This window comes from Hydra vulgaris, chromosome 06 (genome assembly GCF_038396675.1).
Source record: "Hydra vulgaris chromosome 06, alternate assembly HydraT2T_AEP".
In the NCBI taxonomy this organism is placed as follows: domain Eukaryota; kingdom Metazoa; phylum Cnidaria; class Hydrozoa; order Anthoathecata; family Hydridae; genus Hydra; species Hydra vulgaris.
The window spans coordinates 54,618,173-54,690,261 of NC_088925.1; the positions used below are offsets into that span (position 1 = coordinate 54,618,173).

The 72,089-nt window shown below is 27.0% G+C and overlaps 5 protein-coding genes and 2 long non-coding RNA genes across 7 annotated transcripts; 2 read left to right on the plus strand and 5 right to left on the minus strand.

The window, feature by feature from the left end:
• Positions 1 to 5,535: 5,535 nt before the first annotated feature.
• On the minus strand, positions 5,536 to 6,027 carry LOC136081506 (deoxyuridine 5'-triphosphate nucleotidohydrolase-like). The gene has a single exon (XM_065798828.1). It carries the CDS (start codon positions 6,025 to 6,027, stop codon positions 5,536 to 5,538), a length of 492 nt encoding a protein of 163 aa, XP_065654900.1.
• Positions 6,028 to 17,454: 11,427 nt separating this feature from the next.
• On the plus strand, positions 17,455 to 18,537 carry LOC136081507 (TNF receptor-associated factor 5-like). The gene has a single exon (XM_065798829.1). The coding sequence runs from the start codon at positions 17,455 to 17,457 to the stop codon at positions 18,535 to 18,537; it is 1,083 nt and encodes a 360-aa protein (XP_065654901.1).
• A 9,249-nt stretch (positions 18,538 to 27,786) lies between these two features.
• LOC136081079 (uncharacterized) lies at positions 27,787 to 28,716 on the minus strand. Its single transcript, XR_010638873.1, has 3 exons — positions 28,647 to 28,716; positions 28,009 to 28,092; positions 27,787 to 27,893 (listed from the first exon to the last, which is right to left on the minus strand). It is a non-coding gene; the product is annotated as an uncharacterized LOC136081079 (long non-coding RNA).
• A 1,666-nt stretch (positions 28,717 to 30,382) lies between these two features.
• On the minus strand, positions 30,383 to 32,623 carry LOC136081508 (probable serine/threonine-protein kinase DDB_G0272254). The gene is made up of 5 exons (XM_065798830.1): positions 32,579 to 32,623; positions 31,744 to 32,430; positions 31,571 to 31,663; positions 30,611 to 30,740; positions 30,383 to 30,450 (listed from the first exon to the last, which is right to left on the minus strand). Exons 1-5 carry the CDS (start codon positions 32,621 to 32,623, stop codon positions 30,383 to 30,385), a joined length of 1,023 nt encoding a protein of 340 aa, XP_065654902.1.
• A 6,328-nt stretch (positions 32,624 to 38,951) lies between these two features.
• Positions 38,952 to 41,353, plus strand: LOC136081080 (uncharacterized). The gene is made up of 2 exons (XR_010638874.1): positions 38,952 to 39,028; positions 41,258 to 41,353. It is a non-coding gene; the product is annotated as an uncharacterized LOC136081080 (long non-coding RNA).
• Positions 41,354 to 64,278: 22,925 nt separating this feature from the next.
• LOC136081509 (52 kDa repressor of the inhibitor of the protein kinase-like) lies at positions 64,279 to 64,752 on the minus strand. Its single transcript, XM_065798831.1, has one exon. The coding sequence runs from the start codon at positions 64,750 to 64,752 to the stop codon at positions 64,279 to 64,281; it is 474 nt and encodes a 157-aa protein (XP_065654903.1).
• A 201-nt stretch (positions 64,753 to 64,953) lies between these two features.
• LOC136081510 (zinc finger MYM-type protein 1-like) lies at positions 64,954 to 65,742 on the minus strand. The gene has a single exon (XM_065798832.1). The coding sequence runs from the start codon at positions 65,740 to 65,742 to the stop codon at positions 64,954 to 64,956; it is 789 nt and encodes a 262-aa protein (XP_065654904.1).
• Positions 65,743 to 72,089: the final 6,347 nt, after the last annotated feature.

Below are 72,089 nucleotides of genomic sequence, written 5' to 3' on the forward strand. Positions count from 1 at the left end.
CTTGCAGTAATATGTATTGTTTTATAAATTTGTATACTTTGTGCAATTTCTTTGACAATATAACTTTTACCACAACCAGCACCACCAGTAACAAAAAATTTTTTTCCTTCATCAAGCCATTTAAGTGCTTTTTGTTGTTGCAAAGATAACATTTTTTTATTTATTTTAACTGAAAAAAATTACAAAAACATTTTTTATTTTGAATATATACAAGTACAAAATAACGAAAAAATATTATTATTCATCTAAAAAATAAAAAAAATATATTATTCATCTAAAAAAATTTATTTTGAATATAAATACAATATAGCGTATTTTACAAAAATCATCATATATATAATGTTTCTATCAATGACTTTTTCCACTTGATTTGAAAAATTGTTTTTGTTGCCATTAACAAGTAATAAAAATTTCACAGCTAATACTTCGTCCTCATTCAATACATTTTTTTGTTCTTTTAATAACTCCAACTTTTTAATACCATTTTCATTTAATTTATTCATCTAAAAAAAATTTTAATACACTTGATCAAAACATTTTTCACAATATATAAATGAACAACTTTCTCCATCAGAATATCTATATTCATCACAATCTTCACATTCGTTCAAATAATGTTTACATTTTTCAATTTCTAAACATTTTTCTTTTACATGATTTAATAAATCTTCTTTAGATATATTTTTATAAAAATTATAAAAACTTTCAAAATTTAAATTCAAATAAACATGATAATGAATTTTAATATATTGAAACACCATCAAAATCAATATATAAGGTATTCTTTTCATTTCTTCATTAAAAAACCCATCCCACTTGTATTTCAAATACCATTTACATTGACGACATAAAATTTTTCTTGAAGCAATCGCATTCACTCGAATCTCTTCCAAAGTTGCTGGGTGAACTTGATTGAACTTGTATAAGCTTTCCATCAAAAAATCCAAATCATTTTTTGTTAGTTGCATTTTATTATGTAATCTAAAAAAAATTTTATTAAAAAAAATATAAAAAAATTACAAAAATTTTTTTTATTTTTTTATTTCCATTTGATATTTGTTCACGAGTTCGTTATCGTATATATATTTTTTTAGTTTCAAAATAATTTCTCGACAAGTCTTGCAAAAATATCGTTCGACACCACATTGAATGAGACTACAAAATTCACAATCTTTTGTAGAAAACATACTTTTTTCTAATTCACCACTCACATCTGATTTTGCAACAAATTCTAAAAAATCATCAAAAATAAGATGTTTCTTGACTACTTCTGCATATAAATCAAAATCTTCAAAGCTCGTTTTAGACATTTTTTATTAGTAATCTAAAAAAAATTTATTCAAAAAATTAAAAAAATACAAAAAAAATTAGTTTGATGATTCGTGTAAGCATTCCATTTGAAATTTTTTCATGAGTTCGTTCTCGTATATAAACATATTTACTTTATCAAAAATATGAATACAAGATTCACACGGTTTTTCAGCATTACACTTATTTTCACAAGAATCCATAGATATAAGTTTTTCTATTTCACCATTTGTATCCGCTTTCGCAACATAATCCAAAAACTCATCAAGATCAATATCTGCATCCATTAATTCTTTATATACATCAAACTCTGCAAAACTTGTTTTAGACATTTTTTTATTATGTAATCTAAAAAATAATACAAAATAAATCTAAAAAATTTTTTTTATTTAAAAAATTCTACCAAAATAACTATATCCAAAAATACTTCTTATTCTAACATAAATATGACAAGCATTCAAATTACAAAATACACAAATAGGAGAACAATCAGATTGTGCAATTTTACAAAGAGCTTCGTATACAAAATCACGTTCTTTACAAATAACATGGAGCAATGCTTCCATACAGTTTATTTTTTTTGAAACTTTATCACACATTTCCGAATCGTGATGACCTAAACACCATCCTAAAAATAACAATTCCGCATGACTTTGTAATAAAAGTTTTAAAGAATATTCTGAATATTTTTTCACTCGTAGTTTTTTCGGTTTGATTTGTCGCACTTGTTTTACAAATTCATCCAATTCTTTTTAAGACATTTCTTTATAAACATTATTGTAAATATCAGATGTAAGATCATTATTTACAATTTTATCATTAACAATACCAAAACTTTCATCTTCATTTCCACCTTCATTAAACACTTCCATTTTTTTTATTATGTAACCTAAAAAAATTAATTACAAATTTTATAATATAGTATATTTTTTAAATATTTTAAGTACGTACTGTTTAATTTTTTCTTCTTCAATATATTGTCGAACTAAATCCAAATTTCTTTTACAAGATTCACAAGGTTGCAAACCAGAACAATTTTCTTCGTTGCAGGAATCCACATTTTCTCTCATTTCTTTTATTGTTGAAGTATCATCGTGAAAAACAGCCACGTCTAACAAAAGCTTTGTAATTAAATTTTCAACATGATATTCAAAAGACATTTTATTATGAAAACTAAAAAAATTACAATAAAAATTAATTAAAAATTATTTTGTTTATGAAAAAATTTATTCGAATGTTCATTCATTGCATAATCAATTTTAGTCTTCAAATGTTCATTCGTTGCATAAACAATTTTAGTCTTTCGACAATATGGACAATTTGGACACTTTTCTATGCGTAGTGGTCTCATAAAACTATTATTCGCTCGTATTGTTATTTTTACCATTTTTTTTATTATGTAATCTGAAAAAAAATTTAATTTAAAAAAAATTACAATAAAAAAAATTTAAGAAGAGGAGGAGTTGGTTACCAGAACTTTGTTTATATTATCAGATATATCAGATATCACGTCAATTATTTCCCGAATTCGTTTTTGACATTCTGGACAAAGAGCTTCACATTTGCAACTTTCTTCAGATTTCTTCTCATTTGCAATTTCTTTTGTAATTATTTCATTTTCCATTTTTTATTATGTAATTTAAAAAAACAATAAAAAAATTATTTAATCTAACAAATTAAAAAAAAACTTATTTATTCTTCAAAAAAAGTGCTCAAATATTCCATTGTTTTTAGAAATGAACGTTGTAATTCTTCACGAATACGTATTGTTTTTTCATTCTTGTGTTCAAAAGAAAAATGATTCATTATTTCTTTGCGAAATTCAGGAACATTTTTTTCAATATACTCTAACATAGCCATTTCTCTCTTTCTTCTTGTTTTTCTTTATCTTCTTCTCTTTCTCTTATCAACCATGCAATATGTTCTTGATTTATCCTATATAATTTGTAGATACCTTGCATATACACTTGTAAAGTTTTTAATCTGTTTATAAAACAATCTTTTTCAGCATCTTCTCGTATTAATTTATTCATTTCATCTATAGCTTCATTTAAAATATCGTCATGAAAATTTTTAACAAAATGTTTAAAATCTTCACCATATTTAACAAAATATTTTACTATTTTATATTCAACAGCAACATCTGCGTTCAGTTTATCCATCTTTCTGTATTTATGAGTGATGTATTTTCCAGATATGAATTTAAATTTTTCAATTAAATCCACGTTTTTTAGTTTACCTAAAAAATACAAAAAAATTTAAAGTACAAAGTTTAAAAAAGACAAAAATTTTAAAATATTACAAAAAAAATTTTACTCATTAATAATATTTATAAAAGTACTGACAAAATAATTTTTAATTGTTTTTTTTAACAATAATCTTTCTTCGTGAATAGATAAATAATTAAAATCTTTCATTTCAATATTAGTTTTTATATGCGAAAACATAGCTTGATCTCGTCTGTTAAATTCTTCTTTTTCTCTTGATAATATAAAATTATCTTCTTCAATTCCAACATTGGAAATTGCAATCATATGACATAACATTTTTGTTATCAAATTTCGTAAATTTACATTTTCTTTTATAAATGTGATGTTTTCATTTATTGCTTCTATTATTTTTTCAATCTCCTTCAATATTCCGTCTTGATGTTCATCCATAGTTATAAAATCTTGCAAGATAACAAAATGAAAATAAAATTCTTTAGATAATTTTTCCAAACAATTCCATAATTCTTTTTTAGAATGATGTATTGCTCCATATTTGTTAATGCGTTCGATTTCCCAACTATTTTTTTTAACAACAGTTTCCATGTTTTTTTAATTAGTTGACTAGAAAAAAATTTTTTTACATTAATCAAATAAACAAATCATGAAAATTAATACTCGTTTAAAAAAAGTAAATTACAAATGAATAGATAAATTAATAAAATCATATTCTAAATGATTTTCTGCAATATACTTATTAGCAAAACTTATTAATTCTAAAAAATTTTTTTCAAAAATTTTACATTATTTACATAATCATTCATATTTATTTTATTAGTGTAAGAAAATTTTTTTATATAATTCCTTAAACGTTCACATTGCTTTCGAATACAAACAAAAATAATCAAATATGCGTTTAGATCATTTAATGAAATATTTCCAATAGTTTGTTTAAAAATCATTGTCATATTATCGAAATTATCAAGTGCATCATTAAAATGAAATAATTTGTTGACTTCGTTGATATGCATGTATATTTTGTAAACGAGAATGTTGTTTATGATCAAGTTTAAAAATACTTTCCCAAGCTTATTTAATTTCATTTTCTTGTTTGATTTCATTTTGAATAGTATTCCAAGAATTTTGATTCATTTTAATTAGTTGTCTAAAAAAAATTTACAAATTATTACAATATAAAATTTTACACTTGATATACAAATTATTATAATAAAAAAATATTTAATTATACACTTGATATGCAAATTATTATAATAAAAAAATTATCTAATTTTACACATGATATATAAATTATTTTCTACTAAATATTCATCAATATCTGATTTTTTTACAAAGTCACAAAAACCATAACCGCCATTTTGTCCATCTTTTGGAGGTCTTTGAAAAGCTACATTGTTTTCTGTAAGAAAAAATTTTTAAATTTGTTTACCATTTGGACCACATAATTTCAATGTGACTTTGTGATTTAAAAAATGCCATTTTAAAATAGCGTCATAAGGTGTAGATCTCAATATGATATACAAACCTATTTCTTCTTTATTATGATGATCACATTTTATATTAAGCGATAATTTCATTAAAAATTGGTAATTTTTAAAATAAAATGGTACACTGTAATAATCTTTGCTCTCGTTTTTTAATTGTTTATGGAAATTTTCAAAAATCCATATCTTGTTACCGTAACCATCATTGTTGTGCATTTCTTCTAATATGGACAAACGAATTTCTAAATCATTTATTTTATTACAAAATTCATTCATTAAAAAATTTGGATTGTTAGTAAAAATGGTAAAAGCAGGTAATACATTTTCTTTTTGTGTATTTTCTTTTACGTAAACACCATCAAATTCAATTCTATCTGCCATAATTTTTTTACTAATCTAAAAAAATTACAAAAAAATATTTACAATACATGTTTAAATTTGTTCCACATATTCTACATCTCACGTAGAAAATGAAGAATCAAATTTAATCATTTTTTATAAAAAAGTTATACAAAAAATTATTTTCCAGTAGAACCAAAACCGCCTTTTCTTTCAACGTTTTTAATCATTGACATTGTTACTTGACGACAAGCACAACCATCAAACTCTATTACTTTTTTTACAGCTTTATACATTTTTACAAACCCCATTTGAGCAACAGCATCTCCAGGTTTAATAATATATTCTTCTTTCGAAAAATTCATTAGTAACACTTTAATTTCTCCTTTATAATCAGCATCTATTATTCCTGGAGCATTCAACACGATAACACCATTATCATAAGCCATACCTGATTTTGAAAATATGCAACCTACTAAATCTGAATCTATTGTAACAATATATACTCCAGTACCTACTAAAACACTTTCATTAGGTTGAAGTGTATATTCAATTCTACTTCTCAGATCAAAACAAGCACTCTTTTTTGTTTCGTAAAAAGACCATTCTAGAGTATCGTTTATTTGAATCTCTCTTGTTTCGTCAGAAGATTCTTGTTTATATTTCTCCATCTTTTCTTACACTAGTGCTTACTTTGTCAGAAGATGTTTGAACAAGATATTTTTTCCTCTTTTTATATAAAAATGAAGTCATGACAACTTAATCTATTTCATTAAAATAGAATTAAAGTAACAAAGTTCAAAGAACAGAGTTCAAAGTTTTTATCACACTTTAAACTTTGAACTTTTATGACATTTTTTACATTCTTTAAAAAACTTGTTTAGTTCTTGTTTTTTTTAATCTCTCTTTTCAATTCAAACAGTATTAAAGAGGTCATTTTAATTTAAAAATTTATTCAAAACACAACTAAACAAAAAAATGTCAGAGTTTGAAATTGTTTATTGCAACGATAACGCCTATGTTAAATTTGCAGATTTAGCTGCAGCTACTTTGTGGCTTATTGATTTTAAAGAAGAAAAAAATATAAAAGATAAACAATATTCAACTGTTCCACTTAAACCGTTGGCTCAATTTATCTATAATAAAAAAGAATTAATCTACAAACCAAAAAATGAAGGCTGTGAAATTTTATTACCATGGAAATACAGAGGTATGTGTGATCTCAACAAAACAAATTATTTATTCAGATGTGAATTGAAATTATCAAAAGACGACAACAATTTTAAATTGCCCAAAGGCGAAGTTACTAATAATGTAGTTTTTAAATTTAATCACAACAAAATCACCAAAAAAGTATTGGAAAGTTTAATGGATAATATGCAAGCTGCTCAAAACAGAGCTTATGTGTTAGTGGCTTACCCTAAAACTCACGTATTAAAAACAGCTGATTTTAACAATTATTCGATACGATTAGGAAAAGAAGACGATCAAATTTATATTACAGAATATGAAAGATTAATGGCTATAGAACCTTCTTATCACAACACAATAAATAAAAATGGTGTTCCTAGAAATTTAAATGAAAATTTGAAAAAAGTTTGCGCTGAGTTGGCTGAAAAAGAAACAAACGAAACGCCTGCAAAAAAAGTAAAAGTCGAAACTGAAGTACCAGAAGAAGATGAAGAATAAATATGTTTTTGTAATTTTTTATTTGAATTAAAAAAACCTGTTTTATTATTATAAAACTTGTTTTTCTTATTCTTTTTCCTATATAAAAGGTTGAAAAAATAATATTCTAGTTCATTTTTGAAAGAGAAAATGACTAGCAAACAACTAGACGAAAATTTAATCAAAGCTGTTTTACTTTTTTATCCAGATAATGAATTACATCCTATGTTATTTGAATTTCATCATTTAAATAACACGTATGAGGAGTGGCAGGAGATTATATTATCATATTTTAAAAAATTTAATTTGGAATTAAATTTGGAAGAAGAAAAATGGATTGATTTATACTATATTTTCATAGCAAAAGACTATGAAAATTCTCTACATTTATTTGAAAAAGCTTCTCGTTGCGATATGACTTTTGAAGAACAATCACCATCATGGAGAACTACCATGTTTGAAGTTTGTCGTCTGATTAACGATGATTTTTTAAATATAACAAAAACAACAGTAGAAAAGCAACACGAAGAACAAAGAAAAAAATTGGATGAATTTATTAAAGTGTATAAACTTTATTGCAAAACAAAAAATACAGAAAAGAAATGCACTTCGTGGAAAAGTAAACTTAAACAAACCTAAAAATATTATTTTTTATTTCCGTATGTATCTAACAAATGGGAATATGACGAATTAAAGAAAAATTGTAAAATATTACAAAACGAGTATCCTGCTTGCATAGAAAAACCACTTTGTTTTTCATACAACGATAAAGTTTTTCATAATGGTTATTACACCATTTATACACCTGTTCCTATTTATAAATATTTTATATTCGAAAAAGTCCGTATAGAAGATGATAAAGTTTATATTTATAAAGCTTTTGATCGCTGTAATTTTCACGATAAAAGTTTGATAGAAATGTTTGCTACAGCTCAATGGTTTTTTTTCTTTAAAAGAAATTTTAACATTTCAAAGATTTTATACAGAAAAGAAGACGAAGTTTATAATTACGAGAACAACAAAATAGTATCAAAACAACCTATTCATACAAACATTCACTACACTAAGTATTATGTGACTGCGAAGGAAGGATTATAAACAAGACACTTTTTTATTTTTTTTTTCCATTTCAAAAAGTTGGTATACAAGTTTATTTACTTTAAATATATTGTCAAAACATTCACATTTGTCTTTTTTGAATATGTAAATACATTTAATATTGTCTTTTATAAATTTAATAAAACTGGTGTATTCGACAACACTAAATTCTGTATATTGTTGTACTTCACCATCTTTTATAAATCCGTTCACAAAATCTTCCAAATATAAACTAAACATAAATGTTTCATATTTAGGGCAATGTTGTAATGTGAGTTCTTTATTTTGTTGATTTAAAAAATGTTCCATACATATATCTTCATTGTTAGCATATAATGGTTAACGGCAAATTTTAGGAAATAACAACCTATTTAAATCAAACATATATATTTTTTGCTCTTTCATCGAGCGCAATACATTATTTTCCATATGACCACCTTTATAAAAAACAAGATTGTATTTGCATTTCGAAAATATAGCTTTTAAATAATCGACAACGAATCTACAAAATATTATTTCGACTGTATATTTAAAAGTGGGTAATACTCTAATCCATGAATGTTATTTAAACAATATAAAAATATTTTTTTCTCTTTTTCTCCTAATGTGTCAAAATGCACACAAGGAAACACTTGTGTATGGAAAAATTGTTTATCGACAATTGAACGCAAACACAATTCTCTTATGCAATTTTTTCCCCAAATATGAACTTCCTTGTTTGCTATAAACTCAAAATCCAACAACCACAACTAAAAAAATAGAGTTTTTTATTAATCAAAGAAGCGTATTCTTTTAATAAACTAAATAAAAAAGTATAAAAAAATCAGTTTTTTAAAATTTTTTACATATTTTTTTATTTTAAAAAAAATGAATCGCGTTGATAGCATTATTAAAAAAATTCATAATAATTGCGCAGTGTGCGCGCTTGATGAAGTATCTAAAAAAAATGAATATTGTGAAAATAAATCTGGAAATTCTTCACCCTCGTCTGATATTCAAAAAGAAGAACATTATACAGATAAAAAATCATTCGATTTTCTACAAAATGTACTCGATTCTAAAAGAATAACATTAAATTCCTACAGTATTGAAAAATGTTTTAAAAATAGTGAATTTAAACATTTGCTCGAAAATCCACAACTTTGTTCAAAACATCTCGAACGCTTCGATAATTTAAAAGAACAACCTCTTGGCGATAACAAAATAACTGAATACTATAAATCTAAACTCACTATTTTATTGGTTGAAAGAGATATCAAACCTACTTTAGATCAAACAGATGGCGATCAAACAGATGGTTTTGTAGATACGTTTACTACAAAAATATTACCCACTGTCTCTTCTTTGATAGAAAAACTAGATGGAGCGTTAAAAAAGAAATCTGTTAAAAGAAACATTGAAGGAATTATAAAAGAAGGAACCGGCGATAAAAAAACTTTGTTTGTTAATATATTACACGCTATTGTAACCATATTTATTACGAGTTTTTTTAGTTTAGAAAAAGAAGAATAAACAAAAATGGCTACTGACGATTCTTTATTTCGTTTTTTTAAAAATTCTGAATTTAAAGATTATTTTATAGGAATTTATGCTTTTGATCAATTGAGTCAAACTTGCACTCATATTCATATTATTAATAATATGAAAAAAAATGGTTCTTTTATTATTTACAACAATGAAACCACAAAAGAAGCAGGTCAACATTGGAGAGTATTGATGAAAATAGACAAAGCTCATTTTTTTTGTTTTAATAGTTTAGGAGAAGAAAGCGTATTACAACAAATTCCAAAGTATTTAAGATTTAATACTCATTTGTTTGAAGCAGTAGAAGAAATAAGCAGCAATATACAAATCAACACTATTAATATTAACTATAACGAAATGGATATCAATTCTTATATACGACAAACAAATCATTTTCCTACAGAATGGACAGCAGATAATCATGAATTTTATTGGTTTACAAAATTTATTTTAAAATATAGCGAAACGACTAACAATCAAAACGTGTTTTTTTCATACAACAAATTTCCTTTTCAATGGAATGATAGCAGTTTGTGTGGTGCGTTTGCTGCTTATTTTGTAGCTTTAGTATTTCGCAACGAAAATGTTTTATTAACTGATCAAATTTATTTACCTTTACTGTGCAGACTGTTAAATTATTATTTTTGCGAAGTAACAACTCTTCATGCATCCCAACTAATTCAACTAAATCTTCATCCATTTTTTCAATTTATCAAAAAAAGCTCTTTCAATATCTTGATGTTACTGCTAAACAACTGTTTGAAAAAGACATGCAATTGCATTTAAATATGAGAAAACAGGAAAATCTGGAACGTGAACTATTGTCTATGAAAACAAAACAAATTCCTTTGAATCATGATATTTATGAAAGACAATTATTAGCTCAAAATGCTATTAAAAGATTTTTAAAAGACTCTGGATTCTTGAGAACAAATTACGAAGCTACATGGGATAAATTATCCATATTAGATATTAAAGCTGTTCCATCTGAAATGAACGAGGAAAATATTTATTATATGATACAAGATGAAAGGGATAAAATTTATCCAAACAATTATACTCGATTAAGGACTGCTAATCTATTTTTAGATAATCCTATCGATGACATCATGACTAAAAATGAAATAAAAAGGCAGCTAGCTCTGAATTTAATATAAACAAAATCCTGAAGAGAACAACACACACACTACTGGAAGAAATCGTAGAAGAAAAATGTGCGACTTGCAATGGATACAGAGAATTATATTTCATGATTTTCAGAGATAAAAAAAACACATCGATGTTAAAAGACTGCACTTTACTTGTTGTAAATAAAGAAGTTTGGATGTTCAACAAAACGACAAAAAAAGGTGTAAGAAGCGTCTTACATCAAACGACTTGTTTAACTTGCAAAGGAAAAAAAACAATTATCATAAAACGTTTTAAAAAGAAAAAAATCGAAGAAAAACAACACAATTTGTTATTTGTACATATTTATTCTTTTGAAGATTTTAAATAATATTTTTTTTACAAAAAATGTCTTTTTTTTAATATACTTCAAACACTTTGTCTGACGCCATATAAGGGTTAACGGGTTTTATAACAACAGGATTTGGAACGTTAGTTTTTGATTTTTTACCTTTACACGCTTTTCTTATACTGTATAACAATGAACCCACTTGTAATGCGTTGGTCACATTTTTAGGAGTAATAAAATCAGCTAATCCTCTTCCTCGTCGAACTTTTCGTCGTATCTTACGTCTATAACGTCTTGTCCTTCTTCGTCGATAAGCCATCCTCCCCAAGATTTAATAACAAATTTTAGAAACTTTTTTTCGGTTATTTCAAAACAATGTTCTTCACCGTCTTCATATATAAAAACTATATTGAGTTTGTTATTTAATCGTGTTACTTTAATAAAATAACCATGTTTTGAAGCGCATAATAATGAAAAATCCTCCTTTGTTTTACAAGCATTAAATACTACACCATAAAATTTTGTTAATTGTGGATAAGTATAAAAATCTGTCACATAAGTTTCCAAATTCTATTTTTTAATCGCGAGCTTCTTCTTCGAACCAAATATCAAATTTTTTTTTCAACAAACAATAAAAAATGTTTCAAAGGAATTTCAAAACTATGTTCGTGTCCTTCTTCACGGATAATAAGTCTCTTCACGTATAATAAGTCTCTAGTTAATCTTTAAAATGCTTCATTTTTTATGACCTCTTTTTCGAGTAGCCAAATATCAAATGATTCTTTGATAACTTCAATAAAGTCCTCATATATCATTTCAAATTCGTGTTTCTTTTCATCATAAATAAAATCAATATGGGCTTTATTATCAACTCGAGTTATTTTGATTTGTTTACTACCATCCAAACGAAAAAATAATTTAAAATTTCCATTAACTTGTTTTAAACTATCATTCCCTGTTAAACTAGAAGTTTCTAGATTAACAATTGATTTATAAAATTCTTGTAAACAAGTTTTAAACTCCATTTTTTAGAATAAAAAATACTAAATAAAAAAAATGAAAAAAACTAAATTTATAGTTTTTTAAAAAAAACAACAGAAAAAACACTGTTAAATTAAATTTTTAACAATATTTTTTTGGTATTTCTTTACCAACATAAAATACACCGTTTTTTACATGTGAAATTGTATATAAATTATTTAAAACATCATAATCTAAAACTAATCCACCTAAAAAAGTAGATATTTTTGTATGTCCTTTTTTCTTTTCACCGCTAATAATTTCAGCCGTTCCATCTTTATATTGTAAAGTTAAAATGTAATCGCCATAATCACTTGTATCTGTTCTTAAATTTTGAACTACGTTTCTCTTTGTCTTTTTTACTTCTGTTAATAATAGAAGATAATCTTTCAAATTTTCTTTTACGTGTTTATGAAACGTTATCATAAAACATCTTTTACAATACTTTTTATTGTGCGTTCTTCTATGTACATGTTAGCACGCTTGCAGTAAATTCATTTTTTGAAATAAACGTTTACAAAGTTTTTGCTTTTTTATAGTTGTTTTTTAATCCGATTAAAATACAGTTTTAAAAACATCACCAAGTATGGGTATACCTCCTAATAAATTACCAAAGAGACCTTTACCACGTTTTCTCAATATACGTTTTCGCCCTCTACCAACTAAAGAATGATAAGGTCTAGGATGGAGTAAATGTTTTCGGTGAATAAAAATATATCTTTTAGCCGTTCTATGTCTCCTAGGTTTTTTATGTCTCATTTTTTTAAAAATATTTCGTTTCTTTGTTTATTTTGATCAACTTTTGTTATAAAAAAACAATATATCGGTTTTCCTACTCGTTTCATTTCTCGATTTTGTTTATTATTTATATACTTGCTTTTTGTTTTTCGATAACACATCAGTGCTTTTCTACAAATTTGACGCTTTATTTTTTTTTAATTTTTTTTATTTCTTCTACGTCTTAGAGTTCTTAATTCTGTATTATTAGGATCTGTTAACTCATTTTCATCAAAAGAAGTTCGATCAAAAAATTCAAAAAAAGCATCTCTATGAAAAGGATATTTCCCGTCTACTGTAAATTTTGGTAATTTAGTCGAATATTTCGGTCTTAAATTACTTTTATGAAGTGACGGTTTTGAAAATAAATTTCGTCTTACAATCATGCGCGAAAAATCAACATCATCTGCAGCCATTTTTTTTTCGGACTTGTATTTTTTTTCAACTTTTTTTTTGACTTTGTTTTTTTATATGTTTTTTTTACAACTTAAAAAACTTTGTGTCACCCTGACACTGCCTTACTTAATCTGTCTTTATTTTATCTTAGTAGGCCTACTTACTTATAATTTTCTTATAGTGTTTATTTTTTTTACGGCCGTTTTTTATCTTACTTACTTACTTATTCCTTACTTAACTTACTTAGTCCTGCCTATTTTCCTTAACCTGCTTACCCACACACTCGTTCTCACATCACTAATTCTTTCGAGTTAGTGTTTTCACTCGACACACTCACTAATTCTTTCGAGTTAGTGTTTTCACTCGACACACTCACTAATTCTTTCGAGTTAGTGTTTTAACATTGAACTTTCTATACTTTCTAGACCCACTCACTAATTCTTTCGAGTTAGTGTTTTAACATTGAACTTTCTATACTTTCTAGACACACTCACTAATTCTTTCGAGTTAGTGTTTTAAAATTGAACTTTCTATACTTTCTAGACGCACTCACTAATTCTTTCGAGTTAGTGTTTTAACATTGAACTTTCTATACTTTCTAGACGCACTCACTAATTCTTTCGAGTTAGTGTTTTAACATTGAACTTTCTATACTTTCTAGACGCACTCACTAATTCTTTCGAGTTAGTGTTTTAACATTGAACTTTCTATACTTTCTACTACCTTCAACGAGAATCGAACCCACGACGGTCTAATGGCATGGCGTTTGAAACATAGTGCGGCTAGCGAATGCACTATGCTACGTCGACGTATTGGTTCATAAAGTTTTGAATTTATTTAACATGTTGTTTTAACACTTATCGCAGAGTTTTTTCTTCGTAGAGTTTTTAAAAAGTTGTTTACTTCGTTTTTTAATCTGTTTTAATCTTGTTCATAAAAGCGTTATTAAAACTTTCTAAATTTAACTAACATGAAACAGCATTTTCTTTTCATGAATAAAGTTGCATCACTTTGTCTTTTATACAAACTAATCTGTAGAGATTAAATTTTATACATAAAAAGCGCGTTTTTTACTAACAAAACCAAATGGCAAAAACACGCTTTACTAAACAAACGGCTAAAATGTCAAGATATATTAAAGACAACGAAATCGTTCAAAAAAAATCAATTTTACAGAAGAAGAAATGGAATTTTTAGATGATGATATACCCGATGTCATCGAAGAAGTGGAAATTTCAGATGATGAATTCAAACTTATAGATGAACAAGAATTAGAATTTTTGGAACATGACATTACAGAAAATAAAAAACCAGAAGTTATAGAAATAGAAGACTATGAGGATTGTGGTAAAGATTTCGACGAAGAGAAAGATGGAGAAGTTCATTTTAAAATAAGATGTCAACCACAAGAAAAAGTAAGTTTTTTTTTAAACAATAATTTTTTTTGTTATAAAAAACGCAAGTTCTTTTTTTTAAGTTTTTTAATAAAAAGAAAATAGCGAAACCAACCACAGAAATAATTACTAACATAAACACACAAGAAATTCAATCGAACATCAAAATAAAAGTTTTTTTATTATTTCTTTTTACATTTTTCATTATTTCTTTTTACACACATACAAGGTTTTTATATATATTTTTTAGAAAAAACAAAGCAAGTCATATAAACGTCGCAACACCAAGAGAAAATTAAATTACTTATTAAAAAGAAATCTTTATAATTTGTAAATTTTTTTATAAATATATTATTTATTTTTTCGTTTTATGTTTGCTTCTTTTAATTGATGTTTAATATCAACATATGATTCGGCAGTATGAACCCAACGTTTTATTCTTTTACCAACTCTTCCAAGTTTACGGTTTGTTTTATTAACTTTATATTTATTATTTGTTCTTCGCAAACATGATAATATTCTTTTACAATTACTCGGTAAATACTGACTTTCAGTCTGTGTCAATGTTGAACTCTGTTTTGTACTCGTTTGTGTTTGAACTGCTTTTTTTGTTCTAGGAACAGTTGTTTTTGTACGTGCCATGTTTACAGTCTTTAATGTTCTAGGAGTATACCTTATTTTAGGCATTTTATAAAAATGATATTTTTTATTTATATATATATATATTTTATTTATTACAAAAAACAATATAGTGTTTTTTATATAAAATAACTATTATTTTTTAAGCAAATTAAAATGAAATTCATAACAATCAATAAAATACGATACAAAGTTTATCATGATGGTTTCTTTAGAAATTATTACATCATTCAAAATAATAAAAAAATTCCTTTTTATCATGTCAAACCTTATTCAGCTATATTAGGTAATTTTTTTTATTAATTTATATATAAAAATAATTAATTCTTTTTTTATAAAAAACTTTTTTTCTTATAGATACAGACATGGAAAGGCTTGATCGCTTCTTAGAAAGAGTAAAAGAAAGACACGAAATCACTAGTAATAGAGAAGTCGGTCCCTCTCACTGGGACTACTCACCACGTAAGTTTAACTTTAGTGCTTTTTATTAATAAATAATTATATAAATATTTTTTTTAAAAATCTCCTTCACTTTTTTAGAAAGTCCGGATCCAGAAAATTTCATCGAAAATGAAATATTATAAATTTTTTTGTATTATTTTTTATAGAAAATACATTTTTTTATAGTCTTTTTTTTTCTATCTGTATATGTTTAGTTTTTTTTGTTTATATTTTTTTGTTTATTTGAGTTTTTTATTATCTTTTTTTAATACAATAGAATTTTACATCTTTTTTAATACAATAGAAAAAAATGTACAAGCAAACAATAAATACGATTTCAAAACAATTAAATCACCATTGGAAACAATTAGCGATTGATCTACAATTTAAAAGACGTATGATTAAAAAAAAAACGTGGATTATATAAAAAACTTTGACAAAATTAAAAAAATTTTAATTCTTTATTTAACGCAACACAAAGATAAAAAAGAGCAATAAAACATTTATATTCGATTTTAGCAAAGTGGGAAACCGAAGATAAATAACTTTTATATAAATTATCACAATGTAAATTAATTATACTAAATTATTAAATATTTTATGTATTTTTTTTAGCAAAATAATAAAAAATGAATATATCACAAACAAATATATCACGAATCAAAATCAACATCGCCAAAAATTTAAAAAGTCGATGGGAAACAATGGCCGAATATCTAGAATATAAAAAACTAGACATCGAAGTAATTCGTCACGATTACCAAACAGCAGAAGACAGAATGTTTCGTGTATTAACATTATTATTTCAAAAAAAATCAGAAATGGACGCAATAAAAACTTTATATAATGCGTTTTGGTCTTGGACATTGGACTTGGGTACTCAAAACGAAATAAATCAAGAACTTTTTATCAACATAAAAGAGTGTATGGAAATGATAAAAATTTTTATATCACAATAATATTTTTTTGTAAATTTTTTTTATTTTTTTAGCTAACTAATATATAAAAATGAAAAAATATATCAAAACATGCAAATGTCAAGAAGAATTTTGCTATCATGATTTATGTTTAACTGAAAAAGAAGAAAACTTTATCAAAGAAATAATGGATTATGAAGAAATGTCAGAAGAAGATTACGAAAAATACTTGGAAGATTTACTTGCAACAGATGAAACAGTTGAAAATGATGAAACAGATGAAAATGAATATATTGAAGAATTAAAAAATCAAATGATGGAAGAACAAATGAAAAAAGAATTGGAAGAAATACAAAACGTCATAGACGACTTGTTTAATGAAATGGACATTGATCAATATATCAATGAAGTTATTAAAAAAATGGACGAATTACCTGAACTGTATTTATAAATTTTTTTATTAATTAAATATATATTTTTTTAGCAAACATAATAATGGCAAATAATAATAATGAAAATTACGATGATATGTTTCCTGGTTTTGAGGACGTGTTTGAAGAAGTAGAAAATATAACATTTCATGATACATTCAACGAAAATATAAACGAATTGAACATTGAAATAGACTTTTTTTTCTTATACTTAATTTTCTTGTTGTCATTATAAATTTTTTATATTTGTTAAATGTTTTTTGTTAAAAAAAGAACGAGTGTATTTTTATTAACAATTCTTTTATATAAATAAATGTTTTTTAGCAACTAATAAAAAATGGCAGACAACATCTATCCATGCTGTTTTTGTGATATGGAATTTACTGTAGATCAACTTATGAAACACCAAATGGAATGCTCTACAAATCAATTATCTTACGAATGTTTTACATGTAAGAAAAAGGTATCAGATTTATTAAACCATGAATGTGAATATGAATTTCAAAAAACATGCTTTTTTTGCAAGACTGCTGTAAACAACGAAGATTATGATGAGCACTCTGTAATATGCTTTCAATATTATAAAGATCAACAAAATAAATATTTTGATCAAATTGTACAAGATGAAAAGAAAAATTTAAATTATTTGAATCTTTCTGTTAACCATATCTTAGCTGGAGCAAAAAATTGTAACGAAATTATAATAAAACTAATTGCAGATAGTAAAGAAACGATGTTCAAACAAAAAAAAGACAAACAAGAAATTAAAAAACTAAAAGAAGAAAATACTAAACTACAACAAACCTTGGAAGAGATGAACGAAGAAATAACAGAATTGAAAAATGTTGTATATGAAAACATAGCAGCTTTAGCAAATCAAGAGGAGATACAAAATCTCAATAAAGAAATTATAAAACTCAACCAAGTTGTTGAAAAAAACGCTACAGAATTCTTAGCTTTAAAAAAAACAACTCAACAACCACAAGTTATGCAACACCTCCTTAAAGACAAACACATCATCAAACTTGATCAAATGAATCTAAGATTACTTTCCGACGAAGCTTATTATTCTGAAGCTGTTTACTTACCCGAAGGATATTATTATCGTATAAAAATTTATACTCGCAGCACCAATGAAAAGAATGTAGCCATTTTCTTCCAACTTATTCGAGGAGAACTAGATGATACTTTGAAATGGCCCTTTAGTAAAAAAATAATTTTTACTTTGAGAAATAATGAAAAATTTTTCGCTCATACTATCACTCCAGAAAATTATATTCAAAGTTTAAACGCGAGTTCTTTTGATAAACCTACCGAAGAATTTAATGTAGCTGTTGGATTTCCTAATTTCATTTCACACCAAGAACTAAATAAATTTATTATAAACAATAACTTATATCTTACAATTACTATTCAATAATATATTTTTTTTGTAAAAACTTTTGTCATTAAATTTTTGTAAAAACTTTTGTAATTATTTGTTTTATAATGACGTTTTTAAACATGAAAATATTTTTTTAGATTAACTAATAAAATGAATGCAATAGACATTTTCAGTCAAATCAGTCTTGAACTAACCATTGCCAACGTAAAATCTATCAAATTCATGCTCAGAATACCATTTGGAATCAAAGAAAATTTAAAAAACGGATTGGATATTATAGAGTACTTCAAAGATAATATTATACAAGACGAACAAGGACATACTTACGAATCGATAGAAAGCAAATTAGAATATTTATTTGTATTATGTAAAGCGATTCATCGAATGGATATTATCACTAAATATAAATATAAAATACCACGTTTGCCAACGTACGAAGAAAGTCTAGTTAAACATTTACCACCTGTTTATTCTCCACCAAATGCAATATTTCCAAGTGAAGTCATTGAAGCCAAGCAACAAGAACTTTTCAATTTTTACAATCCTTTACCTGAAGCACCTGAAGCACCTGAATGTGCTCAAGAAACTGATTTCTACTAAAACCTTTTTTTGGGAATAAGTTATAGTTTTTTACTTGTATAGTATAACTATGATTTATTTCCAAAACATTTACTTCATTTTTTTTGTATTTTTTTATATTTGTAATTTTTTTTAGATTACTAATTAAAAAAATGGGAAGCAACTGGGGCAATATCAAGAGATTATTAGATTTCGAATTCGCTTCATTACGCCTCCGACATAAACGTGTAAAAAAGCAGAAACGAACAAAAAGAATTAAAATGATTGACGACGAAGAAAAGATTGACAACGAAAATAAAAATCGTTTTGAATATTTGGAAAACATTTATTATCGTATTGAAAACTTTGAACAAGAAACTCTAATTTGGTTTTCTCCATACGAACGTCATTTTTCTTATTATCTATTTCATTATGACGATGAAACATTAGATAACATGAACAAATTTACCAATGAAATTCAATCACAACTTACCTTGAAAGATTTATGTAAAAGAACCTTGGCTCATCAAAGAATCATTGATGAATTTGAGCAATTACAAAATCAAATCATCTCTATATTTGATAGAACCAAAATGCGAAACACAAAATGGACAAATGGAATATATATTAGACTATTATTTTATACTTATAAAAAACACATATTTTATGAAGAATGGGTAGAAAAAAATAAACATTTACTATTTCATCATCTTCAAAGACGCTATCTACAGAAACTTTTTCATTTACTTTTTACAGAAATTTCGTATTTAGCAGATCCAAAAAAACAATTAGAAACACATTTAATGAAAGAATTATATTGTATAATACTAGAATATGTAATTTGGGCAAAATATCAATATTTTTATATTACAGAACACTGTTTTATTCATAATACTATTGTAAAACAATTTTTTTAATATTTTTTTAGATAACTAATAAAAAATGCAAAATAATAATATCAAAAGAATCAAAGACTTTCACGCATACGACATTAACCTCATTGTCCGTTGGTTTAAGCAGGAATCAAAAAATAACATTGGACGTAATATAAAATCTTTAAAAGAATTAACGAAAAGAAAATTAGCCATCAGAAAAATGGCAGTTAAACTCGAATTATTAAAAGATGAACTCGGATATTTATATTTTACTAATTTATATTATACTACTGATGATTTTTTTTATACTAGTGAATTTTTTCTGATCATACTAAATTTTTTTGGATTCAAAAAAAAATTGTATTTTATTTGTACAACATGTTTAGATTTCACTATTATAATCCATGTATTAATGATAAAGAACTTGATTTTTTTTATAATTGTATTATAAAATATGCACAATGGGCACAAGATCAATATTATTTTATTACTACTAATAATTTTATACATATAAAAGATTTTGTTTTATATTTATAGCTAAACTAATAAAAAATGGAAACAAAAAAGAATCATCGAAGCAAAAGTTTCAAACAATACGATCTTCAATATGAAAAAATGGTATGGTTTTGTTCAAAAACAAAATTAGCATTTAAACTCGACAAAATCCCTACCTTGAAAGATTTATGTAAAAGACAATTGGGATTTTGCAGAATAAAAAAAGAAATTATATTATTTAAAGAAAAACATAAAAATGCAATACCAATGTGTTATTACGATGAAGAATTTATTATGTATAAAGACTCGTTTTATTTTCCAAGATATACTGATTGGTGGTTTTTATTTCATTTTTCATCTAAATTAAATTTTTTTTACGCGCAACATACTTTTTTATATCTTTCAATTGAAATATTTAACTCGCATTATCATTATGATTTTTTAAACAATACTCAATATGATCAATTTTATATTTTATTAAAAAATTATATAGATTGGGCTATACTTCAATATCATTTTATTATGAATCAAACATTTATACATGTAAACGATATTATTTTATATTTATAGCTAAACTAATAAAAAATGCAACTAATAAGAAAAAGTTTTGAAGAATACAACATGCATTATCACGAATGGGATTAGCAAATGGGATTAGCAAGAATACAAGTTGAAATGGACATATTTTTAAAAGAACTTGCCAAAGTCATTCCTATTGAATATTACAATTCGGATAAATATATTATTTGGACTCAAACTTTTTACAAGACAACTGAAATTGGACCTCGATTCTTATACAGAAAACATTTAGAATTTTTTTTTGATCAAGCTTTTTTTATATATATAACCGTTGAAATTTTTAACTCACATTATATTCTACCTTTTTTAAATAATACACAATATGATCATTTTTATATTTTATTAAAAAATTATATTCATTGGGCTTTAAAGCAATATTATTATATTAATTCTCATCAAACTGTACATAAAAATGATGTTATTTTATATTTATAGCTAGAATAATAAAAAAAAATGAAAAACTATGGTTACGCTAAAAAACAAAAATTCCAAAAAAAATACGACAACAAATGAAAGGTATATTCATTTCTTTTATTGTTTTAAATTAAAAATTTTTTTATTTAACTTATTTTTTTTCTTTTCTTTAGCCATGTATCCCTATTTTTTTAAATTGCAAAGAGAATCACTAAAACATTCACAATTATTCAACGAGCGCTATTTCTGTATTAAGAAATGTGACAATTGTCAAGCTTGTCAGCTACACAAATGAAATTTAACTTTTTTTTGTATTTTTTTATTTTAGAAATATATTTTTTATCATATTTTTGTCTTTTTTATTCCATCTTTTTTACTTTATTTTTTAACAATATTTTATATAACTTTATACTAACATTTTAACTTTTTTAGTTATAAAAAATGAATAATAATAATAACAACTGGGAGATGGAACTCGACAGTCCTCCGTTTGAATTTAAACAACCAAACTTAAAATTAAAAAGACCTCTCCGAGGCTTAAACTTTGAACAATGTTTAAAACTAGAAATAAAAGAAATAAAAGAAGCAAAAGAAAAAGCAAAAGAAAAAGAAGAAGAAAAAGAAGAAGAGTGGTTGTGTAACGCTCCGCCTTTTGAATTAGACTCTAATTATTTATATGAATAAAATTTTTTTATTTATACGAATTATTTAATTACCACAACGAACCATCACTTGACGGGTCCCCCTCTCAACACCCAGAAAAAATATACTGAACTCGTAAAAAAAATATACTGAACTCGTAACACACTTTTCCAACATTCATATATTATCAAGCGTAATGCGCGTGCGCAGATATAATATAGAATGGAGACTGGGAAATAAAAATAGGTGAAGCGTGAAAAAAAGTATATAAAGAGTGAAATAAAGAAAATAGGTTCATAATGAATGGAATAGAAAAATAAACCGTTACAACAATTTCAAACTCCAACAACGGTAGGAGTAGTTCAACCTTATAAACCTGATCCTCCGATTAATAATGGTGGTACGCATTATGTACGTGTTTGTTGTTATTGTAGTGGGAGGATATTTATTTGGAACGTTATTGGCAGCTTTTATATTACTTGGAACAATGTTGGGATTCTATATTTGTAATAAAATAATAAAAGACGAATTGTAAATTTATTGTTATATATTATAATAATATTATTTTCCAACTCTATTAATTCCGTAAGAAATTCCACCAGAGATAGCTCCACCCAAAACAGCTTTACCAATGGTAGGTAGAAGAGCACTAGCAAAGGAAGGTAAAACGACTTTAGATACCATTCCTAAAAGAGGACCTATAAATTTTCCACGCATACGTCTTGTTCTGTGTCATTTATAATGTTTTTTGTAATTTCTTTTTTTATGTCTTCTTTTATACATTTTATTTATCGAGGCATAAAAGACGATAATAAAGTTGGTGCTAAAAAAGCTGCTAATAAGGGAAGAAATTTACCACGCATGCGTTTTCTTAAATGTCTTCTTAATCGTTTTCTACCTGCATCTTTTAACGGAGGTAAATAAACTCTTCCTCGTCCTTTTTTTCTATGCATTACATCGTGTTTCAGGTCTGTCAAAGTAAATTTATATTTAAAAGTTGTGTGTTTTTTTAACATGATCAAATTTAGTTTTTTGCATTTGTTTCTTTTAAGCTACATACCAAGGGTAAACTTAAAATTTCCTTAAAGTATTTGCTAAATTTCCTCCTCGTATTTTTTTTCGTCTAGTTAATCGCTTTCTACCCGCGCCTTTTAAAGGAGGTAAATAAACTCTTCCCCTTCCTCTTTTTTTTTATTTTACAAGCGGTACAACAAAATTTTTTACGCATTGCGTTGTTTTTGAAGATAATCGAGTGCGTAGCCTCCTACGTTTAATTTTAGTAGTCGTTTAGCAAAATTTTTAACTTTGGTTAAAAATTTTCCTTTTCCTCTATGATGTCTTGCGCTACCCCGGTGTCGACGACGGTGACCGCTTCCTCTTGTGCGCCTACGAGCCATTAACACAAAGAAATAAAAAAAAATTAGATATTCATTTTTAAGATTTTTTTAGAAATAAATAGTCGTTTGCTTATAAAATAATGAATACAAATAGGGTTCGTTTAATAAAAGTAAAAATGTTTTTTATCACAAATTAAGAGGGTTTAAATTTGGTAGGAATATAGTTGACCGAATAATCGTCTCCTCCTCCGCTTTCTACAATTTCGGCTGGATATTGCAAATACATAGTAAGTACTCCTTTAAATTGTTCTGTAAACTGAACATTGATTTGAAACGAATTATTTCCAGCAATTGTAGCAGGAGGTTTGTCGTTGACGAAATTGTAATCACTAGTGGTGTCGATGAATAAAGGTTCAGTAGTGTTAGTAGTACTAAAGTAGTACTTAAGATGTCTCAAAAAACTGTCATCGTCACCATTATAAAAATCGGCTATATTGTTAATGTTAAAAGTAGAGGGCGTATTTCCTTTACACCAAGAAACTTAACTTCTCCAAATTGTCCATTGATCGTCTTGCTTTGTCAAATCGTATTCAGTAGTATCACCTGCTGAATTAACAAATGTCCTTCTGTAGTTGTAGAGAGTGATTTTTTTATTAATGTTGCAAGCCATATTAACTGGCGTAAAACAACCTTCGTTTAAATGATCACTTTCTTTTTTCGAATTAACTAAAAATATAACACTGTGGGGTACAAGATCTGCTGTTTTTATACTTCCTGAATTGACAGTGACTTCTGTAACATTTTCTACATTGGTTACAACTTGTTCGTAATGAGCGATACGTAGTAAAGTATACATTTCGTCTTTTTTACTATTGAGATATAAAGATTTTTCCAAGGGTAAACTGGGTTTAAGTCTGTACGTATTGCAATAAATCATTGGGTTTTTAATAGCAACTCCCACATTAGCAAGCGCTGTTACGTTGGCGTCTGAAATTGGTCTTACCCATTCTAATAGTTGATTCATATCATTTTCAATATTAGTTCCAATCTAATTTGTTTATTTTTTCCAAAATATTCTTTCATTTGAAAAATTTCACATAATAAATTCACAGGTACTCTAAATTTACAACCTTTATCACCAGCTAAAAAATTATTATATCTGGTTACTAGTGCTGATTGATAACCGGCGGGTGTAGAATAAGGTGCTGCAGCAGTGTGTAGAGAGGACGAATGAGTCCATTTGGGTCTGCAGCTTGTACAAGTGTTTTGGCTTCAGCATAATTAATAGGGTTTGTGAGATTCTCACTGCCTTCCGTTAAACCCAAGTTAGGATTAATTAATAGTTATCTAAAAGCTTTTATATAACTTTTTTTAATTAGCATTGATTTAAAACGATCATAAGATCGACTAATAATAGCATTGTTAGCACAAGTAGTATTGTTTTTTTGATAATTGGGATAAAATTTGACAACTATAATTAAAGCGTGAATAAAATTGTCAACTAGACACACTTTTTCTAATAAAGCATCGTCTGTTGTAGGTGTAAATCTTGTTTGTGTGCTTAAATTTTTATAAAGAAATACATCAAAATCTAAATACCAATCTGGTGGATATGTCCATTCGTTAGGTATAATGGTAAAAGTAATTAAATTACTCATGTCCGAAGTAAGATCGTAAGAAAATTTTTGATTATTAACAGCGATGACTTCATCTTGAGCTTGAGCTGTTTGAAAACCAGGATATTTTTCATTTAGAATAGCTTTATATTCTGCGCTAATATTTCCACTTGTTGCTTCTTGCAACAATCGATTTTCGCGATCGGCTTGCGCCAAAACATCTTCAACAATAACATGACCGTTTGTGTTGGGTGTATGGCGATTGCCGTCGCCTTCTCTAACATATTTAGCTAATGAACCCATTTTTTCTTTTTTTTTTTTAAATTAATTTTTTTTCTATTTATTCATCTTCTGATTCTGTAGTGTTTTTTTTAAATGGTATTTTTTTGTTTTTTATGTCTTTTAAAGCTCTCGTGTAACCAAGTTCAATTAAACTTTTTTTATTCAATTTTTTTTTCTTTTTTTCGTTATTCTGCATAAGTGGACTTTGATTGATAATACTTTGTTGGATAGCACAGTTTCTACATAAACCGTTTATTTTGTCAACTGCATTGACTTCTTGAAAGCATTGCGAACAGATGTGTAAAGGTGTCGATTTCGTTTTAGGTTTTTTTTCGACAACTTTTTCTTCTTCAAAACTTTCGCTTTCAGACTCTGAATATTTTCGTTTTTTAGGTTTGGGTTTGCTTTGTACATTTTTTCTCCTATTCTTGGGAGGTTTTTCGTCTTGTATTTCTTCTTTTTTATTTTTCATTTTTTTCATTTCATCCAATTCGGATTTCATGTTTAGTAATTCAGATTTAGTAGAATATTGAGTATGTTGATTTTGTAATTGTTGCATGTGATTTTTAATTTGATTGAATTGTTCTTTAGGATTTATTTTTGACTCTTGCATCATTTTTTCTTCTAAATTGACTAAATTTTTATGATATCTTCCTTTGGCACAAAAGAGACTCATTTTTGTAAAATAGAGAGAGTGAGAAAAAAATAACAACTTTTTTTTTCTTTTTATAATTTTTTAATCGTAATAAAAAATAAAAGACATTATTTTATAGTAATCAAACTAGTTAATTGTAAAACGGAACTATTTGAATCTTTAACGTGGGATTAAAAAAAACAGTAGAACTAAGATTATTAAAAGTTAGCGGTTCAGCTTTTGAATTGAGAAAAGACCATCTTGTTTGTTTCCAATCGTCTACATCGTTTATATCAAAGATGGTCAATTGTCCTTGAATAGAAGTATTGCGATTTTTTGTAAAATCAACATTGGTGGTGACTTGAGCAGAATTAGTATAGTCTAATAAATTGAAAAAAGCAACAACTCCAGGAACATAAATTTTGTTCATATACATTCCACATTGCACAGCTTGATCACATTTAATAAAAATGTAAGTGTCTGTAGTTGAGGGAAAATTGGAAACGGTGTTATTAAAGTTGCTAATTTGAACGAGAGCACATTTTAAGAAACCTAGTCTTTTTTATTGAATTTTAAAATCTAGTGACATAGCGTTGGTCATATTTTGATCAATCTGCATAATAAATGGATTGATTTGTTGAGTTAAACTGTATCGATCTCTTTGTAAAAGTAAAGTATAAGGTATAGGATTGTTTCCAACAGGTTGATACATTTTTAAAATGATATTTTTTAATGGTAAACTGTCTGTCCAAGTTTGTATAATCGTACCATCGCTCCTTTTTTGATAAATGAATTGACCATTAAGCGAAGTACAATAAAATATTAATTCTGTTGGATTGTTTCCTTGTAATAGAGCTTTGACACTATTAAACCATGTTTTATGACTCGGTGTAGTAGCTCTTTCTAAAGTACTTGTTGTGACAAGAGGTACTTTGATGGTATTTGAAAAAATGGGTTTGGTTTGTTCGCAATATAGCAAAATTTCAATAAATGTTTCCGCGTTGTATTTTGCTATTAAACTCAAATTTGCTGAAATTAATTTATAAATATCGTCAGGCAAATTGGAAGGTAAAGTTTGAAAAGTAATAGATGTTCCAAATTGTCGATGATATGGAGAAATTTTATTTGCTTTCATTTCAAAATAAAGAGAATTATTTGAATTAATTAAGGCTTTACTTATTTGTATCGGTGATGATAATTGTCTTTCAAAGGACGGCAAACACCAAAAAGTGTAATAATTATTTAACCCGTCTTTAGGAATGCAAGAAGCAAATTTATATTCTTGACTTGTTATTAGTTTATTGTAAGTATAACGATAAGATCCCTCATAGACAAAATCAGAAAACGTGATATTGTTTAAATTTAATTTAAGTAAATTGTTAGGTAGTTGATAGTTTATACTTTCAGTAAAAACGTCTAACATTTTTAATTCTCGTTCGGGCCACATGATTTGTTCAACATTAGAAAAAGGTATTGGTAAAGATAATAATGGTATATTCTTTAAAATAAATCGATAATATTTTCTTTGACTTGTATTCGGAAAAAATATTTTCGGAATTTGTTAAAGTGTTGATAAAGTTCTAAATTAAAACAAACATTTATAAGTTGATATTGGTTGAAGAACGAGAAAACTTAAGATAAAGTTTGCCTTTTAACGAACAATTAATTCCATTTTCTACCTGAGCATCATCCGAATCACCATTAATGATACTACTCGCTTCACATAATTCAGGATATGAAGATCTATTAACCATATTCTATAATAACAACAAACTTTTTTTTTAATAAGTTAAAAAACTTTTTGAATAATGCTAGTGAAAAAATAAAAACTTAGAGTGACGTAATAACATTAATTCCCTAAAATGCTAGTATAATTTTTAACCTGAGGTTCAGCCGATAAGTCATTAAGAGTACTGCTAACAGGGGTTAATATAATGTTTGTTGAACTATTGATAAAATCCTGAAATAACAACAAAATTTAAAAAGATCATTTTGTTTTAAATATTGAAACAATAATACTAAAAACAAATTTTAAAATAAATGGCACTTATATAAAACAATTAAACAAAAAATACCTGAACAAAAGTGCTGACAACAAAGTCAACCGCATCACTCGTTTCCGTTAAAACCAAATTTGAATTATTTGCATTATTGTCCTGCTAAAAAAAAATTATGATAATAATAAATAAATAAAAATGAGATTTTTTTTATTTAAAGTATTTTTGAATGCATTTAGATAGCAACTAGAAAAAAATAATTTATGTAAAATAATATTATTTACGGAATGTTAGAGGCTTGGTGTTAAAGTAACCATTTGTCTTACGATTATAAACAAAAAAAGTAATAATAATAATTTCAGATACCAACGGAATTTTTTATACATAATAATATTACCTTAATAAAATTTTTAATAACTTAAAATAATAACTAAACAAATTTGTTTTACGAAGATTTTTGCAATATTTCAATTAATCATTGCCGTGGATAGTGAGTCCTTCCCCCCCCCCCCTCCCACATAAAAAAAACAACCTGTTTTTAAGGTCCAAAAATCCGGACAAATTTTCCACTAGATAAAACTAAAGCTCTTTCTAAAATCGCGCCCCCTTACGATTAGGGGTGTGGGGTAGCCTAGCAACCGGCCTGCATTTAACGAAATTTTGAATAATAAAACTGATTATAGACAATAATTTAACTAAATCGTTTAAAAAATTACCTCTGTAAAAGAAAAACTGGATTTATGGTCTTCAACTAAATCAACTACTCGAATATTCGATCCTTGCTCTGTAATCATATATGATTAAGATTTTAAAAATGCTAAAAATTACTTCTATTAATATTTATATTTATTCTTACTAAAAAATTTCTAATTAAATAAGTAATACTAACTAAATACAAAGTTTGAAATAGTTATAAAACTATATTTTAGAAATTTAAAATATTTTTTGAACACTCGTAAAAAAAAGTAAAATAAAATTTTTCAAATTATAAAAAACAAATGAGTTGTTTTTCATCAAAAGCTCTTGTGAACCCTTTATATTTATGCATGTTTCAAATTAAAAACTTTAAGGAGCATACAGAACGAAGTTTTTGGTGCGGAAGTAAAAAGTATTTTTAATTTATATCATAATGTTGAAAACTTTTTATTTTAATAAAGCTTTCTTTAAAATATTCCTGAGTAAAACTGGTTTAATATAAATTTTTATTTGGTAGTCATTTGTAAATGAGTTTTCAAATCTGAAAATATTTTTCTGCAAAATACTTGGGTAAGTCGCATTAAGTTAATTTAAATGTATTTACTACTTTTTGTCAAATTTTAATCAGGTTGAGACATATATTTTAATATCGGTTATATACGATATTAAAAATTTACATTGGCAGCCAAAATATATCATGATGAAAATTAGATGTTAATTTATTGTTTAAAATATAGTTAAAACTTTTCAAATTTCTTATTCGATTAAATCTTATTTAAGCGAACAAGAAATTTGAATTTTATAGTTTTAAAAAATAAAAAGTTTTCTTAAATGATGCACATTCTGAAAACTAAAAGTAGATATTTACAAAAAATATATTTGCAAACAAAAGCAAGATTTAGAATTTCTATATATAACTTAAATTCAATTTTTGTAAACTATATATAACTTTTATAAATTCAATTTTTGTAAACTATATATAACTTAAATTCAACTTTTGTAAACTAACTTTTTCTTTTTTCTTCTTTAAACTTCTGGTACAATATCTTTTCCTTCATAAAATAAAAAAGTTAACTGTAATAAAATTTCTATCAACTTGACTACAAAGTATGCTTTAAGAAAATAACGTTATTTCATAAATCAAATGTAAATCAAACTATTTATATTAAATGTATTTTATCTGAAAATTATAAATATTATATTATAGAATTTTATAGAATAAAGTTCTATTTAAATAGTACAAAATAAACTAATACAAAAAAAATTAACTTACATCTGAGTGCCAGTCAAGGTTATTTTCTCCCTAACAATAGGTTTTTTCTTCAAATTTTTCTATTTTTCTTATTGAGAAGAGGCAAAGAAATGGGACATTCTTTATGGTTAACTTTTCCATTTTACAGTTAGGAAAGTATTTAGAATCATTAACTAGCCTACCAAAAGAACCATCATCTTTGGTTGCATCAATACTAAATATTTTAAGATTAAAAAAAAATTTAATAAATTCGAGTTTGATTAGTTTTATTTTGGATGACTATAAAAATCTCCATATATTTGGGCCAATGTTGATATTTAAAGTAAATAAATATCTTTTAGTTAAGTCAACAAACTAAAACCAAAATATTATACGTAAGTTGTATTTGTTACTAAACAAATTTTACCAATATGCTTCATTGTTGTGCTTGAAACTAAATACATACGACCCAAAGCCTTCATTTTCATAAATTTCTTCAAGCTCTTTCATTTCATTCTTTTTTTTTCAGACTCCTTGGTAAACAGCAACAAATTCACCCTTGCCTATTTCTGTTGTTGTAAATACTCCAAACCCTAATTTTTTTTTTAAAATGCGTATTTTTAGAAATAGTTTTAAAATAAATTTATATCGATGATAATTATTAGTAGTTTAATTAGAAAAAAGTGTATTATACTCCAAAGAATTATATTGTTATTTCATAAATCAAATATATAGCTTTCTTCGCAAGCTTACCTTTGTAATCATTTATAAATTTTTTTTCAAGATTTTCAGGGTCAGATTTACTCTGGTAAAACTTTTCTGCTTTTTCATTTTGAAAGCAGCGTGTCTTTTTCTGTGTTAACTTTAACAAACAATAACACAACTTATTAAAAAATAAATATATTTTAATCTATATTATTAATTATATCTAGTTATTACTTCTTTGTTTTACAAAATCGCGTACTTATTTTATTTTGCTGTTTTTTAAAAGAGTAATCAAGCAACTTAAAGATATATAAGCATTTACTTTCTTTGATGAATCCAAATTTTCAGACTAATTTCAAATAAAACTTAAATAGAATTTAAAAATACCCAACACATATGAGTTAACTTTCTTTAAATAAAGAAAAATTGTTCCATACTATTTTGTTATTCATTTTAACCTTGTTATTGAAAAAAATTGTTTTGTTAATTATATATATATATTTTTTTATTATATGCAAATTTTCCAGTAGGCACGGGTTCTAAAAAATACGTTTATTGAACGTTCAAAAAACGTCTGAAACGTTCAACAGACTTTTAAAACATGTTTAAAAGAAATCTTTTTTACGTCCCGTGCTCACTGGGTATTGCTTCTAGTTAATAATAAAAGATAAGAAAGTAGTCAAAGTTTTAATATTGCAAACGTTTAAAGTTCTATAGTTTATGCTAATGTCATTTTATTTTGAAATAAAACTCCCTTTTTTTTTGAATCAAGTTGGGCTATGAATTCCAGTTAAAAAAAATGAAATCTTTTTTTAATTCCAGTTAAAAAGGAATACTCTTCTTTATTACAGTTTTGTTCCAAGAATGAAGTCTTATTTTTAAATAATAATCAAATTTTTTTAAACATTATTTTCGTGAATTCAAGTTTAAATATTTCCAAAAATATTGCTCATGAAAAAATATGATGGTTAAAATAGCTGTTTTACTAATATTACTTTTTTTTCATACCTGCCTACGTTCGTTGAGTGGATAGTTTTTTGTTTCTTGTTTTGGTTTTATTGCTTGTTTGCTTCTTCTATCTTTATTTAGGGTTTTTAAAATCTGAAAAAAAAAGTTATTTTATTTTCATCTTTAAATGTTAAATCTATAGAAATTTTGATATTACTTGATACTCGACTTACCTTATCAATATCTTTTCTGACTTCTGGATTTTTGTCCCAGGCATTGCAAATCATTTTAAAAACCCAAGTTTCATCATTAAATGTGTAAAACTGGTTTAAGTCATTTATATTAGGTCGTTTATCTTGACTCAGAGCTTCTATTAGGAGAGAATCATTGAGTATAGGTATTATTTTTACCCAAGGGCTTTCATATCCAGAAAGAACTTCGTAAGCTGACATTGACCAGGAATAAATGTCTGACTTAAAAGATGGAGATTTAACTTCTTGTTTGCAGATTTCAGGTGCTGTATAAGCTAAAGTCATTCCTAATAAAAAAGGTTTATTTGTCAGGGTGGCATGAATAGTTTCTTGTATTAAGGATAGGTCATCAAAATCAGTTAATTTGACGCATAGTTTGTTTAAAGTTCCAGTGACCAAAAGATTTGATGGTTTAAAGTCTCTGTGTACAATTCCAAAATGATGTAAAGTTTTTAAACCTAAGGTAGCTTGTTTGATAATGTCTAATCTCTCGTTTAATACATAATGATCATTTTCATTAAAAATTTTTATCATTTGGGATACATTGTTTACACATTCATCTCCAACATTTACTCCGCAGAAGTCAAATATTAAAGCTGATGGTCGCAATGAGTATCCTCTAAACACTACGAGGTGAGGGCAAACTAGTTTGCGTAGTTTATCTGCAACCTGTAGTGTTTTCTTCTTAGATAAAGAATGTTTAAAGATTTTTACAGCCACCGGATCACCTTTAGCTCATATTTAAAAATAGATGCAGATGTCCCTTCACTATTTTTGTACAAAAAATCAGTGGAATATCTATTGAAAAATCTTTTACTTTATTTTCTAGTTCTGACAATGATTTTAAAGAGAATGTAGCCATTACCTATAATAGAAATAATACTAATAAAATTTTTATCTCTTTAATTATTTTCCTAATCTCATACTAACTTCCTTATTACGACATATATTTGGCAACTTTTATAATTATTTATTTCTTAAAATATAATAGAGTAAATTGACATGTGAACTTTATTAGATGTTTAAACTCTGAATAAAACAACAAGTTTGCTTCAATACTCTAGTTTGAAAGCCAACATTTTTTAATATTTATTTATACTTATTTTTATATTTTAAAATAACTATAAGTTTAAACAATCAAGATATTTTTGTAAAATATCTGATCTGCAAGATAATTAATAAAACCAAACGAATCTTTTTACATTCGCTTTCTAAAAAAGCTATTTATCCCAAAATTTGCCTAAAATATTTATTGACAAAGTTAAAATCAAAAAAGATTTTGTTACTAAATTTTTAGGAGTGGTTCTCGATGAGAACTTTACATAAAAACCACATATTGACTATATTTGGTCAAAAATATCTAAAAGTAATGGAGTCTTATATAAATCCAGATTATATTTAAACAAAAAGAACCCTAACCCAACTTTATTACTCATTTTTTCACACTCACATAAATTATGCTAATTTAGCACCAAAAAAAATTTTACAATGCCTTTATTGCCGTCAGAAGCAGTGGGGAAACTAACATATCGTAAAACCCGCAATGCGAGGGAGCCCTAAGCTGTAGGAGATCCAAAATTTTATATATTATTCATTATCCATTTTAAATTTTTGAGCACGCCTATGGAACTGTTAAATTTTTAATCTATTAAATTCAGAATGAATTTATTCATTGTATTGCTACACGTTTAAAGACAATGCTAACCAACTGTATTAACAATGCCTCTTTTTATACATTGATACCACGCTAGACATAGAAAAAAAAGACTAACTAAATCAAGTACTTAGATATATTGAAATAACAAAAAATGAAAAAGATGAACTAACAATAATTGAAAATAGGGAAGTTTTTTTGGGTTTTGCAAAAGTGCACAACTACACAGCTCTTGGATTATATAAAGCAGGGATGTGGAGTCCCAAAAGGACTCCGGCTTTATATATCTACTTTTTCCAAGTCTGTAGTGTCTAGAGACTCTAAACATGTTTGTTGACTTATGATCTGCTATAAGAAAAAAATTCATGAGATTTAATGGTTTAAAACTTGTTGTTTTTAAGCCCGGAGTCGATGCTGCCATTATACCTAAGGACTCCAGGTTCACAAAATGATTGTTCCTCTAACCTGAAAGTCTTAATTTTTTTTCTATTAGTAGTTCATAAACTTATTTATATTTTTATAGCTACTGGATACCAAAAATAAAAAATGAAGTAATCTTTTTGTGACTTTCATATCCGGAGTCCTTTTTGGGACTCCGCATCCCTGATTTAATGGTTCTTTATATTATAAAGAAACAATAAATCTGCTTGAAAAGAATATCAAGACATTAAACAAATGTAGAGGACAAGATAATAAAAATTATTTACGCAGTTCTACAGACAAAGAACATTTGCATTACCTATCTATATTAGAAATCGAAGCAAAAACAGCCAACACCATGGAAATCAAATACGTGATTACAGATTTTGCCAATTTAAAATCAAGGAGCATTGATTTGCAATTTTAAATTAACTGCAATTTATTTGTTTAATTTCAGTTGTGTAACAGTTTTTTCAATAAATAAATTTAGATAAAAATTATTACTTTTTTTTGTGATGGGGGTGTAAATAGTATTTTGCGAGGGGGTCCAAAATTTGAAATTCCGCCACTGGTCAGAAGCATGCTATCCGCTTTATTAATTTTACGGTTTGTTTTACTCATTCCAAATTGTTATTTATGGAGATAAACTTATTTAATATTTACGAGCACAATGTTTATAACGTGTTATGCTTTACTTACATGTGGAAAAACAATTTAACTTTACCTATCTTTAAAATTTTATTTCCCTAAACCCAGTATACTTAGAAACAAAAATTTTGTATATGAACCAATTTGTAGAACAAAGTTTAACTATTTTTGAACTACATTTCGAGCACCATATAACTATTTTTGATATATCCAATACTTTTTTCCCGATCTTTAAAAACAAACTTAAAAGTTTTATTCTATTTATTGATGACGTATTTAAATTCTTTATATATTAACCGCGTGTGCGTCTTTTTTACTTTTCTTATGATGTGGAAAACATTTTGAATTTGATCGAAAAAAACATATTTTTTTAGATATTTATAGTTTAAGCACTTTGTAAAAGTTCTAGCTTTTTGATATATTATCACGTCTAAATTAAGGACGTTTTTTAATTTTATTTAAAACAATTCGATTGAGCAAAATCCTAAAGAAGTTCAAAATGTTACGCCTAAATTCTGTATAAATAAAAAAAAGCTCGAAGAAATTTTAATTTAAAATCCAATAAGAAGAAGAGTTGTATTAAATCTAGTTGGATAAAGCAAAGAAAAGTTTTTATTTATTTCATTTCATTTAAAACATAAATTACAGATTTTTTTTTTTTTTTAAACATCTTCGCTTCCAACAAGGCTGCAAGCAGCCACTAATTAAAGATGGAAGTTACTGTAAGAGAAAAGATGAAGATTGGAGAGCAAGATAACGATTGACGGACGACTTAAAAGATTGCAAATTATATGAATCAGGAAAGCAAGATGAAGAAAGCGAATTCCAAAGAACTGATGTTCGAGGAAAAAAACTAGACGAATAAGCGCTTTTGGAGCACTTTGGAACAGTCACAGAAAAAGGATGACACTTAATTGAATGACGAGTAACACGAGAATGAATTTTAGTAGATGGCACAAGAGACGCTAGCTCTTTAGAGCAGTGCCCATTAGAGTATTTGTAGAAAAGAGAAAGAGAAGCAACATTACGACGATGTGATAATCGTTGGAGGTTGGCTGCAAGAGCAGGTCCAACTATGTTTACAATGCGTTTTTGCACCTTGTCTGAAAGAGAAAGGGCATCATTAGAAGATCCGCCCCAGATATGGCAACAGTATTCCATACAAGGCCGGATTTGAGATTTATAGAGATAGAGAATAGAATCCGAAGTAAGAAAGTGACGAGCTCGATAAAGAGATGCAACCTTAGCAGATGCTAATTTTGCAACTGATTTGATATATGGTTTCCAAGAAAGATTGGAAGTAAGAGTTAATCCTAGAAGATGAAGAGTAGGTGACTCATCGAGTACATCACCATTCATAAATATAGAAAGATCTAAATTATTGCGATAACGATTGGCTGAAAAAAATTGAGTTTTATCTGAATTAAAGTTCACCAGCCACTGTGAGCCCCATGCTGTAGCAGAAGTGAGATCCTTTTCAAGTTCAAATGCCCCCTCCAAGCATTCAGAGGGTGATGGTTTCTTATCACGACAAGAATAAATGGTAGTATCATCAGCAAACAATGCCACCTTAGATGTGAGAATATCTGGAAGATCGTTAATGTAAATTAAAAAGAGTATAGGGCCAAGGATAGAAACTTGAGGAACCCCTGAAGTTACAGAATAAGAAGAAGAGTGTTGTCCAAAAGCTTTTGAAATGTCAAGAGCGATGGCCTTAACCTCTCCACCTTCATCTAATGCACGATAAAACCTGTCAGTTATTACTGTTAGCAAATCAGCTGTAGAACGAGAAGATCGAAATCCATATTGATGGTCAGAAAGTAAGTTATTAGATTCAAGATGAGAAATTAAGAGTTTGTTAATTAAAGATTCAAAAACCTTGCTTATGATAGGAAGAAGACTTATGGGACGGTAGTTAGACAAATCAGATTGCTCCCCAGAATTTCTGAAGATAGATATAACAGATGCGGCTTTCCAGCAGGCTGGAAAACAAGACTCTGATAAGCACTTGTTGAATAGTTTTGAGAGTATAGACGACAGCTCCGGAGAACACTTCTGCAAGACAATAACAGGTATGTTGTCCGGGCCACAAGCTGTAGAAGAATCTAGGCAGGAGATCACTTTAGATACAGATGCTGGAGTGATATGAATGTCAAGCAATGGATCAACCTGTTTGTTGGCAATATCAGGTAGAACGCAATTAGTGGAATCAAGAGATGATATTGATGAAAAGTTTTTAGCAAACAGTTCGGCTTTGTCTTTAGGTGAGGTGACAAAGTCTGAACCATACAAGAGAGGTGGAATTATAGATTTGCCCTTATTATTGATATTATTAAAGATTCTCCAGAAGTCACGAGAGCCTAATTTTTGAGATGAGATACGAGATTTCATGACCAGAGAATAGCGGGTTTTGGCGTTCGACAAAACCATTTTACAGTTGTTTCGAGCAGTAATAAACAGACGCCTGTTTTCTGGAGAATAGTTTTGCTGATAAATATGGAAGTAACGGTTTCGATTGGCAATCGCAGCAGCACAGTGCGAGGAAAACCATGGAGGAGAGTGAGACTTGACCTGGAATCGTCGAGAGGGAATAAAAGATTCCATGCCAGCCTGAATCCACGAAGTTATGTAAGAAGCACATTTGTCGACAGGAAGTTGAAAGATTTCTACCCAAGGGCCATCACGAAAAAAGTCACGGAAAGAATCCCAGTCAGCTTTACTGTAGTTGAAAGAGGTTCGGTAATAGGGGGATTCAGGTGATGAAGGAGAATGAGATATTAGTTTTAGAGAGATCAAACTGTGATCAGAAGAACCTGAGGGTGAATGCGGAGAAACTGAGCACTGACTAGGATCAGAAACAAGACATAAGTCGAGTAGAGAAGGTAAATGATTAGGGTTGTCAGGAAAGCGAGTTGGAAAGTTGACTATTTGAGTTAGGGATTGAGAAAGGCAAAAGTTGTGGGCTTTAATGCCTGCAGAGTCACTGATACTAGAGCCAAGCCATTCAGAGTGGTGAGCATTAAAGTCACCGACAACAACTATATTAGCTGATGGATAAAGAGAGAGGGCTTGGTCAATATGATCAGAAATAACATCAAAAAGAGTGCAGTCTTGAGATGAAGGAGAGCGATATAGAACAAAGAGAAAGGCAATAGAGTGAAGTGGTGCTAAACGAAAGCACATGAAAGAATAGTCTGTGGATTCAAACCTAGTTTCACGACAAACAGGTGAATTCTTACGAATGTAAATGCCCAGGCCAAGCATGTGACTATTGGAGTCTTTACGAATCAGAGGAAGATAACCATCAACACTAAGATCACAAGATGAGACAGCCGAACTCAAATTAGTCTCACAAAGAGCAAGTAGGTCTGGTGAGCTTTGCAAGAGATAAGACTCAACAGAAGAAAAGTTACTTCGAAGACCACGAATATTAGTGAATGATAGGTTTAGAGAACTTGGTGATGATGATGGTTTTTTGTGTTTTATAGTTTTTGGTACTTTATTCATTTTTAAATTAGATTGAAGAACTTGACTCAAAGCATAGATAGTACTCAGAACACCGTTTAATAGCCCAAGTAATTGCCTCATTATTACTAATAAACCCTAAGCCGTAACAAAGGGCTCCAAATGTGGCCTCCGCAATGCACACCAAAAGTACAAACAGGGACACCATCCATGCGCAACATGGCACTGTTAATACTTTGATATTTTTCAGCTGTTGATGGAATCAGCCTCTCTGAGAGCTACCACAGAGTTCGGGAAACCTGACTACCAGCCGGCCTCAGAACCATAAAACTGAGTTTTAGAGCTGTACCCTCATTAGGAGATAATAGAATGAGTTGCCTAGTCATAAAAACAGTGACACAAGCAAACTCATGCATTGTGTCAAGAAGATCCAGCATTCAACATCCTAAACTGGAAACAATGTATTAAAAATACATCTGCGCCAGCCTAATAGATGAAGAAGGGATGCGAGGATGGTCAACAGATAGAATCTGTTTACCCCTTAATTACCCTTAAAATACCCCTTAAAATTACCCTTAAAATACCCCTTAAAAGATGGTCAAATATAAGGTTTTTACAATTTTTATCAAGTTTTTACAAATTTTTCAGTTTTTTAATTCGACGTAAGAATCGTCTATAAACTACGTCATGCACTAATGGAGTGGGGAGGGGCGAAGGTTTTCAAAAAAAATCAAAAGTTTTTTCTCCCAGAGATTTAAGTTAAATAAAAAATCAAAATAGCGTTTAATTTAATATAAATTGCCTTGTAAAAGAGCTTAAGTTCTCTTCTTTTTTTAAACAAATTTAGCATTGCGTAATTTATGAACGGTTTCTTAACTGAAGTTCAACATTTACCGTTTCTTTACGTCATTTTTATGTCATTCTGTAAAATAGATTTTTTCTAAACAGTGCGCAATCTGGCTTTATTATATAGCCTTATGTTAAATTTACGACAAGGAGCGAGTAGTATCAGTAGACGTATCTGACTTAATCTTTTGTATCGTTCGCATTCTGATTGTTTTAGTTTTGCTTATAGCAAAGGTTCGTATCTGCTATTATATTTTTGAACTATAAAGTTAATCAGTTACTTAATTAACTATTTTAATATTTGTTTTTAATCGCTAAGTTGTCGAGAAGTTAATTGCAATACTTATTTGCCGTTATTACTTTTTGCAGTTTGTTTTTTTATATAGTTGTAAAAGTTATTATATATTATGATTATAACTTACTAGGATTAAATATTAAGATTATTAAAGGGTTAACAACTTAAAATCAAGTGATTATATATTGTTATAGTTACATTGTTATATTTATATTGTTATAGTAAACATACGTTGGCTTTTCTTTAAAATTTATAACATCAATTGAAACAAATTAGATGTAACAGGTCAATTAGATTTTAGTAAGCAATGCCTTTATACCTTTTTAAATTGATTATAACTTTTTTAAACCATAGTTTTTCGGATTATATATTTATACATAAGTAATTACTACTTAAATTTCAAGCATAATATTTTAGTAAGAAATAAATAATATAAATACCGATTCAGGTATTTATATTATTTATTTCAGATTCAGATAAATACCGATTCATCATTATTATTCAGTTAAATTATTGTAAATTTTAGTAATTTAGTAATAGTTAAGCATTAAAGTAATATTTTTTATTCTTGGTTATTTAATTTAAAGTGTTATTATTATCATTTTAGAGGATCAATTTAAGCGGAATGTCTGCCTTATTAGAGAATTTATTAAAGAATTAGAGAATGTTAACAAAAAAATTTAGATATTCAGAAAATCATTGTAAATTGCTCTAACAAAGTAACTTGTACATATTGTCTATTCTATTAGGATTGAAAACCATTGTTGTAATTTTATTTGTTTGACTTTTTTTTTTAATCCTTCTGATACAGCGTCTTTGCCAGATTATTTTAAAATCAAGGAAGAGTTAAGGAAATTGAATTAAATTTTAAAAAAATTAGGGAATATGGCACTCCATTGAACTTACATAACTTAATTAAGTTGTAAGTCATACACATATTGTTTTATGAACTTCTCTTGACTTACATTTGACTACATAAGTTGTAATTGAAAAGCATTTTTCTAAAGGAATTGAAGTATGATTTTTTCTAAAGTTGAGTTTTGATAACTTAAATTTAAATCAGGTGATCAGGGAAGCACACCTTAAAATATTGTCTAACATCCCCTAATTAAAGTTTTAGTAACTTTAATTTGGGAGATCTTGTAAATGATAAAAAAAATCATTTTTAGGTATCAGCAAACACTCTGAGATTTTGTCAATATTTTTGTTATTAAGCATTTAAAAAGATTTGACTTTTTAGTACTGTAAATAAACTTACTAGTGCTTCAGTATTTTTGTTACAAAATTTTTTAGACTTCGTAGAACTAATGGCAGATCTGTATTTCAAGCTCTTAATAGTAAGTCTGTAAAGAGGTCTTTAACAAAACAAATAATAAAACCCTGCCCCTTAGAGTTAGGCTCAGGGTTTAGTCTGGGTATGGCTTTCAATTTAAAAAAAATTTCTTTGTTGGGTTCAGGGTTGTGAAGTTGTAAATAAAAGTTTTTTTTTGGTTTCAAATTTTTTTTTTTTAATGTTTATAATGAAACAACTTTTTACTCAAATGGTATTATAATAAGTTATCAAAACTTGCCATAACAATATTGATATATATTTGTCTCATATATAAGTATAAGCTGTATAGAAAAACTATAAACAGCTGTAAGAATAATCTATTCATATTTCTGCACTGGTTTTTTAACGAGTGTCTTTTTTGTTTTATTGTGTTTACCTAAATTCTGTGTTTGCCTTATATTATTACATTTATGTCGCAAAAAAGTGTCGTTATTAAGCAAAATTACTTTTAAGTTACTTAATTTTTAAAGTTGGGGTTTAAAGTTACTTAATTATTATTAAGCAAAAGAACTTTTTTGTTTTATTTATAAACTTTATAAATATTCAATTTTTTATGCAGTACATACAATTTATTTTGTAACTTATAATAAATAAGAAAAAGAAAAGTCATTAAATAAAATGTACTTAATGCATATTGATATTAGTAATGTTAGAAAGTATTAGTAATAATAAAAAAGATGTTTATATAAATTAAAGATATGTAACAATGTAAGGAGTGCTTTGTAATTATTGCTCCTAAAATAATAAGATTATTATAAGGCTTAGAAAAGTAATAGCTAATGTGTTATGTTTAATTAAAAGATTTAGAATTTGAAAATGTTTTTTATTTATTTAGGTTTGGCTGTTTTTGGGCGCACTTTGTCATGGTGTCTGCTATTAATTCTAACGCTATTACCTACATATAAAAGCACAAATAAACAAAATTACATTAGCTTTTTTTGTATTATATATTTCACACTTTATTTGTTATTCATCAATTACTAATCATTTGAAACAGATAGCCACTACAGTTAATTATGTTATTAATGTTCTCCCAGACTTATATTCAAAATTAATAACATTTTATCACAAAGATTTTTATTATTGTTAATATTTATTAGAAATGAAATTGAGTTCAAACTAATTTTTTTTTGTAAAATTAAACCTGAATTAAATTAAAGTTGCCTTGTTAAACTCAGGGACCTCTGACATTTTATACAAACGCTTTTTCGCTAAAGCCGCATGCTGTTTAGCCAAAATTATTTTTTGCTTGACTAATTGATAAATAAACTTGTAAGATTATTTGATAAATTAACTTGTAAAATTCGCTTGTAAGAGCGTTTGTAATAAATTTCCGTCTAAAATCCAAGGTCAAAAATTTATATCAAACTGCTTTTCACCGTGTAACTCGAGCTGTATAAAATAGCCGCATGAGTTATAATTTTATCGAAGGTAAAATTGTAAATAGGTTATAATTTTAATAGTTAAAATTGTAATAGTTTATAATTTTATCAAAGATTAAATTATAAACTAGGATTTACGTAGTTGAGTTGTTCTCTAAAGCGTATTGAAAAAAAATCATAAGATTGTGGAGTCATAAATAATTTCTAAAGATATTAAAATAATATGTATAATCAAATGTATACTACAAACAATTTTTACCTTGCGATGAAGAGTGATTCTTTTCTTTAAATGAATGAACTTTTAATTCTTGACTTTGAATGAAGTTTTCGCACAAGCAACTATTTATCTAGAACGGCGCAAAATCTTCGAAGTTCGAATTTTTCTTATAATATTATCTAGAAGTTTCCTTGTCGTATTTATAATGTCATCTTCGCCACATTCTTCTTTAAAGGAATATCTAGAAGTTTCTTTTTAAAATTCATGACGTCATCGCTCTTTATTCTTAAAAGTAATATCTAGAAGTTTTAAATTTATGTCAGTAAAACGAGTGCTTACTTAAGTCTTATTATTTCAGCTTACAACTAATTTGTTTTATCTGTGGATAATAGATCTTTTAAAAAAATCTATACGCTTCTCGGAAATTCTTTCTAGAAACTATATTTATAATTTATCTAATCTCTTGCCTGCAATAAAATTCTGTTCTACTGCTAAAATGAAATCGAAGTAAACATGCAGACTCTTTATAACGACTTTTATTGTTAAAATAAATTTTTTTTGAAAAAAAGTTTTTCAAGAGTTCCTTTTAAAATAATGATGTCATTTAAGCGGTCCATCTCCTTTTTTTTTTGAATTTTATGTAATGTTCATAATTTAAACATTTTGAGCTTTAATATTTAGTTATATGATTATTTATCGATCTTGTTGTGGAACATTATTATGTGGAAGACTAAGATAAACTATATTCAACAGATACACTTTATAACATTCAACAGATAAACTATATTCAATCAAAAATTGCCAGGACTGTAATGTATCGAGTCCGCCAATATATGTGAATATTTCAAGTCTCAAATTGATATGTTTTGGGCTGATTCACTGTTTTATTAACTATGCTAATATATCATAGGCAAGTACACATAAAACGAAACTTGAAAAAATTTATAAGCTACAAAAACACGCTTGCCGAATCATATACTCTAAACATAAACGTGAACATGCAAAACCTCTTATTAAAGATATGAAAATGATGGATATATTTGAAATAAATATCTTCCAACATCAAATTTTTATGTATAGATACTACAACAATTTTTTACCATTAAATTTAGATGATAAGTTCGAAATAAAGCTAAATGAATAGTATTATCTAAGATTAAATAGAAACATTAACTATAAATTGCCTCGGAAATGTAACAAACTCTCAGAATATTGTATATCTTAACGAGGACCTAAATCGGAATGAATGTGAAAAGGATTTTAAGTTTACGGTGAAGTCCTTAAGTTCATTTAAGTTTCAAGCATGAAAAAAATTTTTTTAATGTAATGTTCTGAATAATAAAAAAATTATTTTTATTTAAACTAATTAATTTTTTGTTTTTTTGACTATTATAATAGTCACATTTTAACGTAAAACCAAAAATATTTGATATCGGCAGATTTTATACTCAACTCTTTAATTTTTTAACAAACGACTACACCAATTTTTTAATTTTTATAAACTACATTTTAATGTTTTCAAATCAAAATGTGTTCTAAATTCTTTTCTGATGCAGATTGTTAACTAAAATTTAGTTGATAATTTTTTGAAAACTAGACTTTTAAAAGCAAATTAAAGACAGACAAACTGAGTTCTTAATTTTTCAAAAATTAAATTTTTTTTAAACTAATACAGCTCAAAATTTGATGCAGGTTTCTAATTTGCATTAATAATAAGTTTCTTAAAAAGTTTTTGCATAATATTTTCATTTTGAAACAGTTTTAAAAAAATGTTCATAGCAACGGGTGTAGCAATATCGAGTATGTACATTTTGTGTTGTTTTTCAGAATTACTGTTTCAAGATTAGGATTTATATACTAATTGCCACCTAATATTGTGTTTCTTTTATATGCAGACATACGATTTTTTTGTAACTTATTAAATCTTTATTATAGAGCAACGTAAATAAAAATGTGAAAAATCATATTTGAGTGTTTATTGAAACCGCATTATTTATATTGGTATGAAGCCTGTAGTTTAAATTTATTAAAAACTCAAAATGGCACCAGATCATTTTACTTTAGCTGGTTTTAATTATAAACAAGAAATTAGTAAATAATACAAAATAGATAAAAAGATATCACTATTTAAGACATAAAAGTTTTAGGGTTTTTTCGATTTCAACATTTATCAAAAGGCGGTAATTTAAATTTACACATTTGGAACAGTTTTGCAAAGTTACATTACTTCTTTGCTCATTCAAAAACTACAACTTCAAACACCTTTATCGTCTTTTCTTATTCCTAAAGAAAAATCAATTTAAAAAAATTATGAGAACAACTTTGTTCCAACTTATTGGCATGATTTTTACCTAATAGTTAAAATATACTCTTATTTTTTTATTTATGATGACTACAACTATTAATAATAGTTGTATTATCATTAACTTCTTGCTTGTTCATTTTTCATTAATATCATCAAAGTAGGATTATAATAAAAAATAAACAAGCAAAAAGCTGTTTTCATTTGTTACCATAGCTACCATTTTACATATCTTCTTTATTGTTAATGTCAGTTATAACATTTACTATTTAGTTTTTTATTTTGGTTATATGTGTTATTTCTGTTATATGTGTTATTTTAGTATTTAAGGGTAGTTGTCCCTTTAAAAGTAACTTTACGGTAGATTATTTCTTTTTTTTGCATTTTTTTGTTAATAAGTTATCTTATATATATATCTTTACTCGTAATTATTTATACTATTATTTTTTAGCTTTTAAGTTTTGATGAAAAATTAAAAAAATGTTTTAAAATGTAATGAAGAACAAACGAACAAACAAGCAACAAAAAATAAAATATTATACTAAATATAAAAAATATTATACAATATATAATCATAAGAAATGTAATACCAACATAGATAAACTAAAACATTATGTCGAATGTAATTACTTATTCAGTATAAGTTTCTTAGCAACTTCAAATTAGTAGTCATACTTTTAATCTCTTTTTCATGAAATCATTAGGAGAGCAGTTTAAGAGTTTTCTGACAAATTATGTAGAATCAATTCAAACGTAGAAATTACAAACTAATATCATCTAAATTAAAAACTAACAAGTATAAGGTATAATCAGTGGCCTGGCAACGGTGGAGTGATTGGGCGGCTCTATTTTAAAGGCAGCACATTTTTTTTAAATATTTTAAAACATATTTGTTTCGCATCCCGACCCGAAAACCACAACTCAGTATTTGACATTTTGTTTTAAAAAGCATCAAACTAGTTAATATAAAGCGAAATATAAATCCTCAATTTATTTTTTAAACTGCAACTACTTTGCAAATTGCATTTGTCTTTTTATCTAACCGAAATTAAACACAAAGTAAAAATTTGTATAAGTAAAAAAAGAGAATAGAACATACCGTAAAATTGGGACTTTGGCCCAAGTTGAATATTTTGTTTCGATAATATACTTAGTACCCTAAGGTATTTTGGTTATTTAGTCTTATTTATAACTTATAATTCTTCATGATATTCTTATAAACAGCACTTTGTTACGACCACCTAAAATTCGTATTATTCTAGTCGTGCAAACTTTTACGCCCCTATTAATACCTAGTAAAGGTATTTCAAAAGTATTCAAAAAATTAATTTTTAATTATGAGTCTTTATTCTATCAAGTTTTGGAAGCTTTAAGGCTTATGCTATTTTTGTAACTGGAGCTCAAAAAAAATAGGATGCTTTTGGCCTACTACCTGGGCTAACTTTTCCCAGGCCTAAAATACCAAATGTAGTATTAAAAAAATGTTATATAATAATTTTAATGATTATTTGTAAAGATTAGGATAGTTTATGTTTTGTCATAATAAAAATTCATATTTCGTATTAGAAGCTCAATACTAAATCCGTATAATTATAAAAATTATATCAGTTCTTAGTTTGAATATGCCAAGAATTTAATTAAAAAAATCAGGTAAGCAGAAAGTCTGTAACCTGTACTTTAAAACAGGTACACCATAACGCATTAAAAATTAAAAAACTGTTTATTAAATCAAAAACAACCAGCTTCAAAATACAAAATATCCATATTAGTATCAAAGATAAGGTTAAACACGCATATCTCAAAAAGCATGATGGATAGCCATTTATATCTACAAAAAAAAATTGTTTTTCTTTTGATATAAATAATTCCACGGCTTTTCTGTGGAATCATACGACTTTAGACGTATAGCAAAATACTATTTAGACAAAATGAACTTGTTGAATTTGTAAAAACTTACATAAAAATTATAAAAAAAATTTATAATTTTATGTAAGTTTTGTCTCAAAATCATTCTTAAAACCTTTTAGTTAACTTTTGAATTTACTAAAGTTTTGAAAATGTACAAAATTTTGAATTTTTTTTTTTTACCTTAGCATTGCTATTTTTATAGATTCAATGCATCGTTTAGTTCCTTTTTACTGGGTTAAGGCAAAGTCACATTAACACGCGAGGTGAGTTTTGCCCACCATTTAAACCCTCTAAAAAATACTTAAAGTGGTTAATTTTCAGTTATGATACAGATAGTTTTAATTATTATATCTATGCACTTCTAACGGTGCTCGGTGTTTGAGGAAATAACTTTTGTGGTTTTTATGCACTCGACGTTAATGTGTAAAATCAGCCAAAGCCACCCTAGTTTACGTTGACTTATTAATTTACAAGAGTCTGAAAGTTAAATATCAAAAATTATATAAACTTCATCAGCTGCTGTGAATTCTGTTACATTTATTTGGAATTATGGAGCAGTTTCACTTTTTTTTTTTTCCTTAATCCATGCTAGGAAGTTTTGATTTCCGTCGCTGTCAAGCGCATAATCGAAACATGATATAGTGCAAATAGTGTTGTGAAAAAAAAAATTACTCAAAAATCCAATAGCTAAGGAGCATTTAATGAAAAAAAAACAGATTTACTAGGTCAAATGTTGAGGTACGTTGGATGTTTTGTAATTATTTTAGTTTTTGGGTTTTCTCGGGTTGTTGAAGTCAGGACGACTCGCACAACCCGAGAAAACGCAATCAGAAAACAAATGTACTAGGTCAAATGCTGAGGTACCTTTGTTGCATTGCAATCATTTTAGTTTTTGCATTTTCTTGGGTTGTGAGAGTCAGAATCGGTCCTTCGGGAAATAAATGATACACACACCTAACTCAAATAAAAGAATTGATGCGATATCAAGCTAGATACTCTAAAATTATTTTCAACAGAGAATAGGTATCAATTGGTTAATAAAGCAGTCTTTTATACAAAAGATTCGTATTACTTGTTACAAATAAAATCTTCAAGAAAATTGACTCATAAAGCACACACGTCAAAACTAATCTAAAATTTATCGATTATTCATTCACTGTTACACTACCTATTATAATATTAGTTAAGTAAGCACATGCCCTAAAGAATATACATAATATAAAAGCAAGCGTGTGGTATAGTATACAATTTTGATAATAAATACGCCACACCTTTATTCATGCAAGTTGAAGTGTTTGATGCTCATTTATTAAACCACTTTCAAAACTTAGGATTAATGCAAAAAAATAGCACGCTCCTAAAATATTTTGAAAAGCAATTTTTTGTAATTGATCACAAATATTCAAGTAAATAAAATTTTAAAATTAAGATGATTTTATATTAAAATTATGACTTTTCTATCTTATTCAGAAAACCTATGGAATTAAATTCCAAAGAGGAAAATATAACATATGACATCAAAACATAAAACCATTACTAATGATGAAGTAATTAAAACAATTCTAGTACAATCTAGAATTAATTTTAACTTGAAATTAATTGATTTACGCTCTCATTTAAGTTAATAGTATTAATTCAAATAAAAATGATTGATTTCATTTTTATACCATAATTAACAAAAATAATTAGTACTAATAAGACTAATAGCTTCTTTATATACGTTTTACGATCACATTTACAATACGATCATTTTGATAGTTAAAGTAAATATGAAATCGTAAATATAAGATCGTAATGTAAATGTGAAAATAAATTAATTATATGCTCATATTTTATATTTATATTTTATTTTATTTATATAATTTTTCTGAACTTCTTGTTTTTATTAGTTTTTTTTACTTTATTTTAGGTAATCGCGTTTTAATAGCGAATCACTAATTTTTCAAAACACCGGTCATTTGCAACGCTATGCGTTTTGGAATATTCATCTTTTTAACTATATTGAATAAATACAATTCTGAATAAAAAATATAAAATTTTCATTATAACGGTTTCTTTTCTACATAAAAATGATTGTTATATACTTAGACACCCTTATTCCGTGGAGTAGCTTCAAAACTTTGGCGATTCAGAATTGTAACTGTAAATGTAACTAAGGGCTATCAAATATATTTCGTTAATAAAAATAAAACAGTTTTTTTACTTCTTCATTTCAGTTTCATAAAAACTTACAAATAAATAAACCTAAAGAATTTAATCAACAGATATAAAAGAAATTAAAATTCTTTGTCGTTTTTAGTTTATTGAAATTAAGATTTTTTTTTATGTAACACTAGTAATTTGTAACACAGTCAAAATGTCTGAAATAAATGATTTTAAATGAAATAAATGATTATGAATTTTTCGGAAATGAGGCAATTCTGATTTGATGAAAACTTATATCCAGATAATATTATTTCAATGGCATTACTACGGATTGTTCATATTACTAACCAAACAAATTAAAAAAATTGTTTTATAAAAATGCGAAAAACAATAATTGTGATCAACTGAGAATTCTTCATATATATATATCAGAAACTTAAACTTAGTAATTTAGAAAATCTTCTTAATTTTTTAGAAGAAACTAATATTTTTTTAATATCATTTGTTTAACTAAATAACTGAAAAAGATTTAAATATTCGTATTTAAATCTTACTTACTTTGATTTAATTTCTCAAGAGAGATTCTCAAGAGATCAATAAACGCGGGAGTTCTAATTTATGCAAAAAAAAGTATTGCGCGTAATATTAAGAATGATTCAAGTATTTCTGACGTCGACAAATAAATTTCAATTCTTGAATTTCTTAACAATCAATGGCCAAAAAATATTTTTTTTTTTCATATTTGTTGGTTGTTGTACAGCTTTATATAACCAATAATAAAAATAATAATATAAACTTACAATGATAGAAAATATAACAAATATAAACAAGGTAGCTGAAAGATGATCGCGAGGGTCTTGTCGTCAGAACCTTAAATAATCATTTAACAAGGAAAATAAACAAAAAATAAATAAACTTTTACAAAATTGCAAGATAAATAGTCTATGTATCTGAAACAAGATCAAGAGGATCTTCTCATCAGAATTTTATACAGGAGTATTATAAATATAAATTTATAAATTTATAAATTTATAACTTATAAACTTATAAATTAAACTTATAATTTTTAACTTATAAATTAAAAAGTATAAGAACAATAAATAAAAAAAGTAGGAATAAACTTCTATAAACGTAAACAGATATATAAACAATAAAAAAGTAGACCAAAATATATTTTTAATATTTTTAACTAATAATAACTCAATCTATTATCTAATGAAAGAATGAGGTTTTTCAGTTATTTTTAAAAAGGCAAAAAGTAATAGGTACTTCAAAATGACGAGAACATCACATGGAAACATCATATTAACTATGTCTGCTCGAAAGTTTCAAAAAGTATTGGAGTTCTATATAAGGCGCGTACTCATTTAAATAAAAATAATTTAACTAAACTTTATTATTCTTTTATTCATAGTTATATAAGTTATGGAATTATTGCCTGGGGTAGTACTGATCAAAGCAAGTTACAATGTCTCCATCGCCGTCAGAAACATGCGATCCGTGTAATTAATTTTGCGGATCGGTTCTGAAATTCCTCAATATTTTTCAATCAAATGAAAACCCTCAATGTTTATAAACTAAACGTATATAAAAATTTATCTTTTGTTGATATGTGGAAGTATGATTTATCTCCTTTAATTTTTAAAGACCTTTTTATTTTGACACCTTTAAGCAAGTTTAACATGAGGAATAATAACTATTTAAATAAACCACTCTGTCGAACAAAGTTCAATCAATTCTGTATCACTTATCGTGCAGCTCATCTCTGGAACAAAATTATTTTGCCTAACTTCGGCTTACCCCTAACTTATTCTGTTTTTAAAATTAAATTAAAAGATCTCATTCTCTCTATTGAAAATATCTTAGAATATTTTTAATTTGTCTTATGATATATAATAATTTTGAAATGTATGTTCAATCTTTGTTTTACACTTGTTGAAATTTGTTTCTATTTATCTAAGTACTGTTTTAATATTTTTATGTTAATTTTTTACGTTCTCTTATTGTAAAAAGGCGTTTTTAAAATACTTTATGTACTCTGTTTTGTAAAAGGCTTCTGACGATACTCTATTTTGTAAAAGGCTTCTAAAAGAAGATCATTTGATCTTCTTTTAGAAGCCTTGTTTGTATTTGAAAAAAATATGTAATTTATATATATTACGTCAAATGTAAACAAAAACTTACGGAAAAAAAAAAAAAAAAATTAAAATTTGGCAAATAGTTTTATTCCAAAAGTGCTCGATAGGTAATACGAAATTGATTAAAGTTTGTTTGACAAAAAGGTTCATTTAAAAAGTTAATATTTCTCAAAATGTATTTACTGATTTAAAAGTAAAAAGAAATTTGAAAACGGCTAGGGATAAGTTACTTGTCCATATATATACAAAGCATAAAATATTAAATACATTTAACTCATATATAATTAGAATTCTCATTTCAATAAAATAATGCTTTGATACGAAGCCAGGAATATGAGGATGTATTTTGAACAAAACCTTTTTGAAAAGGCATCCTTGAAAAGAAAAAGAATTTTATTGTAGGGGACTTTAATATGAATTGCCTCCGCTGTTCTACGGATTGTAAAGTTTAAAAAATTTTGTATTTGAATTTTGTAAGTGAATTTTTGAAAAAATTTTGTAAGTGAATTTTTGAAATGGAAGCCATCCCTTTGATAAATTGCCCTACCAAAATCAGCTACTCTAATTAATAACATCCTAACAACTAATATTTTTTAACATTGACTTAAAGAAAGGTACCTTAAAAACATACTTATCTGACCATTTCTCCCCCTTTTTTTACCCTAAACTTTTATTTTAAAAGTATGACTAAAACAAACATAAAAATAACATAAATGGTTTAAATGAACAAGTTAACATTAAATGCAAGCAAAGCAAAATGAATTCTTTTACAACTGCTCTCCAAAAAACTTCTTTTTCTTTTTTCATTTTGCTGTTTGTTAAAAATTACAAAAAAGAAATTACAATAATAGAAAACCCTGGCCGGAGCAAGAAGAAGACAGACTTGTCTTATCATCGAGCCTTGTTACAAATATTATCCTTCAAGCATGTTTTTGTTTGCAATAAATTTTTTTGAGTTTGGTGTGTTAACCTTTTTACAAACTCATAAATACTGTATTATTTTTTTCTACAATATGCGTGAACTGGTTTATTTGCGTCGAAAAAATTGGCATAAGTGCGCTAAAAGAAATTCTTTCGGTGCACTTATGCCAATTAGCACTTATGCCAGTATGCACCTATGCCTGTTTTTAAAACTGCTCTGCGCTTATGAAAGTTCACACTTATGCCAATGTTTGCAAATTTTATTGGAGCACTTATGCTATTTCGCACTAAAGCGGATTCGCACTTATGAGAGTTTTCGCAACTGTTTCGCACTTATGTTAGAACTGCTGCTGTGCGCTTGCGCGCTCGACAGTGAAAATAAATAATTAAATTCAAAAAGTCTCGAAATTGTTCAGCAAACTGTCTTGGGTAGATAAGATAGAGTCTTATAATACACTTTTATAACTCAGTTTTCAACCTATAGTTCAGCGTATGAAAGAATTTAAAATAGTAAAAAAAATTTTTTTTTTTTCAAACTCTTGCGACTAAGTTTAAGTTAGCATATCAAATATATACGTATAACATACATATACTTCCATTCTACTTTTATCATATTTTCTAAACAGTTTACAGTCAGTTTTTACACTTTGCCTCATCTGTGATCTTTAGCATTTTCCCCCAATTTTATTAATGCTTTTTTCTATTTTTATTAAACAAATACTCTTGAATAAGACAGGAAAAATAAAATAGTTTTAAAAATATAATTATTTTTAAAAAAACCCATTGCAAAACCAATTGTTATCTAAATTAAACTTAAATAATTCTTTTAAATTTTGCAATGCAGTGTTATTTTATTCAAAAAATATCTGTTCTTATTATGCTGATTCGTTTTATTTAATTTAACATTTGTTAGTATTTTAAAAAATCTGTGGATCAGGGAAAAATTTAAAAAGTAGATTATGTTTGTTTTGTTATATTTTGAGATTTTATCTTAAAATGTAATATAACATCCGAAAATGTTAAATTACTTGAAATAAAACTCAACAACAAACTTTTTTTCGAAGAGCATATGAACACTTTATGCAAATATGCCAGCAGAAAAGTAAACGCACTTTCAAGAATCATATCATATATGTCTTTCGACCAATGTAAACTTATACTTTCTGCATTTATAACTTAAAATTCTTCATACTCCCCATTTATACGGATGTTTCTCAGTAAGATACTAAATAAGCGCATAAATCGAATCCATAAGAGAGCTTTAAGAATTATCTACAGAGAATTTGAGTAATTCTCTGTTACTTATCTTAAAAGAAAAATGTTTTTACATAATTTGATTTTTTCATTTCTATTTTTAAATAAATTAAAAAAATTTCAAACAAATGTCTAAAACAAAATGAGCAATTATAATTTGATAAAAAAACAAAAGAAAAAAGCAAAAAACGAAGTCTTATTTAATTTTGTTCTTTATAACTTGTGCGATTCACTATTGTGAGTTTTTAAACAAGCAGGACGAAATAGTATTTAGTTAAATAATTTAAACAATTTAGCATTTCTTTAAAAAGTAAAAATAAAATGAAACGCACACGCAAATCATATTGCAGAAATCAGTGGCGAAGCGAGGATCATTAAGACTTGCGACCAAAATAGAAAAAAGGCATTTTTATATAGTAAAATATATTTTTTTGATTAGAAAATAAGCCATTTTAAAAAAAAACGAGTTTTTTTTTTGCTCTTTCTTTTTATGACGCTCCATAAATTGTTTGCGGCCTGGGTAGAAGTTCTTTTGACCCCCATCTCAATACGCAACTGTTATCAATTACTTACTTTAATTGTTTTTTTATAGTCAATTTTTTTTTTTTTTTTGTGTGCGTTTTTTGTGCTTTTTTAATACAATTTATTAATTTGATGTTGTTTGATACATACTTTGCCAATTATTGGTGATTTCTAGATATAAATCAATAAATCAATCAATCGATATATTCTAAATTACATGATTTTACAATTCAAGGATGTTTACAAATAGTATAATTACTAATGATGCGTAAACACCTAATAATAATGAAAAATAACATAATAATAAAATAATAACAACTCTAAAAATCATAACTATAATAATAAAAATGGTATTAATAACAATAAAAATAATGGTATTAATAAAAATAATGGTATTATTAAAAATAATGGTATTAATAAAAATAATGATATTAATAAAAATAAAGGTATTAATAACCTTAAATATAACATTGATAATTAAAACAATGGTATATTTAAATATATATATACTTATACATGCACACATACATACATACATACATACATTTTTTTATATATACATACATACATACATTTATATACATACATACATACATACATTTTTTACATACATACATACATACATACATAGGGGAGAGTGGGGAGTAGTGGGACGGGGGAAAAGTGGGACAACCTGAAATTTCTAATTAGGAGTTGTGCCTAAATACTGTTATTTAATGTGAACAATTAAATTTCTTCCCCTCTATTTAGCAGAAATTGCTTTGTTTACCTGCGTGTGCTAGAAGCCCTAATTTTGAAATGTACCTTTAAAAAGTGTTTATATCGGGGTAAAGTGGGGCAGAAAAAAGGAATATTTATGTTGCTTCTTCCCGTCGTCATTTAATTATTTCGATTGGTAAAAGCTCTTGAACATTTTTATGTCGATTAGATGATTTTATGATATTATCTGTTTCTATTTAATATTTGCGTCAAAGTGTTGTTTTAAATTTATTTGTTCCACTTATACTCACACTTGTCCCACTTTACCCCAATGGCACAGTTTCTCTAAAAGCAAAAGTTTATATACTTAGTTATAATTGGCTGGAAACCTAAGGGGATTGAATCGGTGCCTTAAAGAAAGGTTTGTTCTTAAAAACCTGTTTGGTTCAGTTTATACATCGAATAAAAAAGATATTGCAAATACCCTAAAAAAATTCACGTGTCCCACTTCTTTCCAATCTCATCAGTTTTAAAAGAATGAGGAAGATTGTTCCATGTATTGGTGCATGATGTTTAATTGATTCGCTGCCAAATTTTAGTGTCCTAGTATGTTCTACAAAGATCTTGTCGCATGAAGTATATCTTAGGAAGTGAGAATGTTTGTTACATATTTGAAGGAAAAAGTTTTGAAGAAATTCGGATGTTTATCATGAGGATAATACTATACAAATAAATAATTTACAAAAAGTAATATTGTCGTTCAGCCTAAGAACTTTTGATAATTTATACAGCAGAGAAACATTGTCAAATAGGAAATTTTAAAACTGAATAATTTTAAGGGCTTTGTTTCAAAGAAAGAAGAAAATCAGGATATACTGTGTCGAATGTTTTTTGCAGGTTATTTCTTAAAGTTTCTGTAAAATCAATTAGTGCATTTGTAGTAGAATGGTTACGTCTAAATCCGTAATGTAATTATGAAAGCAATTAAAGGTATCGAAAAAGTTTTCAGTCTTTTGTGTTTATAGTTTTTTCAAATATTTTTCCAATGTTGGATAACAAAGAAATAGTTCTGTATTTAGATGGTTCAAGCTTCGACCCATTTTTTTGAATTGAAATAATGTTAGCAATCTTGAAAATGTCACGAAAAATTCATTTTTTAAATGAGTTATTAACCATTGTTGAGATTGGTTCAGATATAATTTTTGAAGATAGTTTAAGAAATGAAGTCGGAACACTATTAGGGCCAATGCTTTTCTTATTATTCATTGCGGAAATAATTGTTTCAATTTCTACTTTAGTTACAGGTGAAAGGAAAAATGAGTTAAAGTTTGGGATTTTAAAAAAATCGTTAAATTTATTATTTGAAGGTTCAATTTTTTCGGAAATATTCACTGATTTTATATTTAAAAACAATCATTAAATGAATTAGCAAGAGTTTTATTATCGATAATTAGGTTGTTATTGATCAGTTTAATAGACTGATTTTGTGTGAAACTATAGTTAATATTAATTATTTCTCTTATTCTTTTCCATGTATTTTTCATACTGTGTAAATTGTTTTTAATTGCAAATGCTTTTTTTTATTTTTATGTATGCTTTAAATAAATTAAATGTACTTTTATTTATTATAGTTGACGAATGAGAAATTTTGTGTACAGTTTATCTTTTATTTTAACTGACTTCAAAAAAGCATCATTGTTGAACCTATTGATAACACCTTCTGTATATCTGTTGTATATTTGGAGTGAAAACTTGGGATTTGTACAAATTGTGCTAAATAATCTGAGATGGAAATTATTAGGTTACCTGATATAATGTTGTTAGATTGAAAACTAATGAAAATGTTATCTTATATAAGTTTTTAAATTTACATTGACTCTCGTTGCCATTGAAATGTAAGGAAAAAAAGTATTTGAGCACATATTATTAATGAAAAATGATATTTCAATCGAGTTTTCATAATTAAGAAGATTAATGTTGAAGTCACCCATAAGCATAATATTTTTATTTTCATTTGTAAGTTTTTCCAATAAATTAAAAGGAAAATTTTTATTAAGATACCATTTGCAGTAACGTTTGTTTTTAAATTTTCTCACTACAATCTCTCTGTTTAAGATTTAATAGCACCTCTACAAATTGGTACTTTCCTTTATTTATTTAGAAAAAGCCTTAAAATTCGCAATTGTTTATAGTAAAAAAATTTTAATTTTAGTACTAGATAAAACGTCAATGAAACCTTTGCATTGTTCGTTCTTTTTGTTCAAATTCAAATACTTAAAAGCACAAGACTCGAGTTACAAAATAGTTGTTTTAATAACATTTCTTGTTGAACTAAATTTTCAATAGGGTTTTAGTAAAACTTTAAACAACGTTTTTGGAATACTTTTACACAAAAATAAAAGTTATATGTTTGTTAAGCTTTTTTAAGGCTGTTAAAAGCAGTTTTCTAAAACATGTTTAAAACTTCACTTTAAGTAGATTTTAGTTGAAAAAATCTACCTAAAGTGAAAATATATATTAAATGTTTGAAAGTTTGCTTAAAACATGTTTAAAAATAAACTAGTAGTTGATTTATTTAAAAAATGTTTGAAAGTTTGCCTAAAGTGGATTTATTTAAAATATGTTGGAAACTTCGCTTAAAGTGGATTTACATAAAACATGTTTAAAACTTCGCTTAAAGTGAATTTATACAAAACATGTTGAAAAGTTTGCGTTAAATGGACTTGAAAATAAGTGTAAAAAGACGTGTAAGGATTGCTTTAAATTTAAGTTTACAAATTATTTTATTACTTTCTTACAGCAAAATAACTTATACATTACCTTGATAAACAATATCATTTGATTTAAAACTTATAATTAAATTTTTATTTTTGATCAAAATCTGTGCATTTGCGACCTCATTAATTGCATTTTTTATCCTATATCATTAGAAAGAAAGATTTAACATTTCATTTTAGTTTTATTAGTACTAGGTGTATGATGTCTTATGAAACAAAAAAACTCGATTAAATATTGTAAAGATTTATACACAAAACCTAATCTCAAAATGTAGATCCACTTTAGGTGCTGTTTTGTACAGTGACGAAATATACATGATCAAAATAACAATCACTTAAACTGAAAATTATGTTTTTAAATCAAAACTCTCTATCCGCCAACCTTTATAGAAGCAATAGTCTGATTAGAAAAACTTGCTATTAACTTCTTAACAGCTATAACTTAGTCTAAAAACTAATCGAAAACGTAAAGTGGACTCAAAAAAGTCCACTTTAAGTGAAAGTCCGCTTTAAGTTAAGTTTTTACTAATGAAAAGGCCACTTTAAGTCGATCTAACGAAATATATATATATATATATATATATATATATATATATATATATATATATATAAATATATATATACATATATATATACATATATATATATGTATATATATATTTATATATATATTTATATATATAAATGTATATATATAAATGTATATATATATATATATATATATATATATATATATATATATATATATATATATATATATATATATAAATGAATTAGTGTTTTTTAAAAGGGCTGATTGGACATTTTTTTTGAAATTCACTTATTGTGTGTTTTGTGTCCTTCTATGATAGCTTCATCAGTTTATGTCAAAAATGTGTTTAAATTTTATATTCTTACACAAATAAAGCCATCTGAAAGTTTTTGATTTTTTTTAAAAGGGCAAATTTGCTTCAAATACGCCCTTATTAAAAAATTCACTCTCCAGCTGATTCGTATTTTTAGGCGCAATACGCGGAAAATGTAAACTGTTTGGTGTATGTTGTTATAAAAATTTTAATGGATCTCGTAATTCCAAGTCCTAGAAAGAGGAAAGAAAGTTATCCTTGTGATTACAAACATAACAAAATAAAACAAGCACGTTTAATGGGACAGTCATACATAAATCATAAAGGAAATGAAGTCCCATCAAAGTACCCTAAGTTTCAAATATCTAATGTAATATATATATATATATATATATATATATATATATATATATATATATATATATATATATATATATGTATACACACACACACACACTATATATACATTTACATATAGTATATATAAATCATTTTAAACTTATCATTACTTTAATGTTTACATGAAACTCTACTAAAATTATAAAAAATACTATACTATAAGATTTTGAAACATTAATCAAATTTCATGAAAGCATAAGTTGAAAATAATTTAAATATATTATGTTTATATGTCTAAAATTTATAGAATAGCATACTTCAAAATATTTTAACCCTAAAACCTAACCCTAAGTTCAAACCAGCTATAGTACTTAGATATGGGTATACCTGTTTCATACAGGTATGATGAGTAAAATGACTTTAAAGTAAATAATTTACAGGTTTTACATATTAAACTTTTCTTGAATAGTAGTTTTGTTATGATTGTTTTTTCAGATAGTTAACATACACTGAATAGTTATCTTATTGTAGTAAGCCTAGGCTTATATAGTTCTTGAGAGTAAAAATAGGTGGAAGCACTAAAAAGTCAAATACACATAATATGATTTGGTCTATTTCCCTACAACTTTGGTGGCAATGTTGTTCTCTGTTTAAGATTATAAATAATGCTGTGTATTTTAATAAAAGCGTTTTCTAGCTTGTATTAGTTGTATATTTATTTTTTTGATTTCTTTTTTAAGGTGCAATAAAAAGTGTTTGGAAAACTTTGGAGAGGCTAACTGTGTGGATATCTTTTCTAAATTTTATGATATAAAAACAAAGACAAACAAGATTTTTATATTCAAGGATTGATAGATGTCACTAAAGTTAAAAGAAGAACGGCACATCAAAAGAATCTTCAAAAACCAAAGCAGCCAAATAGCTTCTCCTATCATGTGATTGCAGGCAATATACGCGTAGAAATATGTTGCAGGGCACTTTTATCTGTCTTAAGTATTAGTGAAAAACGATTAAGGAGAATAAGGAACCTTAAGGTAATTGGAATAACCCCTGAAGATAAAAGAGGAAAAGGTATTACTAATTGTCTTTCTCAGAATGTTCATGACATTGTTAGTAATCACATAAGATCATTTCCACTCAAGGAATCACATTACTCAGGCAAAAAAGTATATTACCTCAATGCAAGTTTAAATGTAAAATTAATGTGGCATCTTTTTTGTGATAAAAATCCAGATTTAAAAGTGAGCAAGTCTTTTTACTGGAACCATTTTAAAACAAATTTTAACTATCGGTTTGGGCGCCCACAAGTGGACACTTGTTGCGCGTGCGAAGAATTAAATCTTAGATTGAAATCACCACATCTCAATGATGTAGCTAAAAGAGCAGCGCAGACTGATTTAGATGCTCATAAGCTCAGGAGTAAAAAATTTTACAATGCTTTAAAACATAAAACATCAGAAGATAGCTCAAAGGAGGAGCACATTTTATCATTGGCATTTGACTATATGAAGACGATAAGCTTGCCAAAAATACCTGTCCAACAACTTTATTACATGTGACAGCTATCAGTTAATGTTTTTTCTATACATAACATTAAAGAAGATAGAAGTCATATATATATATACCATGAAGGACAAGGAAGAAAAGGGCGTAATGAAGTTGTGACTTTTTTAAATGATTATTTGATCTCACTTCGACAAAAGTATAATACATTACGTTTGTTTTGTGACAACTGTGGTGGACAAAATAAAAATCAAACCTTATCACATTTTTGCTTATACTTAACTGACACTGGTAGGTTTGATAAAGTCGAACAGATCTTTCCTACGAGAGGGCATAGTTTCCTCCCTTGTGATAGGGACTTTGGTATAATTTTAAGTGTTTTAAAACACATGACCGTCTTTATCACATGCATCAACTCACCGAGCTTATTATTAGCAGCTCCAGATCACAAAAGTTTACGGTGAAAGAAATTGTAGATGCAACTGAATTTTTTGATTTTAAAGCTTGGAGCCGACAACATTACAAAAAATCTTGCATTTCTTCAGAAACCAAGGGTAAAAATACCCCAAAAGAAAAGAAGGTTCACTTTTCAATTAGTAACTTGTTTTATTTTGTATATGAGCATGATAAAAAAGGCTACGTTAAGGCATTCACCAATATTAATGGTTTGGTCTGTCATACTTTTTTTATGACAAAACATATGGGTACTGTTCTACAGGTGGATAGTTTGGCTTATCCAAGTGGCAAAGTTACTCTGAAAAAAGTGAAGGTGGAAAACCTTAAAAAATTAAAACAATTCATTCCTGAAGAATTCAACGAGTTTTATAACGAACTGTATTCCTGGCCAACTAATGAATGTGAGAATCTCCCTGATAGTGACTTTGAGGGGGAACTAGATTAATTCTTACTGATAGCTAATTTAGTTAAATATATGTATTGTGTTTATTACTGGGACGTTAAAACATTGTTTTAAAGTACATAGTTGTAGTTCTTACGGAGTTTTAATTTGTTTTCCTTATTGAAATACTCGATTTTTTTTAAAAGGGCCAATTTTTCGAAATTTCATACATTAATTATTAACAAACGAAATGTTATAACAGTTAGCAAAGTGTACTAAGATGTTACTCCTGCATATATTTTTAAAAAATATATTACACAAGTTCTGTATATTTAATATTAAAAGATATAAAGAGTTTTTTTAAGTTTTCTCAAAAACGGGTTTTGAGCAAATCAGCCCTTTTAAAAAACACAGATTCAAATATATATATATATATATATATATATATATATATATATATATATATATATATATATATCTATATATATGTCTTTCTGGGAAAGAAAGTATTTTTTGAATGATTGGATTTTACTTCTCATCAAAAGTAAGAAGCAATTTGTATTATTGGTAAGTAAGATTTTCAAGTTACCTTTACTTTTTATGTCGTGTAGTAAACTTAAATACATTGTATTTATACAATAGTGCGTAAAGAAATTGTAATAATACAATGTATTTATGTTTGATTATTTTGAATAATTATTTACCTATTATTGGTATTATTTGTTAATTTTTCTTCACAAGCTTCATAATATATTATTATTATAATATAATATATATATATATATATATATATATATATATATATATATATATATATATATATATATATACATATATATATATATATATATATATATATATATATATATATATATATATATATATATATATATATATATATATATCTACATATATACAGGGTGGTCCATAATTAGTGTCCCATCTTAAAGACTCAATTCCTTCAAAACTAGGAATGGAAAACACATAAAACTTTTTGATAAACAATTTATTAACAATATCAAATAAAATTTAAAGATTTTTTTCGAAATGTCGACCATCGGCTTTCACACAAGCTTCAAGACGCTTTGGAAAGTCATCTACGGTGGCACGCAAGTAGGCGGGTGAAAGCGAATCCCATGCTTTTTGAAGCGCTTTCTTCAGAGAATCAATCGTTTTATGCGGTTTTTTGCACGCTTCAGCTTCCAGAACACTCCACACTGAGTAATCCATTGGATTGCAGTCGGGACTACTTGGAGGCCACTCATTGTGCTTGATGAAATCGGGGGTGTTTCGGCCGAGCCAATCTTGCACAATTTTGGCTTTGTGGGCTGGAGCACTATCCTGCATGAATGTCCAACAATGTCTACGAAGCTCCTTTTGACTCCATGGAAGTATTTCTTTGATCAAAACGTCATTCAGATAGTTTTGGGCTTTTACTTTAACGCCTTGTTGAACAAAAATCAATGGTGTCTTCTTGGTGGCACTGATACCCGCGAACACCATTACTGAAAGAGGATGTGCTGCCTTTTGTATTGTGATATTAGGCTTTGAGGAAGCGTAGACACGATCATTCTGCACATTGTGATGTTGTTGAACTGTAAAAATCTTCTCGTCTGTGAAAACGATGTTGAGATGAGCGTTGTTGGCGAAACGGGCGAGGAGATCCTTGCAGCGATCCTTGCGCTTCTGCTTTGATGCCTGAGACAAAAGCTGTGCAGGATTTTTCTTGTAAGCTGTCAAATTTAGATAATCCTTGGTAATTCTTCCAAGAGAACTTCGAGAAATTTGGAGCTGTTTGGCCATTTGTCGCATACTGCGTTCTGGGTTGCGGCGCACCCGTTCACGAACTTGCTTGATTTTTGCATCAGTCACCACGGAGCGCTTTCTTCCTTTGCGTGGACGATCTGACATTGTTCTCAATGCTTTGAAGCGTTGAATTGTTCTATAAACAAGCTTTCGCGGCACTTTGAGTCTAGTCTGGATGTCGCGTGCTGAAACTCCTTTCTCATGAAAATCAATAATACTTTGCCGATATGGTGATGGTCTTGTCATTGCTAAAAAAACAAGTAAAGTGAGTGAAGGCAGCAGTAAATAGATCAAAATATATAATAATATCAAAAACCAAAGCAAAATTAATAGTTTTCCATCCCTAGTTTTCAAGGAATTGCTTTTTTAAGATGGGACACTAATTATGGGCCACCCTGTATATATATATATATATATATATATGTGTGTGTGTGTGTGTGTGTGTGTGTGTGTGTGTGTGTGTGTGTGTGTGTGTGTGTATATATCTATATATATATATATATATATATATATATATATATATATATATATATATATATATATATATATATATATATATATACAGGCGCGGATCCAGGAATTTTCAACTGTGTGGCCAAATTGGGTTCGGGACTAGCGCAAAGAGCTTTTTTTGAAAGAGGAGGGGGGGGGGGGGGAAGGAGAAAGAGGGGGGCACTTTTTTGACATTTGCCAACTAGACGAATTCTTTAAATTTCCAGACTTCAAAATGTCGAAATTTTCTAACTGTATTTAAAATTGCTGAATTCAATGCCATTATAGAAAGTGGGAAAGAAGAGGTGACACCACCCCTATTCGGGAGTGGAAATACTTTTCATTTTGTTTTTTCTATGGGAAGTTAAAAATTAATTCTACGGATGCCGTATGTATCATTTCTTTAATACGTCGTTAAATTTTTTTTTTAGAAATAAATCCTTTCTAAATTTACGGTTCAACCCATTAAAAGATATAAATTCTTCACTCATTAAAAATCGCAAATTTTGAAGACTACCAACAATGACATTTATCATTAATATTTAGTCGCTATGTTTTAGTACGTCGTTCAGCGAAGACTGATTTATTGGTTTTCTTCTTTACTTACCACCCTAGATTTAAAAAGTTGTCAGAGCAACAAACAATAAGTATAACAAATTTCAAGAATGTGTCTAAAAACATTTGATTTCTCTAAGATGATTCGTTTCCGACAAATTTTTATATAACGACATAAGGACAGGCGTGAAAGAATAACAGGCGTAAAAATTATTATACTTATTGTAATAATGTTCAAATTTACAAAATACAATAAATTACTTATAAAAGACAAAAATAATATCATTTTATTTTAATCTTACTCAGTAGAAATAATTTTCTGCTGGAATATAAGCAAAGTTGATTTTGATATCTCTTGTTAGAAATCAAGTCCGTAAACAACCGTAAAAAAATTTTAAAATCATTTCAGATAAAATATTTCAAATTATAAGGTAAAAAAAAAATCTTGGTAAAAGTTACTTTTCATGGTTTTTAGTTATTTATTTATTGAAAAATTATTTAAAATGTTGCCTTGGCTATTTAGTTCATAAATTAGACATAATACTTGTCTAATTCACTTAACGAAGTGCACCAACGAGAAGGTAAGCCATAGGACTTTGCACTCCATCAGTAAACTGTCGTATTGCCTAAGGTTAGCCCTCCATTTCTGAATTCTTTCCTTTTCTTGATAGGCAATTTGAGTAAAGTAATAGTAATGTCGCCTAAGGTTAGCCCTCCATTTCTGGATTCTTTCCTTTTCTTGATAGGCAATTTAAGTAAAGTATTAGTAATGTCGCCTAAGGTTAGCCCTCCATTTCTGGATTCTTTCCTTTTCTTGATAGGCAATTTAAGTAAAATACTAGTAATGTAGCCTAAGGTTAGCCCTCCATTTCTGGATTCTTTTTTTTTTATAGGCAGTTATGCACAAATTTTTTGATAAGATTTTATAGTTTTTTTTCCTTTTTTAACATTTTAATATAATAATATAAAATACAATATATACAGAATATAATACAACAAATAAAATAATAACTAAAAAAGATTTCACCTGAAAATGCTTTCAACATTAGGAATTAATAGAAGCAGAAAATGAAAATATTATTTTAGTAGTTTATATTAAAAATATTTAAAACAATGAATAGTAAATTATTAATAAGAAACGATTTACAGATTATTTAAAAGACACTTATTAAATGATAGTTAAATTTTTTACTAATTACTTTTTACTAAATTTTTATTTGAATAACAATTCTAATTTTCTGTCTCCTTTTGATGCAAAAATTTCAATAACTCTGTTAATATCAGGAACTATTTCCTGATGAATAGACATTAAGGCAAGTCCATTCAATCTATTTTCTGACATAGTACTCCTAGTATAAGTTTTTATTCTTCTAAGAGTAGATATTGACCTTTCACACTCACAAGTTGTAATTGGTATTGTAGCAAGTATATGAAAAGCCTCTAAAATGTTTGGAAAGCCTCTCATATCCATGAACTTTAATGTATCTAAAATAGTAGATGGTAATTCTGTCTTTTCTTTCCAAAATTCCTCCCATAACTCTAATTCAGCATGAATTGATGAGAAATGAGGAAGATCAGATTTATAAAAATTTAAAAACTTAAGGAACTTTTCCTTCCATGGACAAGATTTAATATATTGCTTTGTTAAACTAGCAGGAAGAGCACTAAGACCATTATAAAAAATCATACTCTCAACATCAAACCTGTTTTCTAGTTCATTGAGAAGATGATTAACAAGAAGCAGTGTAATAGAAACTTTAAAATAATCAGATATAGTATCACATATTTGATTATCTCTATGCTTCTGAATACCACAAGTTCTAGGTTTTTTTTCCTCAATATCAAATGTTTTTGCCAATGCAAGAGCAATTTTATACCATTTGTTATGTTAAGGATCTGCATTTTTTTGTATTTCTTTTAAACGATTAGTCAAATTTTGTATTTCATCCACTTGCTGGGAAATATCAAAAGATTTAGTTTGAAGGGTGATCGTAATTCCGTAAAAGTAATCCATAAGCTGTTTAGTTAAAACTAAAGAAACTATAAAAGAAAAATTTGACAACAACTCCATAAAAGAAGACGCTTTTGAAGATGTTTCTTTATTGTACTCTTTTAAATTATTGTCTTCCATTTCTTCAAAAGCAGAAAAAACTGCAGAATAATTATCAAAAAACACATTAAGTCCACGAAGCTTTTGTACCCACCGAGTTCGACATGTGTCAATAAGTTTTGCTTGACCAATAAGAAGGTATTTTTTTAAGCAATTGCTTCTTTTAGGAGATAAGTTAAAAAAATAAGATATGTCTTTAACTTGCTCAAGCAAATTTTTTACATGCTGGATTTGACAACTTTTCCCAACAACTAAACTAAGTTTATGTGAGGCACAGTGAACAAATAATGCCTTAGAATTAACATTTTTTATAAGAGATGAAACACCTTTGTATTCACCTGCCATTGAAGCAGCTCCATCATAAGATTGACCTCTGCATCTTTGTATATCTAGGCCGAATTCTTTTAAAGTTTCAAGAATGTTGGTAGCTATGTTTGAACCACTTGTTCCTGTTTTGCATTCGAAAAAGCGTAAAAAAACTTCCTTTATATTACTGTTCAAGTCAACATAATGTATGACAATAGAAAGTTGTTCTAGCGTTGCACAGTCTGAAGCCTCGTCTGCCATAATAGAAAAGTACTTACTTTTTTTAATATCATTTATTAATATCTCTTCAATCGCATTTCCACAACACTCAATTAACTCGTTCTGAATGGTCTTCGAAATATATGTAGAATTTTTTGGGGCAGAGAGAATATGCTCCTTTAGAATTTAATCACATGCATCAACTCTAAAACTTAGAAGCTCAATAAAATTACCCAGCCCTGAAATTTTTGAAGATTCTCCAATTTCTCCTTGATATTTTCTATCATCTCTATGACCTCATAGAGACATATCATTTTGACCCAAAAAGATTATAGTCTTGACAATTGATGCAAGCTTTTTTTTGTTTTCTTCTATACGCTGCTTCCTAGAAAAACCTAGAGAAACTTTAATAGGAAAAGTGTTATTTTTAACCCTAGATAAAAGCATATTATAACAATGCATGGACTTGATGTGCAATCCGTCAACAGTTTTCTCATGATCATTGAAAACTTTTATAGCATTACGCCAGGTATTAAATGGTTCTTTGAATAATTTACATAATGCATATTTGTTTGGTAAGCTTGCACCAAAAAGAGTACACGGAAGACAATATGCTCCATCTTTAATTTTAGAATAACAAAGCCAAGAAAAATCACTTTACCATTTTAGCAAGAATTTTCTTTTTCTGCTTTTACCTGTTAGGGGAAATTGGAAACATTTATCAGGAATCCAGACATTATTAATTAGAGATAACAGTTTGCTATCATTTGATCCTGATTTTAAATTTTCAACCTGTAGATGATATGAAGAAACATTATTCTTTGAATAAGATGCTACCTGATTTATAGTTAATAAACTAACATTAACAACAACATGTTTTCATTAAGTGGAATATTTAAGTCAAGAGTGTTTTTATCACTGTTGTTGGCGTCTTTTGAGATAATCAATTCAGTTTTAACTGTTTTATCACAATCTCCAGACTTATCTAAATCTAAAGAGTTCTTAGAAACAGTAGGAAAAACTAATTTAGACTGGATTGCTTTTTGTATTTTATTATTTGTAGGTGGAAAACTAGACTTAGACATTTTTATTTTTTTGATATCAAGTAAACTTGCATCACTCAAAACAACAGCTGGTCGTTTTTTTGAAAGATCTTTAATCAGTGGTACAAAATGATTTGGATTAAAACATAAAACACTTTTGTTTTTTATTTTATCTAAATTGCACCACAGAATGTTTATCGGACAACTTAATTTTTGGATACGAGGCTTTACAACTGTATTAAAAAAACAATGATACTTTTTAAAACCAATTTCAGGATAGATAGATTCAATAGGTTGCTTTATAACACTAGATAATGCTATTAGGCAAATGAAAGATGAAAATGTTTTATCAAAGCAATTTAAATATGCTTCTTTTAAAAGAAGTTCAGAAATCATATTATCATTAATCGTTGAAAAACTGTCAGTGCATTTAAATGAAACAGCGATAAAAAATAAATTAGCAAGCTGAGAATATTCAGAGCTATGTTGATTAAAATAACTCAAAAAATAATCATACCTTGTGTGAAAATATATGTTTTCGAATAACTCAATTGATGTCAGTAACCTTAGAATTTTTGAAGTATGCTTACTGTCATTTAAAAGCAAAGAGACTGAGCTATAAAGACAATTTCCATCTTCAGTAGATCTGAGAAAAATAGTAAAATATACTGAAATGTAATAATAGGTATAAAAAACTAAAATTTAATATAATATTATTAATAATATTGATAAAAAAAAAGATAAAGATTTAGTTTAACTAAAAGTTTTTTTTTCATAAAGAATTATAAGGTGACCATTTTTTTTACAATGAAAAGGAGGAAAAAAAATTTAAGATAAAAAAATTTAATTAAAAATAAAATATAGGGCTACACGAACGATGCAAGCGCATTATGAATAAATAAAATTAACTGGACAGACACAGTGGGGTCTTGAAAATATTTTATTTTTGTATTTTGACAAAAAAATACAATTATTTATGATACTGTTTTGCATTTGCTATCTTAAATACAATATTTACAGCTTATGAAAATGATTGGGTGAAAAAAAGTTCGACGCGGCATCTTTGAATTCAGAGATTAACAAATTAGTTTTAAAATATCGAAAAGGAGGACAGAAAGGAGGACACTTATCGAGGGAGGACAGAATCTACAAAAGGAGGACTGTCCTCCCTAAAGGAGGACGGTTGGTCACTTTAAGAATTAGAGTATATACTCTAACTCTTTAAGAAATAAAATAAATCTATCATAGCCTAAAACATTCTGTATGTTAGATGATCTAACATCCAACAACAACTTTTTTTGTTGTAACTAATTATTAAATCCTTTTAGATTTATACAGATTTATTCTCTTTGTAATTTGTTTCAAAATGAATTATTTATTAACCAAACAAATGACTTATGACATAGGTCATTTGTTTGGTTAATAAATAATTCATTTTGAAACAAATTACAATCATGGTAATGTGTTTCTAAGATTTATACAGATTTATTAATATTATACAAGATTTATACAGATTTATACTCATTGTAAAAATGAGTATAAATCTGGTAAAAGGATTTAACAATTAATGAAACAACAACAAAAGTTTTAATCTATTTGATTATAATCTATATTGATTTAATTTTGTTAGATGTTAGATGATCTAACATCCAGAATTTTAGGTCCATATTATGATATTATTTTCATTAAATAAAAAACTTAAAAAAACTCAAAGCAAACAAAACAATACCTTAATGATGTATAACCAAGATTTCTTTTAATTAAGGGTACAAAATCCATCATATCTGTATTAACTTGGTTAGAATCCGGTATTCTTCGCTGGATTAAATTAATCTCTGAGAGCTCTTTAATGAGTCTATTTTTGTAATTTAATACATTAGGCCTATGCTTTGTTTCTATTGCACAAGCAACTAATTCTTCAGTTAAATATGAATTCATATTTTATTATATTTAAAATATTAAATAACTAAAGCCACGGTATCTTTGTTTCTGCAGAAGAAATAAGGAAAACGAATTAATGGTAATCTCACGGTAGCGAACAAAAAACCTTAATATGTAATCATATATTTAACAGAGTATCTTTCCAAATCGGACACGTTAAAACCAACTATGTGGCCAAGTTTTATTTTCACGGTTGAAAGATCGATATTTTAATATTTATTTGACAGCCTTTAATAATAGAATAATACCTCTGTAACGTATAATAGGGACCGTTGTGGCCATAGCAGGAATCTCTATAGCCAAATTCCGTAAATTACGGCAGACGCAAATAAATTTTTAGTGATAATTCTTCAACAAAACAACCACAAACTAACTTGGCTACCGTTAAATTTAATCTCTATGGCCATAAACTGTTAAGGGTTATACACGTAAAGTACGTCACGCAGAGTTTAAATAATGGTTTAACAAATAAGTAGCTCTCGTTCGCAGAGTTTTGAAAGTAAAATCATTTGCGCAAAGTTTCAAATTTTAACTTTAGCGTAACGTAATTTATTTTAAACTATTTAGACGAAAAAATATTTTGCACGTCTTTATAATACTTTCCTTAATATATTGCTAAAATATTTCTATATCTTATACCAAAAATTTTGAAAGACATTTAATTGATACTAAATAAATTTTCTAAGAAATTATTCTGACTTTAAACTATGTGGCCATGGCAACAATGGCCACCCCTTGGATCCGCGCCTGATATATATATATATATATATATATACAGGGGGCAAATTAAGTGATCGCAAATTGAAAATTACGTAAAAAATTCTGCCCTTTAAATTTGTAAAATATGTATATATATATATGACTATATTTATATATATATATATATATATACGTATATATATATATATATATATATGTGTATATGTATATATATATATATATATATATATATATATATATATATATATTCATATACATCATGTCTAAAATATATGTATATATATATATATATATATTTCGTCTCTAATTTTTATAGTTATTTTAAAAGCATTTCTTAGGCTGAAGAAAAGTTATTTCATTGGCTTTTGAACTTCTTATAGTAATATTAGACAATGTCTAATATTACTAAAAATTAACTAATTTATTATTCAGATTTAGTTAATTTTATCAGTTATAAATATTTATTCAAGCAAGCTTAATAATTAATAATTTTTTTTTTTTAACAATGCAAAGCTAGCAAGAGGAAATAATAACAAACAAATTTTATTCTAATTACAGTAATTTAATTTATTTTAAAAGTTACTAGAAAAAATGAGAGCAATACTTTCGTTTTGAGATATTTATGTTTGTTAGATTTACAATGCACTATCGGAAGATTGAAAACGAGTAGTTTCTTGAACAAAAACATAAACAACGCGTTAATATTTGCTTCCAGACTATATATTTCTTGTGACTACGTTTTAAGTTATTTTTACGTTGTCTCGTAAAATTTTAATTTGAAAAATCTAGATCTTTTATACAAAAAAGCAGTACGTCGGAATAAGTTTAGTGAATTTCTTTCTGCTTTAAAAAACCCAGTTAACAACAAGGGCGGAGAAGTTGGGTGTGGCCTTATATTTATTTATAAAGACATAGAAGAACATTATAGTGTAGTAAAAAGTCGGTTCAAAAAGTTAAAAATTCGTTTAATTGGTGCTCAGGCTATATTACTCGCACGGTACAGCAATCGAATTGTACATATTTTAGCTATGGAAAATGAAACTTCTCCATTAAAAGTAAGACGTTTAACACTCTCAAAACTCTGTGAAATGTTGCGAGATATTGGTGTGTTAATAAATACAGTTGATGTAAAGAGTACCAGTTATCCTGCTGATTTTTTTACAGTGTGTCAACAATATTTTAGTTTGTTTTCCTTGTTTTTAACACAAAACTGCAACGTTACCGTCTGGACAGTAGGTTATGCTATATCATTTTCTGTGGCAGAATTTTATAAAAAATTTGGCGTTTGTTACGGTATAATCTCAATGCAAGGTAAGCAGTCAAAACATTCTGAAATCAAAATGCAGTTACGATTTGAAAGTAATAGATCTGATTCGCCTGATAATAAATGTAAATGGTTCCAGATAATGCGAACTAACTTTAAACGAAATTTTTATATTCCTTACCATTTTCCGTTTACTTCTACATACCAATCTCATTACGTATCTCGAAAGCCAGTTCAAATTAATGGTATGTAATGTTCCTGTTTTCGTCTTCTCAATTCTGATGAGCTCTTTCAAAATTGCATTGAGTGTTTTCCTTTAATGGAATGTGTTTTGAAAAAAAGAAATATTTGGATTAATCCTTGATATGTTGACGCCGGTTAGGTGCCCATTATGTACGAAAGTGTTTCCCGAAGATGTTCTTCTACAGAATCACAAGTGTATATCACTAAGGCATAATTCTAATTGTAAAGATCTTTTACCTCAGGATATGACAAACAATGACTTGAAGTCTGAGTTATATAAACGAAACCAAGCTTTAGACGGGCCTAGGACCGTCCGAAGATTGGTTTGTATTAACATGGCTATGTTAATACGACATTTGGATTTATTTACTGGGTTAACAACATTGTTATTGGTGAGTTTTATATAGTAGTTCTTGGAATCAAAAAAACTTAAAAACAGCTATTTTCATAGCCACAAATTTATTTAAAAGCATTTCAATGGTGTATGAAACAAATGCAATGCAAGTAAGTAATAATAAAGTAATACCTTCAAATGTTGTTGCTTAATTCATAAAATCTTTATTCATCACTGCATCACTTAGTTCATGATATAAAAGATACTTTCCTCTATTTATTTTCGTTATTTTCCCAATAATAATTGCAACCTTACAATTTCAATGGACCGTTCCCTCCATAGAAAAAAACCGCGGTGCATTTTGGTCTTTGTATTTACCGAAAATAAACAAATTATCAAAACATATTATCATGTCAGCAATAAAAAAAGTTGATAGCTATGAAACTAGTTTGGAAAATGATTCAAATACTATTGATATTGATCCATGTTTTTTTAAAAACATTTCAATCGCTACTCAACCAGTATTTCGAGAAATATCTAGTCAGTTTAACCAAATAGATGCTGAAGAAGTTGTACAAAAACAAATAAGCTCTTGGTCAAGATGTCTTTCCTTACTACCAAATATAAGTCAAGAAAAAATACACAAATATTTAATTATAGACGATAGTTCGACTGATTTCGGAGCTAGAGGTGCTTCAAAGCATAAAATCTCTGGGTATCAGCTATTTAAGGAGAACTTCGTTAAAATTTTAGTTGTAAAACCTAATGTCAAGATTGAATGTAATTGTACAGCTGGTATGGGAGGATGTTGCAAGCATGTTGCTGCAGTAATATTTCAGTTAAA

What these genes read in the sequence shown, in the direction of transcription:
- LOC136081506 (XM_065798828.1), bottom strand. Translation starts at nt 6,027, where the DNA reads ATGGAGAAATATAAACAAGAATCTTCTGACGAAACAAGAGAGATTCAA.
- LOC136081507 (XM_065798829.1), top strand. Translation starts at nt 17,455, where the DNA reads ATGGCAGACAACATCTATCCATGCTGTTTTTGTGATATGGAATTTACT.
- LOC136081508 (XM_065798830.1), bottom strand. Translation starts at nt 32,623, where the DNA reads ATGGCTACATTCTCTTTAAAATCATTGTCAGAACTAGAAAATAAA. An exon ending in TCAGAAAAGATATTGATAAG is followed by an intron (nt 31,664 to 31,743) that starts GTAAGTCGAGTA and finishes TTTTTTTTTCAG; the next exon opens with ATTTTAAAAACCCTAAATAA. An exon ending in ATTTATAAATGATTACAAAG is followed by an intron (nt 30,451 to 30,610) that starts GTAAGCTTGCGA and finishes AAAAAAAATTAG; the next exon opens with GGTTTGGAGTATTTACAACA.
- LOC136081509 (XM_065798831.1), bottom strand. Translation starts at nt 64,752, where the DNA reads ATGATTTTTTATAATGGTCTTAGTGCTCTTCCTGCTAGTTTAACAAAG.
- LOC136081510 (XM_065798832.1), bottom strand. Translation starts at nt 65,742, where the DNA reads ATGGCAGACGAGGCTTCAGACTGTGCAACGCTAGAACAACTTTCTATT.